This window comes from Diplotaxodon limnothrissa, linkage group LG4 (assembly GCF_057381915.1).
Source record: "Diplotaxodon limnothrissa isolate DT_005_m linkage group LG4, D_limnothrissa_male_GT1.1, whole genome shotgun sequence".
Taxonomy (NCBI): domain Eukaryota; kingdom Metazoa; phylum Chordata; class Actinopteri; order Cichliformes; family Cichlidae; genus Diplotaxodon; species Diplotaxodon limnothrissa.
The window spans coordinates 12,206,139-12,277,384 of NC_140599.1; the positions used below are offsets into that span (position 1 = coordinate 12,206,139).

Genomic DNA, 71,246 nt, shown 5'->3' on the forward strand with positions numbered 1-71,246 from the left:
TTTCTTTCTTATTCTCATTTAAAATGTCGAGCTTTTAATAAATAATTATCTGACACCCAAAGTTTTAATTTGATGTAAAAGGAATAGAAGTCAATTACTGTATATAGTGACTATTAAGTCTAATATATATACCCTAGTAAGCTATAGTACTTTTTCCTTTGGGAAGGTACCATCTGTGCAGTCTGCAATTTTGTTGAAGAAAGATGTTGAATCTATTTAATATTTCTTGAAAAATAATTGATTTCTGTGCATTTTTTTTTCACACTGCATCAAATTAAGGTTGATTACGTCGATTAAGCATCATGAGGTGGAGCGTGAGGGGTGGTTCCCTATTTTTTATTTATTTATTTTTGTTGTTGCTGGGAGTTGGAACCCTATTAGTTAGGTTGCTTAATATTTATGCTAAGTACTCTTTAAAATACCAGAATAGGGAGGATGGTGTAGGTTTAAGTTTATTAGGTTGATCAGTATTGCTGACCTATGAAATATTTTTTTTTGCATACAGGTATAACAGAATAGCTTTAGTGTAGTTGTTGTTTTAAACTTGAGTATGAACTTGCAGACTTGCAAAATGCAGCAAGATATTTAAAAAACAGTTTTGTTGATTAAAAAAACACTATCGGATTCATATCGGTATCGGCAGATATCCAAATTTATGATATCGGTATCGGTATCGGACATAAAAAAGTGGTATTGTGCCATCTCTAGTTTGGTGTAAGTCAACTGTAACAGCACAAATAAGATGAAATAAGGAAAAGCATAATAGATCCAATTTAAAGCAGTCACATGGCCTCTTCCTCCTTTAGCAGACAAACGTGCAGACAACGAGACATAAAGACTGTGCACAAACATCATTCAGCAGCAAACATTAGAGAGAAGAAATAATGAGCGCACATTTCTTTTCACTTGAACTTGAACTACCAGGACTGAGTAATGAGGTAATGCCAATTTGTCACATTTCATATTGTGTGCTGCTGATAAAGCCCATATTGTCTCACATCACAGAGAAAGAGCCCACAACAGGCTTTGCATTAAGACATCATTTCAGCCCAAGAGCGGCGCCAACCTCTTGGGTCTGTCTGAGCGAATGTCTGACTGATCCTCAAACTAGTGAAGAACCAAAGCAGGTCACAGCCCAAAATGTCAGGGCCCTTACATAATTCCTGCATGCATATTCTGTCGTGACACACCAGCTATACCCTCTCTCTTCTCAGAAATCTTCCAACAAGACAAAAAAGGTCAAAGACGTTAGAGAGCAGAGAATGATCCTGGCAAGCTCGGCTTGCTTTATGCAAAAGGTTAGCACGGAGATTGGGAATTTAGCTTTTCCTTTCTAGCTTCTAATGCTGATTTATAGATTATGTCACAATGTACAAGCGACCTATAACATCTGAGTCAGGCTTTGGTGCACGGTGACCGATAGGCCACTTGGAGCAGCAGCCTGTGACCTAAGCTGGTGGCTCATCTGTCATACAAAGTGACTAAGTTTCCAGTCAAGTCAACTTCTAGTGCATCATTCATCGGTAATGGTAACTGGAAACATAAGTCACTGATTGTGTGAATTAATTTTCAGTGTCAGAATAGTTTTTTTTTTCTTTTCCCGTTCCATGCCAATAAACATGACCTCTGCCCAATTATTTTTCTTTCTACTGGAAAAATGTTTGCTCCAAAGCAAAATACCAATCTCTGGGGACAAACAAAAATTAAGATATTGTTGCCAACATCTAAAAACAGCATGATTAAAAACAGAGAATCTCAGTGGCAGCAGTTATTTCTTCTTCTAGCTGTTCTCACCATGTTCAAAAAGTCCTAGTCAAATATAGCTCAGCAGCAAGGGGGGCGGGTCTCTTCATGTGCATATGATCTCCAGCCTGGATGAGAGTCTGTAAGTGGAAAAGGCTGTGCTTTCTACCTGAAGTTCAGAATCTTTTTCCCCATCTTTTCAAAAGCAGTAATCTCACCAAAGAGACAGACACTCGGAGCCCTCTCTGTGCTAATGACTGTTTGCTAATGTTTTAGGCAAACCCTGTATTTACTCGAGACAAAGAAATTCTTTGGCGTTTTTGGTCTTTTTTTCACATCGGGATGTTTTTTTCTTAAATATGTGTTTTGCCAGGGAGAATGCAACCCCGCATATGTGCTCGTGAGTGAACAGAGTGACAGCAAAACTAAATGCAAACACAATGTAAAGGACCACACACGCGCTTAAGCTTCACGCTCTATATTCCAGGCTGATGTTTCACAAAAAGGAAAGGGTGTTCAGATTGAGAATTATAAAGAATATCTGAAGTGTTTTGGGTAAATATGCAGGATTTAAATTTATAAAACGTGAGTCATAGTTAAAGCAATTTACCAGGCTGCTGCAACTCTAAAATTTAAACTCGATAATATGATGCTTGCTCTTAAATTCTGCAGTCTCAGTGTCTGATAGAAACCTTGTTGCAAAATCATGGTGCATCAGAACTGATCCAATTCAGGGTTGCAGGAGCCCAACAGCATATAGAAAAAAATAAAATGAGAAAAATAAGGACATGGGAGGTACTTACCTGTCTATTGCTAAGTTGTTTGAATTGGATTGTGAAATTGTGAATAAATAATGTACAAATTATGAGAGTGCAAAACTAAGGTGCACAACATGTGAAAGTGTAAAATTGAGGCCCTCAGAAAGAAGCTGTTTTTGAGTCTTTCTGTTCCTGCTCTTATGACCCTGAACCTGCCAGAGAGGCGGGAAAAGATGAGAATCGAAAAAGACACTGTGCAGGGTGTGTGCAGCCAGACTTGATCTTTTCAGCTCTGTTTTTTCACTCAGACAGAGTAGATATGATCCAGAGGTGGGAGAGGGGCACCGATGACCTTTTCTGGAGTCTTGGTGATCCGCTTCAGGTTTTTTCTCTCCTCTGAGGTGCAGCTGGAGAACTTCACCACACATTTCTTTCTGTGGTGCACTGGTAGAAGTTGGTGAGGAGTTTCTGTGTCCAGTTTTTCTTAGGGACTGTAGAAAAAAGGTGGAATGTATGTGAATGTATGTGTGTCTCCACCTGTTCCACCTCTTATCTATCAATCGCCGGACTGGCATAGGATGTATCCTTTTTATGTTTCCTGAAGTCAATGACAAGCTTCTTTGTCTTGCTGGTATACTACAAAAAAATGTCCATCACGCCACTCTTGTGTTAATCTATGCACGGTCTGAAGCATGTGTGTGGGAATGTATGTGAATGTTTTACTGTTATATCTTATTAGTATTTTAAGTATTCTATCTATTTTATTTATTGAATTTTATTGTTTTATTTATATTTTGATATTGCTAGGGATGATGCAATGATCGGGGACCATTCTTAATTTCGTTGTTCTCATGACAATGACAATAAAGTTTCTGATTCTGATTCTGGTATTGAGGAGCAAGTCATTGTTCTGACACCAGGATGTGAGGGCTTGGACCTCCTTTCTGTAGGTCACCTCATTGTTATTGGTTATCATCCCCACCACGGCTATGTCGTCTCCAAACTTGTATGTGAAATTTTTGTTATAAATAGGAGTGTAGAGATGTGTGGAAACTGAATAAGAGTGGACTGAGAACACAGCCCTGGGGAGTGCCAGTGCTGAGGATGATGTTGGATGAGATGAGGCCTCCAAGTCTCATGTGCTGTGGTCTGTTGGAGAGGAAGTTTTAAATCCAACTACGAAGCCGGAGCCAGTGACAGCAGCTTGCTAACCAGGTTGCCTGAGGTCAACAATCAGCATTCTCACATAGGTCTTAGGGTTTTCAGGGTGTCCTGCCTAAGATGTCATCCTCAGTCCATCTGCTGGTTTTATAAGCAAACTGATGCCAGTCCAGGTCAACGGGGATGGAGACTCAATAGATGTCATCACCAGTCTCTCAAAGCATTTCATGATTACCAGTGTTAGTGCAACAGGCTGATAATCATTCAAGCACATAATTGCTGAGGGCTTCAGGACTGTGCGTAGAGTGTATATAAAAGATGGACATAGGCACCATGATGACAGGAGAGAGAAATATGAGGAGACAGTTAGAGCCGGTCATTTACTAATCAGATGGTTGATGATTCAATTCCTCCTTAAGACCACATGTCAAAGTTTCCTTGGGCAAGATGATGAAACCTAAATTGCCTTTGATGCATCACACAGCACACAAGTGTGACTTTTACAAAATATTTAAAAGCATGCGTGTGTACTTTTCAACTCTACTGAAGCACTCAAGACAATGTACCTCATTAATCATTTCACACAAGCACCTTTTTATGCTTAAGGGCTTTCTATCTAACGTTCACACATTCGTGCTCCATTTGATTGATTGAAATGACAACCTTCTGATTAGCAGATGACCTGCTCTGCCTGCTGAGCTACAGTCACCTATGTGTGTGCGAATGGGTGAATGTGTCCTGTAGTAGAAAACAATTAAATAAAAAATATATATACATATATACAAAGAATCCTGAGTTGAAATCTATATAATGTTTCTGTGACAGCAAAGATGGTAGAAACATATCTTCCAGGAGCCACCCTATGAGCAAGCAGAGTGCTGCAGTGGACAGTGCCATTAGCGTGCTCTGAGAAGCTTCTGGGTTCAAACCTGTTGGCTGGCTGTGGCCTTTCTACGTGCACTCGGCACACTCATAGCTACTCAAGGATGTTTTGAGCCACTTACTGAGGTTCACCAATAATTTAGCCAGGCCGAAACATCAGCCAAGACTGGTGCTTTATTTTAAATACTTTCTTTTTTCAAAAAGCTCAAATGTCAATATTGACATCAAAAATTCAGTAACAGTTGGGCTACACTCCAAAGGTTGCAAAGCCTAAATATAATTATATTTCAGGCTGGATGCAGATGTCTTCTTGTCTCAGAGATGCAGGCAACCAGGAAGTCAAGGAATCCAGGAAGTTACTGCTCCCTGCCAAGAAATACTCTCGGCTAAATCATCCAGGTAAGACAAAAATAATCTTTTGTTGTTGTACGAGTTTTGCATAAGAATACAGAAACAAGGTTCAGACTTTCCTCTAAACAAAGTGCACCTGTAAAGAAATTGAATGATGGCAAAGGAGTGTGGCCAGCAGCTCTTCATCAGTGCGTATCCACGTAAGTAGGAGGGGAGTTGCTCTTCATTGTCCATGTGGTCCTTTCTTAAAAGTGAATTTCTCCTCCCACCACCTCCAGTCCCCACCACCACCACTGCCACTGCCCCTCCTCCTTCCCCTGGCTCTCTGTCTTGTGCGATCAACAATAGTCTATTTTGTGCTGTCCCGTGCAACTGGAGACACACCCAAAGCCAAGGCCATGGCGCAAGGGGAGATTGTTGGCCGGTGGCCAGCAGAGAGAGACACTGGCTTAATTCTCGTCTGGGAGAGAGGATTCTTCCTCAACTAGAGGGCAGAGGTGGTCGTGTCTGTTTAGCTGTGAATTGTCGCTGTCATTTGGTGCTGTGATTCCCCAGCTAGGACAAGTCACAGCCAGCTACATTTTCATAATAATTAAAAAATAATAATAAATGTTGCATTAAAATACTATATACGTTTCTACATTTAGCCAAATGTAACACCCGAATATTCACATGTTTAAACATGTTTAATACAATTTAGGGAAGAATATTTGAAACATGGTTACGAACCCCTGATACCGTTTTGGTTCTCAGAGGTGAAATGTTTAATTTTAATTTTCTTATATTATGTGTGGTTGGTGGACCCCACAGACTGGATATAAAAGATAGTCATCATGTCCACCATGATGTGAGCAGAGCTGTTATAGAAGAACAGCTCTGGGTTATAGGAAGTGTCACCCATTTGCTAATCAGAGGATTGGTGGTTTAAGTCCACATGTTCAAAAATTTCCCATCAGTATCTATAACTATCTATAACTTGAAATAACTGCCCAAATACATGCCCAGCATTTCAAGATAACTTCCAAGTGGAAAGACTAGGTGAAAGCCATTGTTTCGTGCATTCTTGTTGCCATAAGTGACCATAATTGGGTAACAGCTTGGAGTTATCAGCAAATACTACAAATCATAGGCCTTGGCCACAGGCTTCAAGTCTGGTTGGCAACACCCTGGTGAGCTCCACTAGGGAAAAATATATTTCGTGAGTGGTTGCTGGATATTATTGGCTGGCACCAGATGAAATTGATTGCAAAAAGGTTGCTGCACCAAAAACTTTCTATCTTTCTGCCTTGGTCACTAACAAATTGCCATGATTACCTACCGTTTGCATAGAAAAGGCCTATTCGTCTGCAAACATTTGCTGGCCACAGGCCTATTTAGTGAAACATGAAAAAGCGTGATGCAAACTAGAAATGGACACTGTTTACCTTCAAAGTAAAAGTTGGACCTTTTGGCTACAACACACACTTTTTAAAAAGTCCAACGTAACTTAACTTTGAAGGTAAACAATTTCTTGCAAACTGCAGGTGACCGTGTCAATCTGCTAGCAATCAAAGAAATCTTCAAGAGGTTTTCAGTGTATTGTGTATACCAGCAACCAGCTACACATAGCAAATGTCAGGATACTCCATGAGGAGTACAGATTTTCCACTTGCAGTCGGTGGCTCCCAGATGATCACTGACCAATCTCTAGACTTGTTTGACTTGAGCCTTAGTTTGCACAGCGTATTCTTGTACAGGTGCATCATGCAATCAGTGACATAAAAATAACACAAAAAGTTTCATTGACCCAAATTGGAGCAGAGGTTTGGTGGATGGTTTGCTTGTTAACTGCAAAGACAGCGGTGTCTGTGTTTATTCAACTATTATTTGCTCTAAAAACAAAAAGAAGAGCAACATTTAACTTGAGTTAGGAAGTGACACTTCAACAGTTTTTATTTATATAGTGCCAATTCACAACAGCAGTCATATCAAGGAGCTTCACATTGTAAGGTAAAGACCGACAATATTAGAAGGAAACTTTTTCTTTTACTACCTGCTGAAAATAAACCTGTGACTGCTTGATGAAGTTTGACGTGCATTTAGCTTTAGCATTGCTCTCCATGTTGGGGTTAGCATGATGGATAGTAACATTTGCTTTTGCAAATGCTCGGTGCTAGCTGGTGTCTTGTTAGCATAGAGGTGGATAGCTGTTTTTGCTCTGCACACACTTTGCATATTACTGTCACATTCTTGTTGTTTTGCAAAACAAATTCAAACTCATGTGTACATCTCTACTCCTCTGCTATCTTTGTCCTGCAGAGGAGTTTTAACTTGTCTACCCATCAAACAGATTATGGATAAATAGGGCTGTGCGATATGACCAAAATCTCATATCCCGATATAAGACATCTATCGTCCCGATAACGATATAAATCACAAAAATTTCACATTTTCTGTAAATTCTGTGAATCTCGGGCAGCTTGACTTGCATGAAGTGTTTCCAGCTGGACGTCATGTATCTGGAGTCGAATGTTTTAACCTATTTTTTAGCACCTGACGACTCTTTTTTGCTTCTCATCCGTAAAGACTCTGCATACTGTTTCACGTGATTCCGTTTATTTTGAAAAGTCTCAACAGGATCTTGAACTTTATTGTGAAAAGATTATGTTGCTAACGACAACGCAAAAAAACAGGCGCTTGTCCGTCCGTAGTGTGGTTATATTAAATATAAGAGAAAGAGAGAACTTTAAAAAATTAATATAGTCACTACAGTGACGATCAAAACGATGAAAAAATATTGCCGTAAACAGTTTATTTTGCGACACCACGTAAAATGAAACGATAGATGTTTTTATATTGTCATCCGATAAATATCGTTATATCGAACAGCCCTATGGATAAACTTGTGCCTCTCAAGTAACAACATAATTCTATTTTTAGTAGCTGCAACTTCATATTATAGTGTTACAGAGATATGTAATGTGATTACTCGTTACACCCAGCACTGGTCAGCATCCCTCAGTCATAGAAAAGGCCTTTAAAAAAATCTAAGACCAGGTTGTAAAAAAGCAGCAAAGGTTTGATTTTTGTACTCAGCTTCAAGTAGACATTCGAAGAACTGCAATTTTTAGCCTTTCCACTTTGTCCTAATTTTTCAGTCCTGGAGAATGGAGCTTGTTGGACCCCCAAAAAAGTCCCCACCTCGTCGTCACATATCACATTCTCTGATCCCTGCCCTGCCATGGAGTGAAGGTCATTCTATCGACCCACTATTATTCTCTATCGTGACAATCTGGTCCTAAGTGCCACAGCTGGAGCACACACACCCCACACACACACATTCTGCCGCTGCCTCCTCTGATAAGGCCAAACTCTCCTCATTGTCTGATAACGTAAATATGACACACCAACACACCATCTGAGAGTCCCTGTCTGCCACCAGCCAGCCTAATTATATAATTATCCCTTGTCTGATTGTGCCCGTGCAGCTGAGACGAGGGAGGGCCTTTGTGTGGCTGCTGGAATGTGGTGCACTTGGCATTTTTCAGCGAAAGGGCAGTTTTCTGGAAGACGGTGCCAAAGAGCGGAGCAGAGGGTGAGATCATGGCTGCTGGTGCCCACTCTTATTTTTCCATCTTTATCACTCACACTCCATCTTTCTGGGACTCTCTTCCTTGTCACTAGGTCTCTGTATCTGCTTGTGGATCTCTCAATTCTGGACAATCCCATCTCTCTTCTGTGTCCGTCTCCTATGTATTGGACTCACCAACCGTTCTCCTCAAACAGTTTACTCCCAGTCCTTTCCCTGAGCCTTCATCTGGCAGATTCTGCTGTCTCGCTGATAGAGCAGGCCTTTCGATGTGAAGTGCACAGGATTTGGCTCGTCGATGATAAGACCAGCGTTAAAGAGAGACCGGAGCGTCCGAGGGTTGCCGGTTGCGTCTGATAGTGAACTTGGAGGCAGTTACTCCGCTCCGCAATAGGAAAGCAGTGCTTTTGTTTCTGCTCAAGAGGTGTTGCCAGGATAAGACAGACTAGGGCATAAGCAGGTGTTGGGAGAGATTACAGCGCGGGCCTTGAGAGCAAGTGTGCTCTTACCTTCTTCTTGACTCAAAGTCAAAAGCAACAAGGCAGGCACCACATAAACCATGTTCTCCCATATTACAATAGAGGATCCAGACCTTTTTTTCTGACATTTACATCAAGGGCCTCCCAGTCTTTGCATGTCGCTACTGGTGGTTTTATGAGTTTTTATTACTTTATCAGGAGCCTTTTATACTCACTAATGAAAACAGCAGGGTTAAGGGTGTTTTGGCACCAAAAGGCCTCCTTCTGAATTCCTTATTATAAGCAGCAAGAACTCAAGAGCATTTTTGTTATTTCAGCATAAGCAGAAAAAGACCGGCATAAGGGGTGAACTTATTTTAAATCATGCACTTTGGAGTAACGTCAGGAAGTTAAATCTTCTTTCTAATCTGCCCTGATCATGAGACTGTAATGTTCAAACCCTGCATGCTGCCTGCAGCAGGAACACTGGTAATGAACAGCACTTTGAAAAATTCCCATAGAATTCCGGGCTTGTCCGTCTGCTCCCTGTGCCCGCTCATCAAAGCCCCCCTCTGGTTACATCACACAGTGTGGAGTATGTGAAAGAATGCTCCCGAAACATAGCAGGACACCGGGGGCCCACTATTCCCATCTCGACCATACCCCTAGTGATTTTTTGTTGACATAAATAAAGATACAAACAAAATTAGATATGTTGATGTTCACAAAGCACGACCAAGATGTTACCAACAGACCCTGAGATAATATTCTAAAATAAATAAAGAACTTGGATGAGAGAAAGAGTTTGCATGCTGGAGCCAAGAGTAGGACCTCTCCCACTATCAGCATCAGCTATGAGAGCTTCATTGTTTTGCCCGCTGCAAATAGCCTTGACAAATTGCAGTGAATGCGAAACCTCCTTCTAAATTGGAGGTATCTTACAAAAAAACATGTTGGCATGCCACCAGAGGTGCATTTTCCCAGCAGCCCAATGATCAGCAGCCAGAAATGCTCAACAGCACCCCCGCTGGCCGGTGGTGTTTCTGACAATTATAAAAAAGGAAGTTTAAAGTGCAGGTAAAACTCAAGAATGAACCATTTTAAATGTATCTTACAGTACTCTCTCGTGTGTTACGCCATATGAAGGCCTTTGTTTCTCTCGTTTTCTCAATAACTCAACATTTCCTCCATACCGCCATCCTCCTTTTAAAGCTTCCTCCAGCTGACAGGTGGACAATGCTGCAGAAAAAGAGCTGATGTTCACTGGTTTTCACTGCGTGCAATCACCAGTTGATTTCACATCATGAAGATGAAAATAAGAAAACGCAAGAGAGGAAAAGAGGGTATATGAATGATTTTAAGAAGTGGCTTAAATAATAAGAGAGGGATCATGTAGAGGCTGTTGTAGCAGATTAAGATTGTTAAACAGCGCCATCATGTGTTAGTCTGTGGTTATTGCTGTATGGGACGAAGAAGTACCTGATTTTTGTCTATTTTCTGTATTTAACACGAGAACAAAACCTAAAACTAGCATTCACAAAATTTTCAAAATAATAAAAGGATAGACACGCGTCTCTGTACCCAAGTTATTTATTTGAAATTCTTCTAAAAATTTATAAATAGAAAATGCTGCCCGTATGGTAGTTGACTGTGTAATAGTAAAATAATTTACTAATGATAGTAATGACATAAACATGATGAATCACATCAAAAGATGCTGTCATAGATCATGAAACAGATCTGCCGTACTGAGTCTTCAAAATGGAAAACATGCAAATAAATTAAAAAGCAGTTCTATATATAATGACCGAACATAATGCATTCTGAACCATGTGTACTAGCACACAGATCCAGTACAGTGTTTTTAGCTAATTGTATTTATAACATAACCATTCATTTCTATTGATGCGTGGCTGCGGTCATTCGTAAACATTTGCTTCTGTACGGTGAGGCTGTGGCAGTCGATGTGTCTGAACTCGGCTGCAAAAAGGCCAAAGAGGCAGAAGAACGACATCACCAGAATCCATTCACACGCAGCAGCTCCAGAGGAAAAGCCTGTGATGTGGAAAATGGACACTGAAGGAGAGAAGAGCAGTTAAGGAGCACGATGCTGAACAACCGCACATCAGAGTAAATTCAATAGTAAGCCTAACACTAGTTGCTGCTTCATTGATGCTTTCAGACACTATAGTGTTTATTCTCAGCCCAAACACTGTCTGTGTATAGGGATGTATAGTCACAGCAGTGAGAGGGCTCATTTAAAATGCATGTGAGAAATAGCTCTTCACACAGTACGGTTCAATATGAGCTCAATGAGAATTCAGTCATTTAAAAAAGTTCAAAGAAATGGGAAACCACAGTCACAGCAAATACTGCATGTATCAGTATTTTTTCATGAATCTACAGCGGTCCTCAACACTTATTGCAATGCACTAGAAATACAGTGTTAAAACAAACGTATCAACACTCACTGGCCACTCTATTAGGTACACCTTGCAAGTACTGGGTTGGACCCATTTTATCCGCTTAAATTGTGTTCATAGTACAGATTTCCATATTGACGTGACAGCATCACACAGTGGCTGCAGATTTGTCGTTTGCACATCCATGATGTAAATGTCCCTTTCCTCAACATGCAGTGGTGCTTTATTTTATTGAGATCTGGTGATTGTTCATGTGTTTTGAGAGAATTGGTTGAACAAACCAATTTTTGATGATTTGAGCTTCGTGACATGGCACTGGTAGGATAAAGTGAAAATTAGTACGCTGTGGTGAAAAAGGGTAGACTGTAGGATTCAAATGATGGTCATTTGATACTAATGGGCCCAAAGTGTAGCAACAGAAACCATTACATCACCAGCAGCCTGAACCTTTGATACAAAGAAGAATTGGGCCACACTTTGACGTTATTTGTGCCAATTTCTGACCCTACCATTTGAATAGAAACAGAAATTGAGACCAGACAACGTTTTTTTCAGTCTTCTGTTGTCTATCTTTGGTGAGCCACGTCAATCATACCCTCAGTTTCCTATTCTTAGCAGATCAGCGGTTCCGAAATACTCAAACAAGCATGTTTGGCGACAACAACAATTCAATGTTCAAAGACATTTAAATCGCCATTTTTCCCCTTTCTGATGCTCAGTTTGAACTTTACAGGTTGTCTTTACCGTGTCTTCTAAATACATTAAGTGGCAACCATGTGGTTGGACAACTGGATAGTTGCATTAACAATAAGTTTTAAAAAAAAACTAAAGAAAAATCTTAATTTAATAGATATATTTTGAAGTTAGGTGATATAGAAATAGGTAGCTCATTCTGGACATATTCTTTAAAATTAAAATAACTGAAAATGTTCTTAAAATGTAAAAAAAATTAAAATAAATAAATAAATAAATACAAATTTAAAAATTCTCCACAACTGAATATTCTTACTATGGGCAAAAGCATTATCTTGGATTGCATGAAGGAGTTTGAAGACAGGAAGGATACTAACAATAACCGTGATGGTACAGATGATGCAGAAGGTCGCCCTGACAGGCCCCACCCACCATCGGTCCTGCGATGGTTGAGCCCGATAAGTTAGATACAGCTGTACCCAGAAGTAGGCCAGGCCAAGGAAGAAAGCCAGGACTGCTCCCACAGTGTGAATAATCATTAAAACTGATTGCTACACAGGACAAGCAGAGGGGAGTGGAGAGTTTGATTAGCATACAGTCATCTTCATGTTATTTTTCACGGATAAAGTTTTAATCTTTAACAGAGTAAAACAAGTTCACAAGATAAAAGTGCTACCTGGAAGTTCCCGGTGACGGAGATCGATATGGAGGAGGTGAATCCTAAAACAATGCTGGCAATGTTGCCTTTTCCGTGATCACCATAGTCTCTGACCTGCTGGAAACGGATCGCCACGACCCACAGGGCTGAGAAACACGGACATAAGGTGGTTACGAAACGAACGAAAAATGACCAAAGCTGCAGAGAATCAAAGTGAAACTACAGCTCTGACAAATGGCAGCTGCTGTTGAATTTAAATGAACTAATTAGGGAAATCAGATAGCAAGCACTCTTCCTCTATATTGGGATATTTATTTGAATAATTTTTACCTAAAAAGCAGCAGATGTTGCAGACCTGGGAGAAGAGACAGCTCTGTGGGTTGGAAGTGCCACACTGGCTAGCAGCAGAAAGACAAATTAGTGAATCACGAGGTTCCTTTAAGGCTGTGAACATGACGACAGCAGCCTGCCAGTTCACCGTTATTTCAGTTTAAGTCCTTTATTCTGTACTCGGCTCTTGGAACAGAAAGGATTTACACCGACCTGATGTACGGGATTCCCTCTGTTAGGTTGACTGATCCATTTGTTACAGCTACTGCAAATCTGATGGAAAGAAATAAGGCTGTTGGTGACTGCTGAATGTTTGTGCCTTTGCAAGGGTATGATTAAACATTTTTTATATACATATATAACTGTTTGAGAAGCCAAGCATACTTATTATTGCAGATTCCCAAACTTGAGTAAAACTGCTTGTGACCATGCCAAGCTCTTGCACAGTCTTCATTTTAATGTCATCCCCAAATCTGATAAGTTTAGTCATTTTCCCTTATAGTTGTCATGCTCTCATGTTAAACTCAGTGCACACACAGACAGATGTGTAAACACCTGAAAACCACCAGGACCGAGTAGAAAAAAATCAAGCACCTGGGCAGGCAGACTGCTTCTACAAACATTTGTGAGAGAATTTAATATAACATAAGGACATGAGGACATGTTCTCTAGAGACACGAATCACACTTCTCCGTCTGGCAATCTGATGGACAAGTCTGGGTTTGGCAGATGCCAGCAGAACGACTGTGACTGCAATGTGCCAGGTGCAAAGTTTGGTGGTTTTGATTATGGCATAGTTATTCAGGAGTTGGTCTCAGGCCCTTAGTTCCATTGAAGGAAACTCATAATGCATCAGCATACCAGGACATTTTGGACAGTTTCATGGTCCCAACTTTGTGTAAACAGTTTGGGGATGGTTCCTGTTCCAACTTGACTGCACACCAGTTTACGAAGCACAGTCCATAAAGACATGGGTGAGCGAGTTTGCTGTGGAAGAACATATCTGGCCTGACAGGAGTCCTGACCTCAACCCAACAGAACACCTTTGGGATGAATTCGATCAGGGACTGCAAGCCAGGGCTTCTCGTCCAACATCAGTGTCTGACCTCACAAATGTGCTTCTAGAAAAATGGTGTCTGGGGGTGGGCGTCCGGGTACACACCGGCTCACTCCTTGGTGGCCGCTTATCGGGGCCTGGAGCCTGGGGCTCGCTCGGGCCACTTCGGAGGTGGGGTGCCCCCGGCCTCTCGGCCTGGGGCTCGGTCACTCAGGCACAGCTGGCTGCCGGCGGAGCTTACAGGCGCGTCACTGCAACTCCCCCTGGCTTCTGCTCCCGCGGCTGCTGAATGAGCCCTCATCTGGGACTCTCCTCAGCTCTTACTGGGACAGTGGCGCGGCTGCCCGTCTGTTGGTCTTCCTTGGTCTCTTGTGTTCTGGGGGCCTCTGGATGTCTGGAGTTTTGATCTCCTCCATACCTGCTTCATACCCTGGAGGGCGGGGCTGTGGCTCCCCACACTCCCTAGCAGATCATTACATGGAGAAACCTTTGGAATACAAGCATGCTGATCCACACAGGTATGCACACAGGTGTACACACGGGTATTCACAGACGCTGACTACACCTTTCTTGGCTGCTGCCTCAAAGCACATTGTGCGCTGTCTATCTTGCGTGCTGCACAATATCGTTTATTATTTAGTATCTACTGCTAGCTAGTTTATTGTGATGGTGCTTTTTTTTCTTATTATGTTGCTCTTTGTTGTTTGCTTTCTCTTCTGTTTTTTTTTCTCCATACAGGTGACCCAGGTGTTTTTTTTTTTTGTTTGTTTGTTTTTTTTTCTTTCTTCCCCCCTTTCTCACCGTCTCTTCTCCCCTTTGGTTTTCTTTCTCTCCCTCTCTTTCTTTCATTCTTTCTCCCTGTCCTATCCCCCAGTCATGTCTGTCCCGTTTGTAGCAACTGAAAATAAAATAAATTCATAATTATAATAAAGGTCAATCAAATGGACCAATATGGCAAGGCCATGATGATCCACTTGGTAAAATAAATCCGCTTGGCATCTTTCATGGCCTTAAGACAACAATTCTGATGGCTATAGATCCAAACGGGACACAAAAAAAAAGAAAAATGCTCAAAAATTCACATAAACATGGAGAGACTTCCTGGAGTGTTGAAGCTGTTATAGCTGCAAAGGGTGGGCCAACATCATTTTAAAACCTATGGATTAAAAATGGGATATCAGTCAAGTTCACATGAAAGTGAAGCTAAACGTGTAAATACTTTTAGCAATATAATTTATATTAGCTAAACTGTTGCAGTTAGTGTGTTTATACATTAGCTAAAGCTAATGTATAATGCATCTATACCATGAAGACCCTAGGCAGTTCTGAGAGTAAAAGTTGGTCCAACATGGTGGTAATCAACTAAATAACTAACTGAGGGATACCTAACACATGCATATACTACAAGAAAAAACATGTAATATTTCTTATTTTTAGTTTTAATGTGGTCTTGGTTAGATTGGAACACATCTTATAAAATATATTTTAATCAACAATTGTATAGCTAACATCAAAATGAAAGTTCACAGAGAGATGTAGTGCAAATCCTGCAGGCGTGGAAGCAAGATGTTTAATATAAAGTACCTTTAGGCACCTATCCTAAGCTAAATATGTACTTTAAACTGAAGACAAACCTTATAGATAACCTATACTGCATGTTTTATGTCTTTATCAGTTTGCTTGCCCACAGCTTTTCACAGAGGCATGACTGAGCTCAACCTCAAGGCATGAATAGTTGCATTTATTGACACCAGCACAACACATGGGTTGTGAATACGTCCACATTTGCTGTACTGATTTACACAGACAAGAGGTCTGAATAAAGACCACTGCCAATGTGTTTGGGTTTGAGAAATAAGGTAAAACATTTTATGAGAAGTGAGTTAAGAAAGGAAATGAAACACTCACACAGTCCAAATGCCTGCAGTGCCAAAGAAAGCCAGGCAGACGGGGAGTAATGCCCACAGCTGCATGCTGCTATAGAGCATGTGGAGATAGATACAACAAAATCAAAGCAACCTTCTCTACAAAACAAAGTTTGAACTGTAAAAAAGAAACCTATTAAAGAACATATCGACTACAGCAGAAGGCGTGGCTAAAAGTAACAGTTTTACAACACCAAAACATTAAGTTAGAGTAACAATGAGTGAAAGAGGAGGCATTTGTACTCACTCTGTGATGAGGGATGACTGATTGCAGGTTGAATGGTAGCTCTCTGTTAGCTTTTAAATAGTAACTCAGTAACTTCACCACTCCCATAATGACCCTAGGACATGACATATTGGACGCTATTCCATGACATTGCACAATCAAAATCATGACTCAACTTTCTCCAACAACATTCAGCAAATACGATCACACTGGTTATGGAGAATATGTGATGTGTATTACTCAATTTTAAATACACGTAGACATTGAGGGCTATCAGGAGGGGCTATGCGCTTACCTGCTGCTCTTGGGCAGGTAGCTCCATGCCCTCCTGGGTTTTAAATGCACCTTAGAACACACATGCATCAACACTACATATGAGCGGGCTGAGGGAGGTTTGGAGTCTTCTCTCACCCCCGTTCTCTGTTGCCTGTTGGGGCGGGGGGGCTAGGAGGAGGAGTTGGCCGTCTGATTGGGGGCCTCCCTGCTGCTGCGGAAGTCGGGGTGGTCTGCTTCTCTCCACCCCAGGGAAGAGGGTAACACTACCTGGGTCTGGGTGTAGTTTCCCCCTCCAGGGGCAAGGGTACCTAGACCTGGGTTATAGACTACGCTTGGGGAGTGTGATTGTGTGTACAGTGTCTATTTATGTATGTCTCCAGATGCCCTCAGACATCGGTGGTTCTTTGTGTCCAGGGATGGGCGTCCAGGTACGCACCGGCTCACTCCTGGTCGCTGCTTGTAGGGGCCTGGAGCCTGGGGCTCGCTAGGGCCCCTTCGGGGTGCCCTTGGCTTTTTGGCCTGGGGCTCGGTCACTCTGGCGCAGCTGGCTGCCGGCGGAGCTCATGGGCGCGTCACTGCAACCCCCCCTGGCTTCTGCTCCACAGCTGCTGAGTGACCCCTCATCTAGGACTCTCCTCAGCTCTTACTGGGACAGTGGCGCAGCTGCCCCTCTGTTGGTCTTCCTTGGTCTCTTGTGTTCTGGGGGCCTCTGGATGTCTGGAGTCTTGATCTCCTCCATACCTGCTTCATGCCCTGGAGGACGGGGCTGTGCCCCCCCCCACACACACACACACCCTCTAGCAGATCATTACATGAAGGAACCTGTTACATACAAGTGCGCTCATGCTCACAGGTGTACACACGGGTGCTCACACAAACTACACCCTTTTTGGCTCCTACCTCAAAGCACACTGTGTGCTGTTGATCTTACAATAATATTCAATATTTAGTATTTACTGTTATATTCACATAGATCATCGTGATGTTGTTTATTATATTGCTCTCTTTTTTGTTGTTGCTTGTTTTCTCTTTTTTTCCTTTCTCAACAGGTGATCCAGGTGATTGATATATGTATTTTTTGTTTGTTTGTTTTGTTGGTTTTTGTCATTTAAAAAAAAAACAGTTGAAATGGACAAAATAAATAAGTAATAAATAAAATAACATAATAAAATAATAAAAATCTTTAATCAGTCATGAGACACGCTGGCACATCCCCTGACTGCAGAGGATTTAAACCACAAGCTCAACCTTGACGTGCAAATTAGCTTCATATGGCTCCAGTAGGGGGCGTACTTCTTCAGCCAGGAACTTTGCCACCTGAAGATGAAGAGCAGGGAGAAAAAAAACCATTTTTATACCATTAGTTTGTTAACAGTCCTCACAGTCACCAAGGGGGCAGCAGACACAGCTGCAGTAATAGGAGAGCTGCAGCTTGGCTGAAAACATTCATCTGTTGCCAGAATCTGAATAAAAATAAGGCTTTTTGTGCTGTACCTGCTGTGGAGCACGCCCAGTAAAGGTCTTGGGGTCCAGCAAAGCATCCAGCTGCCCTAGAATGGGTGCAAAGTAGGGGTCTCGCTGGATTCTGGCCAGCAGGTCATTGTCTCCACCTTCCTGTTTAACCACAGCTGCTGCCTCTTGAACATGATCATCTCATGGCACTCCTGAACCCACATAGCAGACAGGTCTGGCCCGGAGCTGGAGTCAACCTGGCACTGCTGGCTGACTTCTGGCATGGTAAGTGGTATGTCATCCAGATATGGGCCAGGCCTGGCGTAGATGGCACTGTTTGTGTAATGGCATGCCACATCTGGCCGATTTTGGTTTGGTTTATGTGGCCCAGGCTCATAGAAAACAGGTCTGGCCCAGATCCGGCATCAAGCTGGCACTTCTGACTGACTGGTGTCATGGCAGGGTGTATGTCAACCAGATGTGAGCCAGGTCTGGCAATGATGGTGCTATTTATGTTCCTATTTTAGTTAGAAGACCCAAATGCCATGTTGCAAAACTATACTGCTATGGTAGGCAACTTTTCATGAGAAACTGGGAGCATAGGAGTTTCCACCACCCTGTTTGTTGGCAACAGATCAAATTGTGCATGGCTAACTTCTAAAATCACCCCGCTTCTCTACACACTTTCAATTCTGATTGGATCTCATCCCTGTAGAACATTCTCATCTCTTTTTTAAATCAGCGATAGTTTCATCACAGGTTTTGTCCTCGTACATTAGTATTTAACTATCGTCTTGTTTTTGTCAGGAGAAAAAAGAAGAAGAAAGAATACTGCTGTTGCTACTCCAAAATCTAAGGGATGCATAACTGGATGTCAAACTCACCTGTGTGACTTCTGGGCAAACAGGTGAGTCTTACCATAAGACAAGAGAATGCTGAAACCATCATGCAGTGCAATGAGATTCAGAAGAAAACAAACAACAAACATGCGAAGCTTTTACTCCAACTCGTGGCTTCAGAGAGAACTCTGAAATTCTAAAAAGAACTCCTCCCAGTACCTGGAGTTCAAACTCCTTTTGACCGAGGAACTGATAAATACGTTCTCTCCAGAAATCAAGAAAAGGAAGCCCCAACCAGATGAGAGTGTAGGAAAATATGATGCAGTCCACATGTCTTTTTTCTTGGGTCTGCAGAGAATAAAGGAGGTCTTAATAATCATGTGCATGCTACCAGGTCCTGACTGTACAGATACTACGGACACATTTACACAGCTGTGAATTTGATGTGATGCTATAACTCTGAACTTTGAAAAAGATGTTGCATTAATGTAGACACATACAATAAGTAGGGAACAATGATTCTTAATTAGGATTAGGTAGCTCAAGTTTAGCTTCTGCGTTAGCCAGGTTTTACATGAAGAAATTTTCTCTACTGTAAAAAATGTTTGAACACCTGAGTGAAAGTCAACAAATTTGAAAATGGTATTGGTTAAATAAACCATGACTGGGTGGTTAAAAAAAAAAGAAAAAAGTATGATTTGCTAAAAGTATAGCTATGAGTGGCAATATGGGTTAACATTAACTAAAAGCAAGATAAAAGTGCAAACACTGTTTTATTTATTAAGTAAACATCATGAAAGGTGAATTTGGTCACTCAAAGCTGTTAAATGGTTTACCAGCTGGAAGTAGTAGATTACTGGTTGAAGTGGTGAGATTATAACTAAAACATTTAACCAGCTATAAGTGAGACATGCTTGGCTGAGCTTCAAATGACGTCATGATAGATTGGACTCCATATTCATCAACACAGAGTTGGTGTAAATCTCTACAATTAAGACTCATGATTGTGATACAGTGTTTATTGCACAATAATAATAATAATAATAATAATAATGGATTGGATTTATATAGCGCTTTTCTAGGCACCCAAAGCGCTTTACAATACCACTATTCATTCACTCTCACATTCATACACTGGTGGAGGCAAGCTACAGTTGTAGCCACAGCTGCCCTGGGGCAGACTGACAGAAGCGAGGCTGCCATATCGTGCCATCGGCCCCTCTGGCCAACACCAGTAGGCAAGTAGGGTAAAGTGTCTTGCCCAAGGACACAACGACCAGGACAGAGAGCCCAGGGATCGAACCGGCGACCTTCCGGTTACAGATGCGATTCCTGAGCCAAGGTCGCCCAATGTTACCCAGGATTCAGTGGTTGAGTAAAAAGCTGTTACTTGTCGTTACTGATGGTTTCTTTCCTCTCTTCTCTGCCTTGCTCCTGTGCAGGAGGATCTCCCTGCCCAAGTCCTTTCTGACAGCAGACATCATCCTCAGCACGCTGCAGAACATCACAGAGGGTCTTGTGGTCTACCCCAAAGTCACCGAGAGACACATCCGCCACGAGCTGCCCTTCATGGCCACAGAGAACATTATTATGGTGATGAACAAGTCAAAAAATGCATAATAGACACAAAAAATGGATTACTGGCAAATTATGTAGTGGAGTGTGAGATAAAGCAACTTGACTTCATCTGTTTAAAGGACTTCGAGTCAGTGTTATGATAGATTTGGACACAAAAGGATACAGCTGATGACGAATGTTGTTAAACCCCATCATGCACTCAGAACGTTTGCTTCCCATCTATAAAGAGGGCATAGCTTTAATAAATTCACCCCAAACAGTTTTAGCATTTATGTTTTATTTATTTCAAGCAAACAATAATACTGCGTCAATGACAAATGAAACAACCAGGCAGGTTGCAATAGCACCAGTTGCCTATCAATGTATAGTCAACAAGAACAAATTACTGTTGTGCTGATAATGTCATGTGATTCTTTTAGCAACACAAGATTTCATCAGTTGTAAATCCAGTGTGAAAATACACAGTGGTTAACTCATTAATGACCAGCAGCTGGAGTATTGTGCAGCTGATGCTTTCCACCTTCTTCTTCCCGGTAACCAAAAAAAAATAAAAAAATAAAAAAAATAGAAAAGCACAACATACCTTCAACAGACCTTCCTGATTGGCAGAGCCATGACTAAATTTTAGCTTGAAATTAGTTTGAAATACACAACTTGAAATTTCACGTTATGGATAGCCCCCCCCATTTTATTGTTTTTAAATCGGTCTCGCTTCATCTCATCTGTTATAACTTCACTCTCCACCGCGGCTGGTTGACCAACAACAGTACAAGCAAGAGCGGCCCACACGCTGGTTGTACCACACACTTTGTGCGCTGCCTCCATCTGACAACAGAGCTCGCTCCAGGCAGACAGACGGTCAGTCCCTAGAGTGGAGTGGACAGCAAACTCTGCTCGACCATAAAACCAGCTCAAGACATCACTGATGTTTTAAAGCACAAGCTCAACCTTGACGTCCATATTGGCCTTATACGGCTCCAGTAGGGGGCGTACTTCTTCAGCCAGGAACGTTTTCACCTGAAGAAGAGGAGCAGGAACAAGAAAACAAACTATCATCAAAGGGGGCAGCAGACACAGCTACAGTAATAGGGGAGCTGCAGCTTGGCTGAAAACATTCATCTGTTGTCAGACTGAACAAAAATAAGGCTGTTCATGCTGTACCTGCTGTGGAGCACGCCCAATAAAGGTCTTGGGGTCCAGCAAAGCATCCAGCTGCCCTAGAATGGGTGCAAAGTAGGGGTCTCGTTGGATTCTGGCCAGCAGGTCATTGTCTCCACCTTCCTGTTTGACCACAGCTGCTGCCTCTTGGGAGAGAACACGGATTTTCTCGTGGCACTCCTGAAGGAGACACAGGAAAAAACAGAAACATTAAGGTGGAGCTGACTTTAACAGCCATGTTGTTAGGTCTCCATGTCAGGTCTGGTTATTGGTAATCAGCTTCTTCATTTAAATGGTCAAAACACTGGTTACTAGTCAGTAAGATGAGCTCACTTCAGTCATCTGTTTTTCTGGTTACCACTGGCATTTTCTGCCCAGTAAACCATCTCTCCTGATCAAGCAAAAATGCATTCATCCAGTTATGTTCAAAACTTTTATTATTGTGTCCATTCTGACTCACAGAGGAGAATTCCTCACAGGGTATTTTCTCCTACCTGTCTGTTGCCTCCTGCCTTCACTATCGCCATAATAATGTTCTCTGTGGCCATGAAGGGCAGCTCGTGGCGGATGTGTCTCTCAATGACTTTGGGGTAGACCACAAGACCCTCTGTGATGTTCTGCAGCGTGCTGAGGACGATGTCTGCTGTCAGGAAGGACTCGGGCAGGGAGATCCTCCTTCACAGGAGCAAGGCAGAGAAGAGAGGAAAGAAACCATCAGTAATCACAAGTAACAGCTTTTTACTCAACCACTGAATCCTGGGTAACAATGTGCAATGCATTGTAGGATGTGTAGTTCTTTAACCATTAACGCAATTATGTACATCGTCTTTTACTCTTGATTTCTTTTCTTTTTCCCCCCTTTAGGTTTTCTTCCATTTTCCCTTCATGGCCACAATTCCTCTCTTAGCTGTTTGGCTTTGTTCAAGGCCTCAAACTCTCATGGATTTCCTGAAGAGTCAGTGGAAAAAATGAAGGAGAAATCCACTTTTTAAAACAGTCTCCTTAAAAAAAAGTGGACAGTCACTGTGGCCCTCCACTTGGGACACCCACTCCTAAGTGCAGGGTTCATATGCATTTTTCAGGGTCCAATTCAAGCACTTTCAAGGTCCATTTTCAAGCTTTTCCAGTAGATTACCAAAAAAAATTAAATAAAATAATGCATGTTTCACTTAGCATCACCTTAGTAAGACCATGTAAAAATGAAAACAAATCATCTTAGGTCAGTGGTTCCCAAACTTTTTTTGCTAGGTCCCCTTTGTTTGACAAGAAAAATGTTCGCGACCCCCCCCCCCCTTCTCGCGCACACGCATAAACACATCCTCCAACCACACACACCCTTATTTTGCTCCATTGCGTTTTTCTTTCACACCTCAAATATTTAGTAAACAGTTAAGCAAATAAAAGTAATCTGCAATAAATTACAGGTAGTAAGGAAATAAACTACTAACTCTTTTGCGCTACGTGCACACATACACAGTTATTTTTGAAAACGCAGCTGTTTTGTCCACAAGTAAATGGCGTTTGGAATCACCGAGAACAGAGATTTTTTTAAAACTCCTTTTTTGCGTTTACGTGTGGACGAGGAATACAGAGTTCGTCACGCAATGTCAATGGTATGTGCCTTTTTTCACGTCACACGGTGCGCCACGTTATTGTTTACATGAGATGAATAGCAGAATGGCAGATAGATTTACAGTATTTTGTCTCTGACTATCTTCAGGTTTTACAGGCTTACATATACACACACAGTTACTGTCGATCCATTTAGAAAGGCAGAGGCGTCACGGTGTGATTATTTTACGTGTCGCTGGTTTGTTTTTTTCCTGTGTAATAATATTCAACATTGCTATCAATACATTTTTCAAAAAAGCCTCTCTGTGCAAAATGGGTTTAAACACATAAACAGCTGTGGGATACTGTTTGTCTGTGATTTGGAGAGCCCAGCATGGGAAAACATATTCAGCGATGCTTCATCTCCTGCTTTGCGTTAGTGTGGGCGCCCCCTGCTAGCAGTGTCCAAGCGTTGGGTTTTTTTTTTGTTTTTTTTTTGCTTTTCATACCGCGCCCCCCCTGCAATGGCTCTGCGGGCCCCACACTTTGGGAAGATCTGTCTTAGGTCAACTTAAATGTCCTTTTTTTCCCCCCTTTAAAATAGAGAAAAACACACTGCATAAAAATACTGAGAAAGGAAATGGTTGTGTTATATGCATATAGTGTACAAACTCAAAAAGAAACAAAAAAAAAAAAAACATTTCTCTTAATAATTAAGATGTGCAAATGTGAACAAATCAACTTGTAAAGATATTCATCTCCACTTGAAGAAACAAAAAAAAAAGCTCAGAAAACCCCTGGAGGCCTAACAGGTTAAAGTTAATTCTCAATAAAACTAACTGTAAGTTGTTTAACTACATTGTTGTCTGTATTATTGTTAAAGTCCTAAATGATTATCTTTAAAGTGTTTGTGCTAATAACATCATGCACAGTAAGACAGTCATGGAGAACAGCACTGACTGGAACAGGCTTTGAACATAATCCCACATAGCAAAATTGGTATGGCCCGGATCAGGCCCACACAATGTACTTACACATGGCCCGAATACCACAAAGAATGACGGCCCTTTGGTGGACCAGACCTGGTTTGCCAGAGGTGGCCCACACATGGGCCAGCACAAGGCCAGTTGCATACACACTGGTGGTCCTGTGCTGGCCCATGTGTGGATTACCTCTGGCAAACCTGAGCTGGGCCACCAAAAAGGCAGTCATTCTTTGTGGTGTGTGGGCCATCCATAGGTGGTGTGCAGCCACGGGCCAGTTGTAGACACACTGCTGGCCAAGAACAGTTTCAGCTCTGGCCCCAGATATCAGCCTAATGTGTACCTTAATCAAGCCATGTAATAACAACATGTGCCAGAACATGCAAAAAAGTGCAAAAGTAACATGACGAAACTCTGTTCAGACAGTGAATGGACTGATTCTTATATAACTTGACCTGGAAAAATTTTAAAATTCAAGCATTTTTAAGGATTTCAAGCACCCGTACAAATCCTGTAATTGGGAATCATTGTTCACTACTATTTATTGTACGCTTCCACACTGATGTAATATCTACTTCACAGAGGAGAACTGCATCATACCAAATTCACAGCAGTGTAAGTGTGTCTGTGTTGGCTGACCTGTTGGCGCTGTCATCCAGTGTCCTCTCCAGCCACTGGACTGAGGCAGTCTGCAGGGGGTCGGCCATCAACGCAATCAGATGTCGGGCCAAGCTACAGCAGCGTTCTGCACGCATGGGGTTCCTCTTGTAGGGCATAGCACTGGAACCTGGAAGAGGAGCGGGCAAAGCTTTAGGCTGAGGCACAGTTTAACAGGTAAAAAGTGCTTTTGAATGAGCGAACGTACCAATCTGCTCCTTCTCAAAAGGTTCCTCGATCTCTTTTAGGTTGGCCAGCAGGCGGATGTCTGTGCAGATCTATAGCAGACAACAGTATAAAGTTTAGACTCAGTTACATCAGCTTTTTGAAAATCCTGAGCTCAAGGCCCAAGTTTCTTTAACCACCACTAAATGTAGACATTTCCTCACCTTGTGCACAGAAGCTCCCAAACTAGCGAGCCTGGACAGGCAGTCTATGTCCACTTTGCGACTGTACGTCTGTCCAGTCACCAGGTAGGCTCTGGATAAGAATGGAACAAATGAGTTATAGCCTGTGTTTCAAACTGTTCCTACTTGGACCATGTTATAAAAACATGTCAGCCAATATTGGAGACAGGAGTTTGATACTCACTTCTTAAAGCCAGCCATCTCTGTCACCATCTTGTCAAGCTCTTCCACCTGGTGGTACAAAAGGAAAACTGACATTAAAAAGTCATCACAATACGGTGCTGTGGGACTTCAGAAAGCACCCACGTGGTTCTTATGGTTGTTTATACCTTGTCATGGTCCCCTTGAAAGAGCTGCAGGAAGCTGGCCTGGGTGCCTGTGGTCCCCTTGACTCCACGGAAACGTAGATCATCGCGGGCTCGCTCCAGGTTCCTCACATCCATCACCAAATCCTGCAGCCACAGACACGCTCGCTTCCCCACTGTGGTCAACTGGGCAGGCCTGTACAGAGAGCAGGAGAGGGGCACAGTGGGTGTGTTTGACATCAAAGTTAGACCGCTCCATCAGTCTGATGAAGGCCTATGAAAACACTGCAGCTGCAGTCGGACTCACTGGAAGTGTGTAAAGCCGAGCGTGGGGAGGTCGGCGTATTCCTCTGCAAAGTTTGCCAGCCGGTCGATGACTCTGGCCAGCTGCAGGAAAAACAAGACTTTAATGATGCAAATCAGGGTGTCAAACTTATTTTACATCGTGGGTTACAAACAGCCAGCTTTGATCTTTAGCTCCCAGAAGCAGTGAAGATGCATAATAAATGTAACCAACATGTTGGATAGCCTGTCCTGTCATCTTTAAATATATTTTTTCATGAATTCAATGAAAATGTCCTGTTAGTTTTTTTTAAATGGACTCACTGTAAAAACAAAAAACTAGCTGACAAGCTTGTTTGATATTAATATATTCATTTGCACTGTTTTCATAGAATTTCTGGACAAACAGGTGAGTCTCACCTTAGGCAAGAGGATGTTGAAGCCATCACGCAATGCAATGAGATCCTGAAGAAGAGAAATGACAAACATGAGAAGCTTTAAAGAGTCAAAACTCATCACTGCTGGGTTTATTTATGCAATAGTCCTACTTACAGTATTGTCTCCCACATAGCATGACGTAGCTCCGAGGTGGATGATGGGAGCAGCTGTGGGGCAGCAGTGTGCAAAGGTGTGGACGTGCGCCATGACATCGTGCCTCAGCTTTCGCTCTTCTTCAGCTGCCATGGCAAAGTCAATGTCCTCTGCATGGTTCTCCATCTCTGCAATCTGAGCATCAGTGATGGGCAGACCCAGAGCCTGAGGAGGAGAACATTGAACACAGAGACATGATGACAAACAGGAATGGAGGTGGAGCTTTTTGACTCTTGATAATACAGTTTTTTACTTTTAAGATATTCATTTATTAACAGTTACAAATGGAAATATATGTTTTTATATAAATACATGTTTTATTATAAATACACATATTTGCAGCATTGGCTCTTCTGTTGATGAAAAGGACGTTTGGGTAAAAGTCACACTGTGACTTGCATTGCTAAGCTGATAGCAAACAGCCTGCTGTTTATTAGTCAGTCTGTCAGCATGTCTTTTCTCCAGTTTTGATCATCATGTGCTGTCCTCGTGAGGAGGCACAGGCGCTCAATATGCTGATTAGACTGGACTGTATTCTGTTGGGACACCGTAGTCACGTGATTCCTACAGCACTACAGATTGGTTCCAGATAATCGAGTACCTCGCTCCAGTCAAAGGGGTCATAGGTCAGACTGGTCAAATAAAACCTCAGTAGAGAAGAGAGCACAAACACAACAGCATTTAGCCAGAGTAACTGTTACTAATTTTCCCGCCGGGTTATGGCTGAATTCCAGTGGAATGACGGTCCCGTCGTAATAGACGTTCCAGCTATGTGTTCCAGCCCTAAACCAAACTTATCCCTAACCATAACTAGCTGTTAAATGATGTAAAATAGTGTTTTCCAAAGCGATTTTCAGAAAATGAACGAACATGTGTAGATTGAGTCCAAACGGTTCTCATGTGCTCTCCTTTTTCCGATGCCGTCATGTAGGAACGTGTTGGGTACCAGAAAGCATATAATGTTGACGATTTGTCACCTAGCGTAAAATATTAGGCTTAGGGAGTGAGAACGTGTCTGACCACTACCGGCACACTTTTGCACCGGAGGTTTTCGGAAAGCTTTTATTTTGGTATTTCCGTTGATCCATACAATAAATTTGCATGTTAGCCTACACATTTAGATTTAATATTTAACATTTAGATTTAACATTGTGTTTTAAATATTAAAAGTTGCAAATATCATAGGTCATAGGTCAGACAGGTCAAAAAAAAAAACCTCAGTAGAGAAGACACCACAAACACAACAGCATTTAGCCAGAGTAACTGTTACTAATTTTCCCACTTGAAGAGCTTTTCGTTCATCACAGGAACATTCGCTGTCGAGAGAGCAGCAGCTGTTCAAATAATTCAGAACATGTACGCATGCGTGTCGAAGCTCACGTGGCTCTGCGATGGGAAAATACAAACTGCAGATTTTCAATTATAGAATCTCATAATAATGTTGACAGATGTTCATTTGAAATATGACCTATGACTTCCAGACAAAGACACTGATTACTGTATGGTAGCAGTCTGCTCAGTCAGCACCGGGTAGCATGCGCACGACTCTTAAGACCTCCTTATAACTATGTTTAGAGCAGGAAACTTGATAAGGCTCTGTAAAGGTCGCGGACTATATCAAACCTTTTCAGCTTTGGCGAGGAAAATCCACAGCTTCCTCCAGGTGGTGAACTTCTTTTTGTCGCTGAAGTTGTAGCTCATTTCTTTGCTGGCGTATCTGGACACCAGAGGTGAGCGATACTTATTCATCTCTTCTGCTCCGGCCATGGTTGCTAGAAAAGTGAACACTGCAGGGTAGCGACAGGGTCTTCAGCTTCTTTCCCCCGCCCCGCTCTTTTTCTTCTTCCTCTGGGGTTCTTTATAGCAGTTGAACAAACTTACAGTTGCATTACTGGCCCCTAGTGGACTGCGAAAGTAACACCTACCTTATTTCGTGTAATTTGAATGCATTTTGTGCCAAGAAGTCAGCCTTTGATCTCGTAGACTTTTCTATGTGAAACGGCTCTGCTTCTTCTTTGTGCCCTCAGCACCAAGCTGTGGCATCCCTAGTGGCACTCTCACAGCTGTTTATGGTGAGTCCATGAAATGATGCCACAAGATGCTGTGGCATCTGAGGGTGATGCCACAGCTCCAGAAAGATATTCTGGCACATTATGAGAGCTTGGTCCACATTGCCAGCAAAAAGTCAAACTCGTTGAATCACTTGGCAATTATATTCACATTATTTATTCACTTTGTCCTTTTGAATTTTCTAGCTTATTATAGATTGTAGTTGAGCCAGTGGCTCCTTCACTTGTTGCTCCTGTATTTTCCTCAATGCTCAGTGTGTCAGATCTTTCGCTACTTCTCTGCCTCGTTAGGTAATAATGATACTTTTAAGGCATATTGCATATTTGCAGCTCTGGAGGTCAGGCTCACTAAATTGGAGACCCAGCTCCGCACCCTGGAAAATCCTTTCCGCACCCCTGCAGGCAAAGACAGCTTTGCTACCATTACCGCTGACCCAAGCATATAAGAATGATGAAAAATCTGTGCTTATCAGTTGCATTTATCTAATATTAAATAACTCACAAAAAATGCAATTTCATCTATTTTATTTGTCAAATTTTCAGTGTATTGTTGTATAGGGTATACACGGGGTTCCTTATTTTTTTTTCTTATTATTATTTTAATAAAATGCAACTCTGGAACTGCCGAGTGTCCCCAAAAGAAACAGATAAATCAGGACTATTTCAACAAAAATTTCAGCTTTATCATATGTGGATCTACAGCTTCCTTCAATGTGTGAATTTCTTCCTGCTGGCCTATTGTAGTGTCTTGAGCTTTTTTTAATACGTATAATATTCAAGAAAAATTTGAAACAACTACCTTCTGTTGTTGTTATTTTGGAAAATAAAATTTGTTGTTTGAAAAACTATTTATATTCAATTTTCAATTCAATTCAATTTTATTTATATACGGCCAAATCACAACAGCAGTCACCTCAAGGTGCTTTATAATGTAAGGTAGAGCCTACAATAATACATACAGAGAAAAACCCAACAATCATATGACCCCCCTATGAGCAAGCACTTTGGCGACAGTGGGAAGGAAAAACTCCCTTTTAACAGGAAGAAACGTGCAGCAGAACCAGGCTCAGGGAGGGGCGGCCATCCTCTGCGACCGGTTGGGGTGAGAGAAGGAAGACAGGATGAAGACATGCTGTGGAAGAGAAAAAGATTAACCCTCTCGAGGCAGACGTTGCTGATTTGCAACAGTTAAAAACTAACAACCTGATTACCCCACATACATATTTTATGAGATTTTTTTACTCAGAAGTACCACTGCAGGACTTGGTTGTGCATTAGCAACAAAAAGTTTCCCACTTGCTCACCAGATGGCAGTGTTATCCCACTTCCAACACGTCTGCTTCCTTGGGTTCACTGACACTGATTTTCTTGGCGTCAATTTCATGTAAGTATCACTATCAACCTCCATTAATTTGAAACCAAAACTGCATCAGAAGAATCATGAGTGTATATAGATACAGTAAATGCCAATTAGTGGATTTTATCTCTTCTGGATTTTTCCCCTGGGGCAGCTTTATTTCAACGTAGCAGATTTGCAATGTGTGGCCAGATAGGTACCACTGGATGCCACATGCTTTATCTAATAGTTTGCCTATATTTTGAGCAACAGTTCATACTAGGGTTATTTTCATATCACCAATGTTTACATATTACTTTGAGGTGTCACTGAGGGTATATCCTTTGGAAAATTAAATAATTTAGAGTGAAGTTACAAACAATCTGAGGCAGATTTGATCAAAAACAATGGCACAATATGATGTTCATTTTACTGTGCAGTAATGAAAACTGATGTAGCCTAATTCCATGGCACATATATTACTACAGATCAATGTGTTAAGGCATTTTTTGGCAAACTATCTTACAGAATACTCTATTTGCAGGATTTGCAGTGTGTTATGGCAGGCAGACGAAAATTTTACTCAGTGAGGGAAGCCATTGAGTTGATTTGCCTTCCTGATGGGGCTTTATCTGACACAGAATCCATTTCAGATGATAAAATTGCTGATCCAGATTTTGAGGATACTCCTGAAGCATACGAGTCTGACTCCAGCCTTGATGATGATGAGCCACTGGCAGCAATAGCAAAAGCTAATCCCAACCACCTTGATGTTGAAATTCATACATGCAGACAGTGACACTGAGGTCCCAGATGACAATGCACCTCAGCAAGGCTCAGCTCCTGTCAACAAGGAGCGGAACCAGGCAGAGGAAACCCGCAGCAGCTGACATAGACTCTTCATTCCGAGGACCTGCATTCTCACCTCCACCAGACGAAATACCAAGTCCAAAGCGATCAGTTCATGGACAAATCCGTGTTTGAACATATTTCTCACCAATCTAACCTGTATGCAGCTATGAAGAATGGCCCAGAACTGAAGAGAAGAGAACCACTCCATTGATGAGCTGATGATCCCCTTCAAAGGAAAGATTGGAATGAAACAGTATATCAAGAAAAAGCCGCAAAAATGGGGAATCAAGGTCTTTACTTGTGCAGGTGTCACTGGACTAGTCTATGACTTTGAAGTATACACTGGAAAAGGGACTGTGACCAATGAGCGTGGACTTGGTGTTGCCGGAGAAGTTGTGCTTCGTCTCGTGTCAGAAGTTCCAAAAGGTCTAAACTACAAGTGCTTCTTCGACAACTGGTTCACTTCCCCTGAACTCGTTGTGGAACTGAAGAAAATGGGAATTCTAACAGCTTCTACCATCAATCGTAACCGTCTCCGTGGATGTACCCTCAAAAGTGACAAGGAACTCTCAAAGGATGGGTGTGGTGCGTATGAAGTGAAATATGAAAAGACAAGTGGGAAGTCCATCGTGAAGTGGTATGATAACAAGGCAGTTTTACTGGCATCATCCTTCATTGGCCCTGAACCTGTTGAGAGATGCAGAAGGTGGTCGAAAGAGAAGAAGGAATATGTGGAAGTGGACAGACCCCACATTGTCAAGGTGTACAACCACAATATGGGAGGAGTAGACTTAGCAGACATGTTTGCAGCTCTCTATCACATTGACATCCGCCCAAGTTGTTGGTACCTGCGCATCTTGTACTACTTGATTGACCTATCATTGGTCAATGGCTGGCTCCTCTATCGCCGTCATCTCACCCAGAAGCAGGAGAAGAAGTATATGCCACTTCTTGACTTCCGTGTTCAAGTTGCAGATGCCCTCATGAAGGTTAGCATAGCATTTTATTTTCACCCAGCCAAAAGCATTATATATGTTCAAAGCACCATATCAGCCTCATGTTACACAGAGGCTGTCAATTCAGCGCTGTAAAGTGGCCAATCATAATGAAGCAGTTCATTATAAGTTGTAGATTCAAGCTGCTCTTCATATTTTTGGCCACCAGATGTCACCAAACAACAGTGTGTGAAAAGCTTTGAGTAATGAACAGTTTTTCAATATAACCTTCAATACTTCAGATAGCTTCATTTGCCCGTCACTGTTGAAACCACAAGGTCAACCTTGACGTTCATATTAGACTTGTATGGCTCCAGTAGGGGGGCGTACTTCTTCAGCCAGGAACTTTGACACCTGAAGAAGAGGAGCAGGAACAAGAAAAAAAACCTATCATCAAGGGGGGCAGCAGCAGACACAGCTGCAGTAATAGGGGAGCTGTGGCTTAGATGAAAACATTCATCTGTTGTCAGACTGAACAAAAATAAGGCTGTTCATGCTGTACCTGCTGTGGAGCACGCCCAGTAAAGGTCTTGGGGTCCAGCAAAGCATCCAGCTGCCCTAGAATGGGTGCAAAGTATGGGTCTCGCTGGATTCTGGCCAGCAGGTCATTGTCTCCACCTTCCAGTTTAACCACAGCTGCTGCCTCTTGGGAGAGAACACGGATTTTCTCGTGACACTCCTGAAGGAGACACAGGAAAAAACAGAAACATTAAGGTGGAGCTGACTTTAACAGCCATGTTGTTGGGTCTCCATGTCAGGTCTGGTTATTGGTAATCAGCTTCTTCATTTAAATGGTCAAAACACTGGTTACTAGTCAGTAAGATGAGCTCACTTCAGTCATCTGTTTTTCTGGTTACCACTGGCATCTTCTGCCCAGTAAACCATCTCTCCTGATCAAGCAAAAATGCATTCATCCAGTTATGTTCAAAACTTTTATTATTGTGTCCATTCTGACTCACAGAGGAGAACTCCTCACAGGGCATTTTCTCCTACCTGTCTGTTGCCTCCTGCCTTCACTATCGCCATGATAATGTTCTCTGTGGCCATGAAGAGCAGCTCGTGGTGGATGTGTCTCTTGATGACTTTGGGGTAGACCACAAGACCCTCTGTGATGTTCTGCAGTGTGCTGAGGATGATGTCTGCTGTCAGGAAGGACTCGGGCAGGGAGATCCTCCTGCACAGGAGCAAGGCAGAGAAGAGAGGAAAGAAACCATCAGTAATCACAAGTAACAGCTTTTTACTCAACCACTGAATCCTGGGTAACAATGTGCAATGCATTGTAGGATGTGTAGTTCTTTAACCATTAACGCAATTATGTACATCGCCTTTTACTCTTGCTTTCTTTTCTTTTTTCCCCCCTTTAGGTTTTCTTCCATTTTCCCTTTATGGCCACAATTCCTCTCTTAGCTGTTTGGCTTTGTTCAAGGCCTCAAACTCTCATGGATTTCCTGAAGTGTCAGTGGGAAAAATGAAGGAGAAATCCACTTAAAAAAAAGTGGGCAGTCACTGTGGCACTCCACTTGGGCTACTCACTCCTAATTGCAGGGTTCATATGCATTTTTCAGGGTCAAATTCAAGCATTTTTTAAGCACTTTCTAGGTCCATTTTCAAGCATTTCCAGTACATTACCAAAATAAAATTCAATGACGCATGTTTCACTTAACATCACCTTAGGAAGATCATGTAAAAATGAAAACAAATCATCTTAGGTCAACTTAAACTTCTTTTGTCCCCCTTTTGTTAAAAACAGAAAAATGCACCACACAAAAATACTGAAAAAGGAAATGGTCGTCTTAAATGCATACAGTGTACAAACTCAAAAAAAAACAAAAACACATTTCTCTTAGAAATTAAGATGTGCAAATGTGAACAAATCAACTTGTTAGAGATATTCATTTCCACTTTAAGAAGAAAAAAAAAACAACAACAACAACCCCACCAAACAAAAAAACTGCACCAAACATCACAATAATACACAGCAAGGCCAAATTAATAAGTCTTCTCATCAGATATTGACATTTGTCCTACGCTACACAAAAAAAAAAAAAACATCTGTCTCCTATTTTAACTAGTTAAGCACTCACGCCCCCAAAAACGAGGGCAAAAGGGAGGAGATCGCGTTTAATCGGTTAACACGAGGAGGGATAAGACAATATAAATGCTGACATGAGTAGTGTCCACAGAAACCTGAATTTCAGACCATTTTCTAAAACCACCAAACAAAGCGAAGACACCAAACAGTTAAAAGAGCAGTTACCTCACCATGAATCTGTGGACAGGTAATATCCATATTGATATATGATTTTCTGGAGTTAAATGTGAACCAAAGCATATTTTCAAAGGTGTTAAATGCTTTAAAATACTTTAATTAGGTGTGAGATATAAAAAAAAAAATCATTTTTTTTCTATGTTTGAGTCACAGTAACTTATAACATAGTATCATCTGCAGTAATATTTACACCTCTGATGACATCTCACAAGTGTTAGCTTTATTTTGATAGCAAGATTGCATACACACAGTTTGTAACTGTGGAGAAATACTCCATTTATTTTAGTCATTTCATTTTCAAGCAGAAAGCTCAGAAAACCCCTGGAGGCCTAACAGGTTAAAGTGAATTCCCAATAAAACTAACTGTAAATTGTTTAACTACATTGTTGTCTGTATTATTGTTAAAGTCCTAAATGATTATCTTTAAAGCGTTTGTGCTAATAACATCATGCACAGTAAGACAGTCATGGAGAACAGCACTGACTGGGAGACGCTTTGAACATAATGAATTGTTCATCTCCCTTTAATACAGACCATCCTAAAGTATGAAAAGGGGGGGGGGGGGGAACCAAACAAACAAAAAAAAAAAACCGCTAGGACACTGCTAGCACGGGGCACCTACAGAAATACAAAGCAGGAGATGAAGCATAGCTGAATATGTTTCCATTCAGCTATGGAATGGAAACATATTCATTCTAGTCTTTTGGCTTCATTCTAAGCCAAAGACTAGAAAATATGGTGAAGCATATCTTCCCTTTGGCTTCACCTGCACAAGTGCCAAGGTAGGTCTCCCCTGCAGAATTGGCTTTCCCTTTGTCGGGAGCAGCGCTGGGCTGTTCAAATCACGGACAAACAGTATCCCACATTCTTGATTTTTAATTCACAAACACTTGTTGTAATGACTAACTACTCCTGATATTTTGGAGATGTTATCTCTTTATACAGTAAAGTTAGTGTGGGATACAAATAATATCAGGCTGATCCTGCCACAATTTGTTCCCCCAGTTCAAATCACAGACAAACAGGATCCCACAGCTGTTTATGTGTTTAAACCCATTTTGCACAGAGAGGCATTTTTTGAAAAATGTATTGATAGCAATGTTGAATATTTCTGTGAAGGTTCTCAGTCATCCAGGTCATCGTAGTCAAAGGAGCTTGCAAAGAAAAGCGTCTGGACTTCTTTAAGTTACTTGAAGACGTTTCACCTCTCATCCGAGAAGCTTCTTCAGTTCTAAGGTCAAATGGTGGAGAGTCCCAGATATAAACCTAGTGGGAGTATCCCCCCACAGAGGGACAAAAGGACCCCCTGATGATCCTCTAATCGCCTGAGCCAAGGTGTGAAACTGGGTGTGGGTCCCAATCAGCCAGAGTTTCGGGTGAGTTCATTGTGAAACCTGGCCCCACCTTATCATGCGAATTCCTGAGATCAGATGGCCCAGGATGTGAGTGGGCGTTAAGGCGTCTGGGAAGGGATCTCAAAACTGGATTATAGATGGCAGAGAGTTGGTGTCGTAAACCACCACCTCTGTTCAAAGATGGTCACTCACAGTGGACATAGATGGCTTCTTTCACTCCTCTTTCAAACCATCTGTCCTCTCTGTCCAAAATGTGAACATTGGCATCCTCGAAAGAGTGACCTTTATCCTTAAGATGCAGATGGACTGCTGAGTCTTGTCCTGTGGAGGTGGCTCTTCTGTGTTGTGCCATGCGCTTGTGAAATGTTGAATATTATTACACAAGAAAATAATATTTCCTGTGTAATATTATTACACTGTGTAATATTATTACACAGGAAAAACAAACAAACAAAAAAACAAACCAGCTACACGTAAAATAATCACACCATGACGCCGCTGCCTTTCTAAATGGATCGACAGTAACTGTGTGTGTATATGTAAGCGTGTAAAACCTGAAGATAGTCAGAGACAAAATACTGTTAATCTATCTGCCATTCTGCTATTCATCTCATGTAAACAATAACGTGGCGCACAGCGTGACGTGAAAAAAGGCACATACCATTGACATTGCGTGACGAACTCTGTATTCCTCGTCCACACTTAAACGCAAAAAAGAAGTTTTAAAAAAATCTCCGTTCTCGGTGATTCCAAACGCCGTTTACTTGTGGACAAAACAGCTGCGTTTTCAAAAATACCCGTGTATGAGTGCACGTAGCGCAAAAGAGTTAGTAGTTTATTTCCTTACTACCTGTAATTTATTGCAGATTACTTGTATTTGCTTAACTGTTTACTAAATGTTTGAGGTGTGAAATAAACTGCACTGGAGCAAAACATGGGTGTGTGTGGTTGGAGGATGAGTGCGTGCGGGGGAGGGGCACGAACATTTTTCTTGTAAAACAAAGGGGAGCCTAGCAAAAAAAAGTCTGGGAACCACTGCTTTAATAAACAGGCAGCCTTAAAGTATGAAATATTCATATATTAACACATATTTGTCTGTTGTCTCAGTGGCTGATAGTGCCATAACTACCTACTGTAATAGCGCTGCCATACTGCATTACACTCAGTGCATTTCAATTATTTCTCCAGAAAATTTGATAGCCAGCAAAATAATAATAGTTTTAAAAAATTGGCATGTGTCATGTACACATTCTCGAAAATTATTTACTAGGACTCTCCTGTCATGTGTCTCAAGAGCGCAAACTCCGCCATTGTCGTTTTCCATCAAACGATCATTAAAACACCAACATGTTAGTGCACTCATCCCTGACTGTGCGGGGCGGAGTCAGACATTAGAAACGGACTGACATGCAGAGGTGCACGGCAGCCCAGGCGGAGAAATGTTGCTTTTACACTTTGCAACTCATTTAATTTCTCTATCTGATAAGAAAACTATTCAATCAGAGTTATTTGTGGTGAGTGAAATACAGTTTCAAGAACGTTTAAGCTCCACATCTGAAGTTCAAGCACTTTTCAAACCTTGAAAAGACAATATTAAAATTCAAGCATTTTTAAGGATTTCAAGCACCCGTACAAACCCTGTAATTGGGAATCATTGTTCACTACTATTTATTGTACGCTTCCACACTGATGTGATATCTACTTCACAGAGGAGAACTGCATCATACCAAATTCACAGCAGTGTAAGTGTGTCTGTGTTGGCTGACCTGTTGGCGCTGTCATCCAGTGTCCTCTCCAGCCACTGGACTGAGGCAGTCTGCAGGGGGTCGGCCATCAACGCAATCAGATGTCGGGCCAAGCTACAGCAGCGTTCTGCATGCATGGGGTTCCTCTTGTAGGGCATAGCACTGGAACCTGGAAGAGGAGCGGGCAAAGCTTTAGGCTGAGGCACAGTTTAACAGGTAAAAAGTGCTTTTGAATGAGCGAACGTACCAATCTGCTCCTTCTCAAAAGGTTCCTCGATCTCTTTTAGGTTGGCCAGCAGGCAGATGTCTGTGCAGATCTACAGCAGATAACAGCATAAAGTGTACACTCTGTTAGATCAGCTTTTTGAAGCTCAAGACCCAGGTTTCTTTAACCACCACTACATAGAGATATTTCCTCACCTTGTGCACAGAAACTCCCAAACCAGCGAGCGTGCCCAGTCACCAGGTAGGCTCTGGATAAGAATGGAACAAATGAGTTATAGCCTGTGTTTCAAACTGTTCCTGCTTGGACCATGTTATAAAAACATGTCAGCCAATATTGGAGACAGGAGTTTGATACTCACTTCTTAAAGCCAGCCATCTCTGTCACCATCTTGTCAAGCTCTACCACCTGGTGGCACAAAAGGAAAACTGACATTAAAAAGTCATCACAATACAGTGCTGTGGGACTTCAGAAATCACCCACATGGTTCTTATGGTTGTTTATACCTTGTCATGGTCCCTTTTAAAGAGCTGCAGGAAGCTGGCCTGGGTGCCTGTGGTCCCCTTGACTCCACGGGAACGAAGATCATCGCGGGCTCGCTCCAGGTTCCTCACATCCATCACCAAATCCTGCAGCCACAGACACGCTCGCTTCCCCACTGTGGTCAACTGGGCAGGCCTGTACAGAGAGGAGGAGAGGGGCACAGTGGGTGTGTTTGACATCAAAGTTAGACAGCTCCATCAGTCTGATGAAGGCCTATGAAAACACTGCAGCTGCAGTCGGACTCACTGGAAGTGTGTATAGCCGAGCGTGGGGAGGTCGGCGTATTCCTCTGCAAAGTTTGCCAGCCGGTCGATGACTCTGGCCAGCTGCAGGAAAAACAAGCCTTTAATGATCAAATCAGGGTGTCAAACTTATTTTACATCGTGGGCTACAAACAGCCAGCTTTGATCTTTAGCTCCCAGAAGCAATGAAGATGCATAATAAATGTAACCAACATGTTGGATAGCCTATCCTGTCATCTTTAAATATAATTTTTCATGTATTCAATGAAAATGTCCTGTTAGTTTTTTTTTAATGGACTCACTGTAAAAACAAAAAACTAGCCGACAAGCTTGTTTGATATTAATATATTCATTTGCACTGTTTTCATAGAATTTCTGGACAAACAGGTGAGTCTCACCTTAGACAAGAGGATGTTGAAGCCATCACGCAATGCAATGAGATCCTGAAGAACAGAAACGACAAACATGAGAAGCTTTAAAGAGTCAAAACTCATCACTGCTGGGTTTATTTATGCAATAGTCATACTTACAGTATTGTCTCCCACATAGCATGACGTAGCTCCGAGGTGGATGATGGGAGCAGCTGTGGGGCAGCAGTGTGCAAAGGTGTGGACGTGCGCCATGACATCGTGCCTCAGCTTTCGCTCTTCTTCAGCTGCCATGGCAAAGTCAATGTCCTCTGCATGGCTCTCCATCTCTGCAATCTGAGCATCAGTGATGGGCAGACCCAGAGCCTGAGGAGGAGAACATTGAACACAGAGACATGATGACAAACAGGAAGAGTTCCTACAAGCAACTCGTAAAGTTTAGAGCTGGCAAAACAAAAGTGCTTGTAGTTACAGAATGAATTCTGAACCATTTCCTGCAGGGTTTCATTCATTTTCAGAGTTTACTTATAAGCTTTTTATGTGGAGCTTTTTGACTCTTGATAATACAGTTCTTTACTTTTAAGATATTTATCAACAGTTACAAATGCAAATACGTTTTTATGTAAATACATGTTTTATTATAAATACACATATTTGCAGTATTGGCTCTTCTGTTGATGGAAAGGATGTTTGGGTAAAAGTCAGTGACTTGCATTGCTAAGCTGATAAAAAACAGCCTGCTGTTTATTAGTCATTAGTCAGCCTGTCAGCGTGTCTTTTCTCCAGTTTTGATCATCATGTGCTGTCCTCGTGAGGAGGCACGTGATTCCTACAGCAGTACAGAAAGGTTCCAGATAATCAAGTACCTCTCTCCAGTCAAAGGAGTCATAGGTCAGACTGGTCAAATAAAACCTCAGTAGAGAAGAGAGCACAAACACAACAGCATTTAGCCACAGTTACTGTTAATAATTTTCCCACTTGAAGAGCTTTTCGTTCACAGTAACATTCGCTGTCGAGAGAGCAGCAGCTGTTCCAATGACTCAGAACATGTACGCATGCGTGTCGAAGCTCACGATGGCTCTGCGATGGAAAATACAAACTGCAGAGTTTCAATTTTAGAATCTCGTAATAATGTTGACGGGTATTTTTGAAAACGAGATTTTCCGTTTTAAAAAGTAATCCCGTCCACACGTAAACCCAAAAATGAAGGGAAACGCTGCTAGGAACATGCCAAAGCAACAGTTGGCGATAGAAATGTTGGCCAATCAGAAGTCTAGAAGCCTCGGCGGGAAATAGTAAACAAAGATGGGGCATAGAAGCAGAACCGAGTCCTGTGTGTGGAGGGACAGTAACTGTGTGTGTATATGTAAGCATTTAAACACTGCAGAGAGTACAATTAACAGTATTGTAGAAATTCATTTCACCGAAAATAACGTGGCGCACAGTGTGACGTCAAAAATGGCGCACACCTTTTTCTCAGTTTTCCTCATCCACACATAAATACAAAAACTGAGTTTTCGAAAATATCCACCCTGGCAGGCGTTTTTAAAAATCTCCGTTTTCAGTGACTGAAAACGCTGTTTACGTGTGGACAAAAGGTGCAAACGCATAGAAAAATCTCCGTTTTCAAAAATACCTGTGTGGGCGTGTCCCACTACCTCTTCTGCCTGAGGTGCCACCTTTTCCCTTTTGTGCAGCTGACTCTCGTCAGTAATTAAAGAGATTTAAGCCCAGGGAAAGGTGAGCTCTGCCCAGAGTGCCATGTGAGTGGTTACAGCTAGTGAGCTGTGTGTGTTTTTGTGGTGTTTGCAGCTAGTGAGCTATGTTGTGTTTTTGTGGTGTTTGCAGCTAGTGTGTTGTGTTTTTGACTTACGTTTTACTTTATTGACCAACGCCTGAGTTTTGTTTGTTTTCTTAAATGGTGATAGTGGCTTGTCCGTCTCTTTTAGTTGAGAAACTTTAATAAAACTCTTTAATTTAGCCCTTTTGCCTCCTGGACACTTTTTGTTACTTCCCCCTCACTGCCTAGACCCCTCAGGGGAACGTAACAAGTGGGGGCTCGTCCGGGATATTTGAAAAGGGAGCTTCAAGTTGGATTTGATTATCTTGCTTTATCACCTTTTTGAGAACTACAACTTCCCAGTTAAGTTAGGTGAGTGTCCAGCTGAGCTTCGTTTTAAGTTCTTCCTTCGGGCACTCTTTTGTTGTTTTGCCTTTATTATTTTTGGAGTAATTCTGGGCGGGGATTAGTTCCCTGTTGGGGGTAGGCAATTCAGGGCTCCAGTCGCTGAAGTTTCGCCTTTCAAGTTGCCTCGAGCCCAGCACGCTCCAGAAGATAAGTAGGTAAAGTTTGTTATGCTTAGGAACTGGGTAAGTTGTGTTTGTTTAATGTGTATTCTGCAAGAGGTAAGTTGGTCAGTTAAACTAAGTTGTGTAGTTTTCCATTAGTGGGTTAATTATTGGGTAGTCTCTGAGTGAGTTGGCAGAGAGGTGTGGTTGTGTCTTAATTAGGGTGTGTTTTCTAACCCTTCTCCGGCCCCCAAAATGGATGATGCAGCTATCAGTGCACAGGTGTCTAGAAGCTTGTTTGTGGGCAATAACATCCACCTGGTTCCCGTTTTCTGTGAATCCAGTGTTGAGAGCTTCTTCAGTGTGTTTGAAAGCATAGCAACTGCATTACAGTGGCCTGAAGACGTGTGGGGGGTGATGTTGCTGTGTAAATTCATGGGTAAGGCTCAGGAAGCTTGTTCTGGTCTGTCTGGGCAGGACGGCCCACTTTATGAAAAGATCAAAAGTGCCGTCCTCCAAGCCTATGAACTTGTACCTGAGGCCTATAGGCAGCATTTTCGAGGTTTGGAGTTGGCACAGGGTCAGTCCTATCTTGACTTTGCTAGGGACAAGGCGAAGCTTTTTGATAGGTGGTGTTCTGCAAGCCAGGTTAACGACTTGGGGTCGTTACGTGAGCATGTGCTGGTAGAGGACTTTAAGAAGACAGTGCCTGACTGTGTTGCTTGTTAAGTGAACAGAGGGTTTCCACATTAGAGCAGGCTGCCACACTGGCAGATGAATTCACCCTAAGTCATAAAATAAATGCTGTAGAATGTGATACCCCTCTGTGCCATAGTACATCTTGGAGAGGTAAGAGTGGGCCAGCTAACCAGGCTGAAAAAGTTGTTTCGAGACCCAAAACAAAGCTTTGTTTCTTCTGCCACAAACCTGGACACCTTGTTGCTTACTGTTTGAAGTTGAAACGCAAACAGAAAGCCCACTCAAAGCAAAAAGGGCCTGCCCTGAGAAAAGTCAGTCGTGGCTCTCAAACCGACAAGGTTGCCAGGCCTACTAAAAGGCTAAACTTGGAGCACAATTGCTCAGTAGCACCCTGTAGTCAGTGTAAGAGGTCAACTAGCCCTGAGCTGCTGCTGGTTGACAATGTCCCAGTTCCTCAAAATGACCTGCAGGTGGACAGATCATGTAAAACACCACCACTCAGACCTGCACCCCTGACTAACAAACATGGCTGTACCCGTGACCTGAGCAATCGTCTGAAAACTGTTGCAGTAAGGTCTTCTGACTGCCTGCTGTGTTCTCCACATGTGATGGCTCAAAAAAGCCCTGGCTATCACATGAGACATTGTTTTGAGGGTCTGCGGCAACCCTCAGTATTTTGAACCCATTGAGATGGGGTTGGGAGCTTCCGCAGGCAATGCCTAACCGTTGCTATGGGGTTTGGTAGGTGGAAAGCCTACAATTTGTTGATGCGACGGTTACGGACTTGATTAGTTGGTTTGGTTATCATAATCATGTGACAAACCACGGGTTTGTCTTTATGGGAGGGGGTGTTACGGCCCTAGCAGGGCCTCCTCCTGAAGGTGCCTGTGTGGGCGTGTCCCACTACCTCTTCTGCCTGAGGTGCCACCTTTTCCCTTTTGTGCAGCTGACTCTTGTCAGTAATTAAAGAGATTTAAGCCCAGGGAAAGGTGAGCTCTGCCCAGAGTGCCATGTGAGTGGTTACAGCTAGTGAGCTGTGTGCGTGTGTGGTGTTTGCAGCTAGTGAGCTGTGTGCGTGTGTGGTGTTTGCAGCTAGTGAGCTGTGTGCGTGTGTGGTGTTTGCAGCTAGTGAGCTGTGTGCGTGTGTGGTGTTTGCAGCTAGTGAGCTGTGTGCGTGTGTGGTGTTTGCAGCTAGTGAGCTGTGTGTGGTGTTTGCAGCTAGTGAGCTGTGTGCGGTGTGTGCAGCTAGTGAGCTGTGTGCGGTGTGTGCAGCTAGTGAGCTGTGTGCGGTGTGTGCAGCTAGTGAGCTGTGTGCAGATAGTGAGCTGCTCTCTTTTTGACTTACGTTTTGTTACTTCCCCCTCACTGCCTAGACCCCTCAGGGGAACGTAACAGTGTGGACGTAGCCAAATGTTCATTTAAAATATGACCTATGACTTCCAGACAAAGACACTGATTACTGTATGGTAGCAGTCTGCTCAGTCAGCACCGGGTAGCATCCACACGACTCGTAAGACCTCCTTATGACTATGTTTAGAGCAGAAAACTTGATAAAGGTCGCGGACTTCTTTCATAAGCTTGTATCAGCAGATCATTATATCAAACCTTCTCAGCTTTGGCGAGAAAAATCCAGCTTCCTCCAGGTGGTGAACTTTTTCTCGCTGAAGTTGTAGCTCATTTCTTTGCTGGCGTATCTGGACACCAGAGGTGAGCGATACCTATTCATCTCTTCGGCTCCGGCCATGGTTGCTAGAAAAGTGAACACTGTGCAGCTACAGGCCGGGTAGCGACTAGTGATGGGATTTCCGGCTCTTTTTAGAGAACCGGCTCTTCAGGTTGTTTTGTTGCTTTAAGTAATTTATTATTAACAACAATATAAAATCATGCACACAATGAACTACTAATATAAAAAATGTCTTTTTTATTTATAAATGTTTATCATATAAATATTCTTGTATTTATTCACAGCACACAAAATGTAAAGAAAGTAAATAAATTATAAGTACAAAAACCAACTATTTACAATTCAACTTTTTTCCTTTTAAATTTTCAGCTTTTTTCCTTTTAAACCAATTCAGAACGAAAGAACACAAAACACAACACAATAAAATATCAATTAAAATATGCAAAAGAAAAAATGAACAACCAGATCTTTAATTGACGGAAAGGTTGGCATTCAGGAATATCAAGTGCCTTAGCTTTGAGGAGCTGATCCGGTTTCTTCTGTCATTCATTATCTGTCCTGTTTTGGAGAAGATTCTCTCTGAGGGGACTTATGTTGCTACAATGCAAAGTCTCTGTGTCATCACCTGGGTAAGACGTGGATAAGTATAAGCCTTTGTCTCCCACCAGCTCAGTGAATCTGCACTTCTCTGGCAAAGGGGCTCATCAATGTAGGATCTCACTTCCAGTATTACATCTGCTGAGGGATTCCTTCTGGTAGTGTCTCTACTTGCTCGTTCTTCAAAGAACCTCCAAACAGCTTGTTCATCCTCTTCTCCCTCTTGGTTCCCTGGCAGTGGAGTTAGTTGGCTGGATCTTGCTGCTGCAGTTATTCTCTGAAGAGCTTCATCCACCGCTCTGTTGTCATTAAAGACCAGCTTCTTGGATCAAGAATGGTGGTTTCAGAGAGAACAGCATTATATTCCATTCTGTGGAATTTTCTGTCCATGGATGCACAGAGAGCATCCACCAACTCTTTCACTTTTCCAGTAGTTACTCTGGTTTGGTGTTCAGCTGTCACTCTCTGCAGACCCTTGCACAGGATTAACATTTTGGAGGCTGTGACATGGCTGAAAAAAAGAGTACATAACAAGTTTCAAAATTATGCTGTATTTAAAATTCAGCAGTATATTATTATTATTTATGATCATGTCTAATCTACTTTTCATACCAGCAATGCAACCAGCAATGCAACTAACTACTACTACTACTAATAATAATAATAATAATACAATAACATTTGCACACTCACCTGTCTGCACTGATCTCCATGGTGACCTGCTCAAATGGCTCCAAAACACTGCATGCCTCCTGTAGTACCTCCCATTCCTCATGGCTCAGAGGGTCGACCGGTGCATTGATAACTGCCAGGGTAGAGATGACTGCATCCTTGGATTCCAGAATCCGTTTTAGCATATGAAAGGTTGAGTTCCACCTTGTGATACATTCTTGTTTGAGCTTTAGCTCAGGCATGCCCATCTGTTGTTGGGTAGATTTGAGCTTGTGTGTGGCTGTTGTGCTCCTGTGGAAAAATTCCACTATTGCCTTCACTTTGTCAACAGCTGGCTTCATCACCTTCAAAGCATCTCTCACAACAAGGTTAATTGTGTGCGCAAGACATGGGTGGTGGGTCCATTTCAGGATTTTAATTGCTTTTGTTATGTTAGCTGCATTGTCAGTAACACAGCAAACCACTTTCTTTTCCACATCCCACTCTTTTGCCACTTTAAGCAGCTCTTCTGCTAAGTTCTCAGAAGTGTGTCTGTCACTGAACTCAAAACAATCCAGAAGACAGGATACCATTTTATAATTTTCAATAAAGTGACATGTAACTGACAAGAAGGATGTGGTGGTTTGGGATGTCCAGCTGTCAGTTGTTAGACACACTGCTGTGGCTTTTTTAACCCTCTCTGGAAGTGATGCACGTTCTCTTTCATATATGCCTGGGATGATTTTTTTTTTTTTTTTTTTTTTTTTTTTTTTTTTGGGAGAGAGCCTTCCTGCTTGGAATTACATACGTCGGATTCAGTGCATGTATAAAAGTCCTGAATCCCTTATCATCCACAACAGAAAATGGTTGGAAATCAAGTGCTATAATTTTTGCCAGTTCTTCATCAATTGTGTTCTGTCTTGCTGGGGTCTCTGACTTCTGCAAAAACTGTCTCATTGAACTCTGGCTTGGTTTAGGTGGTATACTGCATGACGCTTCAGTTACTGCAGCAGAAGAAGGAGCAGCAACAGTTGCAGTAGACACACTAGCACCTTCATTTATATCGCCCTCAACTGACTGTGGGTTTTTTTCCCATTGCACTGATGGGTGGACAGTTCTCAGGTGCCTATGCATATTGTTTGTGGAGCCAGCTCTATATGAAATTCTTTTCTTGCAGACTCTACACTCTGCCTTTGTACTGTCAATAAAATTGAAGTGGTTTCAGATTTTGCTTGTTTTCTTGGTTGCTTCACTCATTTTCTTTACTGTACCTTTCCAAATTGACTAGGTTGTCTCTTGTTGTTGCTCTCTTTCTCTCTCTCCCTCCTGCTCTGTTCGTGTTCTACTGCTACTGTGAGTGTAACTACCGCCCCTCCCCCCTCTGCTCAGCGCAAACACAAGGCTCACGTGTGGCGTGAAGCGAAAAAGGTTAGTGAGAGGGCAAGAGAAAGAATACAAACCCCCACGGCTCCCAATAAGGAGCCGGCTCCCGTCGTTCACTTCAAAGAGGCGGCTCTAAGAGCCATTTCGTTCGCGAACGACCCATCACTACTGCAAGGATCATTAACCTTGCAAATCGATCGTAAAGGTTGGTGCAGAGTCTTCCATGTATAAATTCGCCGTTAATAATTATATAATTCTAGGAATCATCTACTTTGCTTACACTGATTACGTTGGCACTTTGTTAGCGTTACAACAACCGTCATACCCCCGAGGTATCTAAACTTTAGTAAGGAATGCGTGTACTTTTGACACCTCTGGTTAGCATTTAGTGGTCCCTTTCAAACGTATTTGATTTTTGCTTGTTACTGAACAAATTCACTTCACTGCTTTTCACTATCTGACATCAATGCACATTGTTCCATTTACTGCATATTGCGCTTTACTCATGTCTCTCATTCCACCTGCATCAACATTGTAAAGTTTGTCACAAAGAGATTTATACATTTATAAATACTAATATTCTCTATTCCATTCTGTTCTGCTTTTTTATTGCCCAGATTTTAGTTAGCCTTTGTTAAATTGTCTGTTATATGTCAATAGATACGTATGTCACAAATAAAAGTGTCTTGTAAATTATGTTTTTGTAAAGAATTTTCAATCTCTTACATGCTAACTGTAACGTGTTATTTTTGCTAAAACCTGAATTTAAATGTGTATATGGTGTTCATCTGTTTTTCTCTGTTTTAGATGCACATATCAATTTGGAATTCTGCCACCAAGCCAGAATTGCAGGAATGCACCATGTGTTGCAGAAGACTCTTTCACTGCCATCTGTGCCCCGCTTTCAGCCCTGTCAGGGCAAAGATCGAGGAGCATATAAATGGACACATTAAAAATGCTTTGCCTTTAAAGGTATGTTGGTATTAAATATAACTCATAGTTAAAGTTATAAATATGCACTTCTTTTCAGCACCTTTGCAGTCTCTTTGTTGACTTAAAAGTTGCTTTTCACATTGTACAGTTCAGTGGATTCATCAGCAAGAGAAAAAAGTGTTTTCATTGAATATTTTTTTCTTGACAGCTCTTGTGATCCATAGCATTTTGCTTTCATTATTGAGAATGGCTTGGATATTTTTGTTAATATGTACAATCTGATTGTTAGATAAACTGACAGCATTCTATACAACTACATTTAAATTACATGTTGTTGTTGTTTTTTTTTCTTTTTTCTCTCTTACAGACAAAATGATATGCTGGTGCACTTTCACTGCCCTGTCTGTAACATGACAGTCATACAGCGTGGGGATATGGCAAGGCAATTATTGTCATGTCAGCATTCAGGACTGCTCCCCACTGAACTCTCTGTGGAGCCCCATCTCCCTCTCGATGTCTTCTCTCCAGCATCTAAACCATTTTCTGAATCTTTGGTAGAACATTCATGTGCTCTACCGTCTGTGCTAAATGAAACTGCGGCTTGTGGAAAGTCCATGAAAATGAAATGCTCTCACTGTGGTCTTAGTCTTCTTACAAAAAACTTCAAGGCTCACATGATGAGGAGGCATTCAAACAAGTCAATAGATGTTTGCCTGGCCTGTCATCTGCAGTGTTTTTGTGTAGAGGGACTTTTTCCTCTTTGTTTTTCAGTTTGCAGAGGACATGGAGCTCTTTTTAAATGTGCTGACGAGCAGAGACTACGGGTCAATGCGATGTTTGACACTTAATGGACAGATGATGGCACTGGCTGTTTGTTTGTTTTTTTATTTGTTGTTGTGGGTTTTTTTTATTGCAGTGTACAGAATTCCAAATTAAGCTTATTATAAAATGTTGTTCACTTGTTTTATGTCCATACTTATAGTAAAATATTTTTAGTGTAAATGTAACAGCATTGTTTATACTTGTAACTTCAAAATAAAAAGCTTACAGTTGCTATTAACATTAATGTATTATCCTGTAATCAATATTTTTAGACATTTTACAAATTAACCCTCTGGGCTCTATCCTGGCCATTTGTGGCCACTTCACTTCTTTCTTTTTGACTACTACACTGCAGTGGACCAAAAGAATGACACAGGTTTGATCTTAAGGATCTAATAGTTGTGTGTGTTTGTGCATGACATTTGCAATGCTAATATGTATTTGCAAGATAGACTGGAATATATTATGACGTATCAAATATTACACAGGCTGCAGTGAGTTTTTGTTGATACAGACTATTGAGCTTTGACTTTCCCAGTCAAACTTAACTTTGACCACATGCTAACACTGTTACTCTTCTATATATTTCATAACAAGACACCATAGCCAAAATATTAACAAAATATATATTAAAAGATTCAAAGCTGCAACACGTTAGTAAATGTGTCCTAGACTTTATGCAGGTGCAGAAAGTACTGCTGCTGTTGTAAGTAAGCGTAACAGCTTCCAGATCACTGATATTTCTGGAAAGATGGCAAGAAGGGGGTTACTGCTCATTTCTACAATCTCCCAGATCTTGGAATACAATGCCTTTGGCCCATGAAAACCACTTCACAGGACTAAGAGTCCACTAAAACCTACAAATGAAGAGTGATCCTGGAAGAAATAGGGCGCACACTAGGGACCTCAACAATTGCAAGACAGCCTTGTCCCTGATGCTTATATGAAAAAAAATAATAATAATAATTAGGAAGATTTATGAAACCATTAGGACTTTATCACCTTTTTATCTGAAACGGTACTGGACTTTCAGGGAAGCAGGTTTAGTGAAGTCGTTGTGGGGTCACATTCTGACCCCACACACACACACACACTTCGATGTAAGGAACAAACACCCATCCATCCATTCGCTTCCGCTTATCCTCTTCAGGGTCGCGGGGGGCGCTGGAGCCTATCCCAGCTGTCATAGGGCGAAAGGCGGGGTACACCCTGGATAGGTCGCCAGTCTGTCGCAGGGCTAACACATAGGGACAGACAACCATTCACACCTAGTGGCAATTTGAATTATCCAATTAACCTATCACCACAAGCTGCATGTCTTTGGACGGTGGGAGGAAGCCGGAGTACCCGGAGAGAACCCACGCAAACACGGGGAGAACATGCAAACTCCACACAGAAAGACCCCGGCCTGATGGTGGAATTGAACTCAGGACCTTCTTGCTGTGTGGCAACAGTGCTACTGATGTATAAATAAAGACCAGGGCAGTCTCAGAGCTGCGAGTCTCAGAGCTCTCACTCTCAGTGTGAGTGCTCTGTGCTGCCCTTGCTAGCAAGAAAACCTGTGTGTTTCTCCTCTCTGATTCTCAACTGAAGAAGTGTTTAAGAATACATCTCTTACCACTCACAAAAAAAAAAAAAAAAAAAAGCAATTTCACCCATTTTTTTTTCTTCAGCTTTTCAGTGTATTGCTGTATAGGTATATACACGGGGTTCTTTATTTTTTTCTTGATATTATTTTAATAAAATGCAACTCTGGAACTGCCGAGTGTTTCATGACTTATACAACATTTCTTTTTACTGTGCGCTAACAGTCTATTAAGACCAGGAGACTTGATAGGGCTATTTAAAGGTCGCAGAATTTACTTCAGAATATTTGCAAAATGTGCCACTCAAAGTGTTCCCCATGTCAGTGTGAGTACGGGTGGGTTTTGATAATAGATTTATCGATTAAAATAGATTCTGGCTTGGATAATGTGATATCGATTCATTAAAATCCTGAATCGATTTTTTAAATATAAATTTATTTTGCCCGAAACGCCAGAATCTCAGGTTAAGCCTCACAAAATTTCAAGAACCACCAAACAGCTAAAATAGTAAATGAGAGCAGAAAGGCAAAAACATCAGCCGAAACATCAGAATCAGTGAGATGATTCTGATGATGATGCCTTTCTTACCTGATGGCACGACACGGTCGGGGCTGAAAGCCGACAGCTCGCCGATTCTGATGTTTCGGCGGGTCCGCGCTTTGTGTTTACGCCCTTTTTGCGCTGATTCTAAAGCTGTTAGTTTTATCTCTCTCCAAACAATATTGACCGAACCAGCAGCAAAAGAAGATCCAAACTAAGCTTCACATAAACATCGTCATGGACTCCCACTTACTTTTGCTGTTTTCCTTCCACCACACTTCATGCACAGCTCTCTCAGTATACGTGAACAGTTTCCCGTCTAATAATCGGTTTTCTGCATTATTCCCTTGCTTGTTACGCACAAGTCTACCGTTGTTTACAGCGCTGTCGGGCGCTTTTCTTTCCCTTTTACTTACTTCCGAAAAGAAAAAGTAATTTGTGCTGTTCAATAGGCTTCTGAACAAATGTAAACTTTTTAAAATTATGCAAAATGCAAAACGCTCAGCCGTGTCTCTAATAAAACCGCCGTAACTTCAGAGGTAATGTTCATGTTGATTAATGGTTTTCTTTCATTTTTGATGTACTGCAGAATATTTTTATGAAATCCCAGGCCAGAAAAATCACCTTCGTGTTTTATCTTCAGCTACTTTGACACAAATGCATCTGCTGTGATGCTTACACCTTTGATAAAGTCTTGCGAGTGTCAGCATCATTTTTATAGATACAAAAATATGTAAATGTACTGATCTGAATTATAACATTTCTGACTGTCTGAGGCAAAATTTCCCAGATTTAAATAGAATTGAAGCAGGACCTTGTGAATCCGAATCGAGTCTAGAAATCAGTGACGATACCCAGCCCTAAGTGTGAGTAATGCTGGTCTCATGGCCCGTCTGTGTAAACTTCAAAGATAAAAACAAAAACACACAGTGGCTGCAGTGGACATTTTACTGTTTTTAATGCTCTCGCTTCATCTCATCTGTTATAACTTCTCTCCACCGCGGCTGGTTGACCAACAACAGTACAAGCAAGAGCGGCCCACACGCTGGTTGTACCACACACTTTGTGCGCTGCCTCCATCTGACAACAGAGCTCGCTCCAGGCAGACAGACGGTCAGTCCCTAGAGTGGAGTGGACAGCAAACTCTGCTCGACCATAAAACCAGCTCAAGACATCACTGATGTTTTAAAGCACAAGCTCAACCTTGACGTCCATATTGGCCTTATACGGCTCCAGTAGGGGGCGTACTTCTTCAGCCAGGAACGTTTTCACCTGAAGAAGAGGAGCAGGAACAAGAAAACAAACTATCATCAAAGGGGGGGGCAACAGACACAGCTGCAGTAATAGGGGAGCTGCAGCTTGGCTGTAAACATTCATCTGTTGTCAGACTGAACAAAAATAAGGCTGTTCATGCTGTACCTGCTGTGGAGCACGCCCAATAAAGGTCTTGGGGTCCAGCAAAGCCTCCAGCTGCCCTAGAATGGGTGCAAAGTAGGGGTCTCGCTGGATTCTGGCCAGCAGGTCATTGTCTCCACCTTCCTGTTTGACCACAGCTGCTGCCTCTTGGGAGAGAACACGGATTTTCTCGTGGCACTCCTGAAGGAGACACAGGAAAACACAGAAACATTAAGGTGGAGCTGACTTTAACAGCCATGTTGTTGGGTCTCCATGTCAGGTCTGGTTATTGGTAATCAGCTTCTTCATTTAAATGGTCAAAACACTGGTTACTAGTCAGTAAGATGAGCTCACTTCAGTCATCTGTTTTTCTGGTTACCACTGGCATCTTCTGCCCAGTAAACCATCTCTCCTGATCAAGCAAAAATGCATTCATCCAGTTATGTTCAAAACTTTTATTAATGTGTCCATTCTGACACAGAGGAGAATTCCTCAGGGTATTTTCTCCTACCTGTCTGTTGCCTCCTGCCTTCACTATCGCCATGATAATGTTCTCTGTGGCCATGAAGGGCAGCTCGTGGTGGATGTCTCTCTCAATGACTTTGGGGTAGACCACAAGACCCTCTGTGATGTTCTGCAGCGTGCTGAGGATGATGTCTGCTGTCAGGAAGGACTCGGGCAGGGAGATCCTCCTGCACAGGAGCAAGGCAGAGAAGAGAGGAAAGAAACCATCAGTAATCACAAGTAACAGCTTTTTACTCAACCACTGAATCCTGGGTAACAATGTGCAATGCATTGTAGGATGTGTAGTTCTTTAACCATTAACGCAATTATGTACATCGTCTTTTACTCTTGCTTTCTTTTCTTTTTTCCCTTTATGGCCACAATTCCTCTCTTAGCTGTTTGGCTTTGTTCAAGGCCTCAAACTCTCATGGATTTCCTGAAGTGTCAGTGGGAAAAATGAAGGAGAAATCCACTTTTAAAAACAGTCTCCTCACAAAAAAAATAAACAAAAAACAATAACGTAGCACACCGCGTGATGTGACAAAAGGCACATACCTTTGACGTTGCGTGACAAACTCTGTATTCCTCGTCCACACGTAAACCCAAAAAATGGGTGTTAAAAAAAATAAATAAAAATCTGTTTTCGATGATTCCAAACGCCGTTTACTTGTGGACGAAACAGCTGCGTTTTCAAAAATAACTGTATGAGTGCACGTAGCATAAAAGAGTTAGTAGTTTATTTCCTTACTACCTCTAATTTTTTACTTTTATTTGCTTAACTGTTTACTAGATGTTTGAGGTGTGAAATAAACTGCAATGGAGCAAAATAAGGGTGTGTGGGGTTGGAGGATGAGTGCGTGCGGGGGAGGGGCACGCACATTTTTCTTGTAAAACAAAGGGGGGCCTAGCAAAAAAAGTCTGGGAACCACTGCTTTAATAAACAGGCAGCCTTAGAGTATGAAATATTCATATATTAAACATATTTGTCTGTTGTCTCAGTGGCTGATAGTGCCCCACAGACCTCAGTCTGAGCTTGAAGCCATTTATCATTTTTAAGTTGTTTAATGTGTAGGTGTTCACAATAAACCGATTAAATGAAAGCCAGGGAACTTCAGTAGCACAAAAAAGTGGCCATTCTTTGTGCCCATATGGATCAGTGCCTCTTATTACCATTATTTCCTTAAGCTGGCTAGTTAAGTATCAGGCTAACGTTTAAAGCTTTCACTTGAGTGAAGTAACTCACATTACTGCTACTGCCAAGTAATGTTAGCTAAGTTTACAGCATATTTCATAAATCACAATGCCATAACTACTGTAATACCTTACAGAGGAGAACTGCATCATACCAAATTCACAGCAGTGTAAGTGTCTGTGTGGGCTGACCTGTTGGCGCTGTCATCCAGTGTGTTCTCCAGCCACTGGACTGAGTCAGTCTGCAGGGGGTCGGCCATCAACGTAATCAGATGTCGGGCCAAGCTACAGCAGCGTTCTGCACGCATGGGGTTCCTCTTGTAGGGCATAGCACTGGAACCTGGAAGAGGAGCAGGCAAAGCTTTAGGCTGAGGCACAGTTTAACAGGCAAAAAGTGCTTTTGAATGAGCGAACGTACCAATCTGCTCCTTCTCAAAAGGTTCCTCGATCTCTTTTAGGTTGGCCAGCAGGCGGATGTCTGTGCAGATCTACAGCAGATGACAGCAAAAGTTTAGACTCAGTTACATCAGCTTTTTGAAAATCCTGAGCTCAAGACCCAAGTTTCTTTAACCACCACTAAATGGAGACATTTCCTCACCTTGTGCACAGAAGCTCCCAAACTAGCGAGCCTGGCGAGGCAGTGTATGTCCACTTCATGACTGTACGTCTGTCCAGTCACCAGGTAGGCTCTGGATAAGAATGGAACAAATGAGTTATAGCCTGTGTTTCAAACTGTTCCTGCTTGGACCATGTTATAAAAACATGTCAGCCAATATTGGAGACAGGAGTTTGATACTCACTTCTTAAAGCCAGCCATCTCTGTCATCATCTTGTCAAGCTCTTCCACCTGGTGGCACAAAAGGAAAACTGACATTAAAAAGTCATCACAATACGGTGCTGTGGGACTTCAGAAATCACCCACGTGGTTCTTATGGTTGTTTATACCTTGTCATGGTCCCCTTGAAAGAGCTGCAGGAAGCTGGCCTGGGTGCCTGTGGTCCCCTTGACTCCACGGAAACGAAGATCATCGCGGGCTTGCTCCAGGTTCCTCACATCCATCACCAAATCCTGCAGCCACAGACACGCTCGCTTCCCCACTGTGGTCAACTGGGCAGGCCTGTACAGAGAGGAGGAGAGGGGCACAGTGGGTGTGTTTGACATCAAAGTTAGACAGCTCCATCAGTCTGATGAAGGCCTATGAAAACACTGCAGCTGCAGTCGGACTCACTGGAAGTGTGTATAGCCGAGCGTGGGGAGGTCGGCGTATTCCTCTGCAAAGTTTGCCAGCCGGTCGATGACTCTGGCCAGCTGCAGGAAAAACAAGCCTTTAATGATGCAAATCAGGGTGTCAAACTTATTTTACATCGTGGGCTACAAACAGCCAGCTTTGATTTTTAGCTCCCAGAAGCAGTGAAGATGCATAATAAATGTAACCAACATGTTGGATAGCCTATCCTGTCATCTTTAAATATATTTTTTCATGAATTCAATTCAATGAAAATGCCCTGTTTTTTTTAATGGACTCACTGTAAAAACAAAAAACTAGCTGACAAGCTTGTTTGATATTAATATATTCATTTGCACTGTTTTCATAGAATTTCTGGACAAACAGGTGAGTCTCACCTTAGACAAGAGGATGTTGAAGCCATCACGCAATGCAATGAGATCCTGAAGAAGAGAAACGACAAACATGAGAAGCTTTAAAGAGTCAAAACTCATCACTGCTGGGTTTATTTATGCAATAGTCATACTTACAGTATTGTCTCCCACATAGCATGACATAGCTCCGAGGTGGATGATGGGAGCAGCTGTGGGGCAGCAGTGTGCAAAGGTGTGGCCGTGCGCCATGACATCGTGCCTCAGCTTTCGCTCTTCTTCAGCCGCCATGGCAGAGTCAATGTCCTCTGCATGGCTCTCCATCTCTGCAATCTGAGCATCAGTGATGGGCAGACCCAGAGCCTGAGGAGGAGAACATTGAACACAGAGACATGATGACAAACAGGAAGAGTTCCTACAAGCAACTCGTAAAGTTTAGAGCTGGCAAAACAAAAGTGCTTGTAGTTACAGAATGAATTCTGAACCATTTCCTGCAGGGTTTCATTCATTTTCAGAGTTTACTTATAAGCTTTTTATGTGGAGCTTTTTGACTCTTGATAATACAGTTCTTTACTTTTAAGATATTTATCAACAGTTACAAATGCAAATACGTTTTTATGTAAATACATGTTTTATTATAAATACACATATTTGCAGTATTGGCTCTTCTGTTGATGGAAAGGATGTTTGGGTAAAAGTCAGTGACTTGCATTGCTAAGCTGATAGCAAACAGCCTGCTGTTCATTAGTCATTAGTCTGTCTATTAGCATCTCTTTTCTCCAGTTTTGATCATCATCATGTGCTGTCCTCATGAGGAGGCACAGGCGCTCAATATGCTGATTAGACTGGACTGTATTCTGTTGGGACACCGTAGTCACGTGATTCCTACAGCACTACAGAAAGGTTCCAAATAATCAAGTACCTCGCGCCAGTCAAAGGGGTCATAGGTCAGACTGGTCAAATAAAACCTCAGTAGAGAAGAGAGCACAAACACAACAGCATTTAGCCACAGTTACTGTTAATAATTTTCCCACTTGAAGAGCTTTTCGTTCACAGGAACATTCGCTGTCGAGAGAGCAGCAGCTGTTCAAATGATTCAGAACATGTACGCATGCGTGTCGAAGCTCACGTGACTCTGCGATAGAAAATACGAACTGCAGAGTTTCAGAGTCTCATAATAATGTTGACGGGTATTTTTGAAAACAGATTTTTCGTTTTCAAAAAAATAATCCCGTCCACACGTAAACGCAAAAATGAAGGAAAACGCTGCTAGGAACATGCCAAAGCAACAGTTGGCGATAGAAATGTTGGCCAATCAGAAGTCTAGAAGCCTCGGTGGGAAATAGTAAACAAAGATGGGGCATAGAAGCAGAACCGAGTCCTATGTGTAGAGGGACAGTAACTGTGTGTGTATATGTAAGCATTTAGACACTGCAGAGAGTACAATTAACAGTAACAGGATTGTTGAAATTCATTTTCCCGAAACAATAACGTGGCGCACACCTTTGACGCTGCGTTCTGTCGGTTTTCCTCGTCCACACGCAAATAAAATCTCATTTTTCAATGACCGAAAACGCCGTTTTCGTGTGGACAAAAGGTGCAAACGCATAGAAAAATCTCCGTTTTCAAAAACACCCGAGTACGTGTGGACACAGCCAAATGTTCATTTAAAATATGACCTATGACTTCCAGACAAAGACACTGATTACTGTACGGTAGCAGTCTGCTCAGTCAGCACCGGGTAGCATCCACACGACTCGTAAGACCTCCTTATAACTATGTTTAGAGCAGGAAACTTGATAAAGGTCGCGGATTTCTTTCATAAGCTTGTAGCAGCAGATCATTATATCAAACCTTCTCAGCTTTGGCGAGGAAAATCCACAGCTTCCTCCAGGTGATGAACTTCTTTTTCTCGCTGAAGTTGTAGCTCATTTCTTTGCTGGCGTATCTGGACACCAGAGGTGAGCGATACCTATTCATCTCTTCGGCTCCAGCCATGGTTGCTAGAAAAGTGAACACTGTGAGGCTACAGACCGGCGGGTAGCGACAGGATCTTAAGTAGTGATGTGCGGATCGATCCTGAAATAGCGATTCCTCCACATTTATACAGCCGTATTTCGCACATGACTATGAAATGCGGAAGAGAAAGTAGTTCCTTTGAGTGTAGACAATCCGAATGTTATAGTTTCTTTCCACTGTGTTCCTGTTAATGATAAACTACAAATTTACTGTAAATTACTAAAATATCAATATTTTAATGTGAGAATCGATTCTAGAACATAAATGATTGGTATCGGAGGAATCGATATTTCAGGATCGATCCGCACATCACTAGCGCGCACTCACAACAATGGTAAATCTAGTGTTAAGGGTAAGATCTCACATTTGTTTAAATTCAGATTTAACCCTGAAGCTTTTGAGAAAGTTTCAATAATCTGCAGAATTTTGGGGATTTCATTCAGGTTATTTAGAAAAATGGTTGTATCATCAGCTAACTGGCTGATGGAGAGCTCTTTACCCAGGATAGATATCTTACCAAACTCAGCATTTTTAATCAGTATGGAAAGCATTTCAGTTGCTGCAATAAACAGCAATGGCGAGATTGGACATGCTTGTTTTATTCCTTTGCAGATCCTAAATCTTTGTGAGGTGCCACGTGGAAGACACACTGAACTGTTAGTATCTCTATACAGCAATTTGATTACATTAATGAAGTTACTTCCAAAACCGAACAAATCAAGGGCTTGAAACATAAATTCATGCTCTATCATGTCGAAGGCTTTGTAAAAATCTAAAAATAGGACAAAACCTTGGTTTCAATTAGGTAGTTGTAGTCAATCAAGTCCAAAATAAGGCGGATATTATTATGGATTGAGCGGCCTTTTATAAATCCAGACTGAGTGTCAGAAATAATTTGAGTTATGCCTGATTTTAACCTGTTTGCAAAAATATGTGTTAGAAGTTTCTAATCATTATTTAATAGAGTAATTGGTCTTAAATTATCAAGAAGAGTCGGATCTTTCCCAGGTTTTGGTATGAGTGTAATTACACATTGTTTCATAGTGTGTGTGAGAGAACCATTTTCTAATATTTCTGTAAGCATTCCAAACACAAGGGTTCTAATATGAACCCAAAAATGTTTGTAAAAGTTACTGGTCAAACCATCACAACCTGGGCCTTTATCTTTGGGTAAAGCACTTAAGGCTTTATCTAACTCTTCAAAGGTAATTTTGCCCTCACAGGTCTTTTTAAAATTTTCATCAAATTTAGGAATCAGGTGTTTGATAGATTGAAAAACTGCCTCAGCCAATGGTCTAGAGCAGTGGTTCCCAAACTTTTTTTGCTGGGCCCCCCTTGTTTTACAAGAAAAATGTTCGCGCAACTGTTGGATGCTGTTTGTCCGTGATTTGAACCGGGGAAACAAATCGTGGCAGGATCAGCCTGATGTTATTTGTATCCCACTGTAACTTCACTGTATAAAGAGCTAACATCTCCAAAATGTCAGGAGTAGTTAGTCATTACAACAAGTGTTTGTGAACTAAAAATCAAGAATGTGGGATACTGTTTGTCCGTGATTTGAACAGCCCAGCGCTGCTCCCGATGCTTGGAAAACCAATTCTGCAGGGGAGACCTGGCACTGGTTTGGTTTCACCTCGGCACTTGTGCAGGTGAAACCAAAGGGAAGATATGCTTCACCATATTTTCTAGTCTTTGGCTTAGAATGAAGTTGGTTTGGAAACATATTCAGCTATGCTTCATCTCCTGCTTTGCGTTTGTAGAGGCGCCTCGTGCTAGCAGTGTCCTAGCGTTTTTTGTTTTTTATTGCCCTTTTCATGCCGCGCCCCCCCTGCAATGGCTCTGCGCCCCCCCCCCCCCCCCCCCCCCCCTAGGGGGCGGGCCCCACACTTTGGGAAGGTCTGGTCTAGAGTATGAAGAGGAGTACAAATTACTGTAAAAGGTAAAGATTTCTTTAGATACTAATTGAGGGTGAGTGCATAGCCGACTATCAATTGATAGACTATTTTTGGCGTTTCTCTCTTGTCTTATCTTTTCTAATCTACAGAAATATGCTGTACTTTTTTCGCCATCCTCCATCCACTTGGCTCGGGATCTCAGATATGCTCCTTTAGCCTTTTTAGTATAAATATCGTCTAAAGAAGACTGTAGAATACTTCTACGTTGTTTGTCATTATCATTAAAAAAGGGTTTCGAGCAGATGTGATTAAATTCTCTGATAACTTCAGTTTCTTTTTGCTTATTCTGATGAGCTATTATTTTACTGTGTTTAATTGAGATTTAACATACTTGAAACTTAAAGAATTCCCACTTTTCTGTGTAAGAACTTATGTTTTCATTAGTTGAAATAAGTTCTAGTTGTCAAAGTATTTCGTTACTAAAATTTTCATTGGTAAGCAGGGATGAGTTAAACTTCCAGTAACCTTTATTATGAGAGTTTTTAATTTGAGGAGTAACACTGAAATGTGTCACACAGTGGTCGGTTAAAGGCGCAGCTGAGACACCCACATCTACACTATTCTGCATTAAACTGTCTGAGATTAGCCAGAAATCGATACTCGATTTAGCCGAACCATCAGGCTTGAACCACGAAAAGGATGGAACAAGTGGGTTTGCTAATCTCTTAAGGATCTATTAGGTTGAGATTTAGACAGAAGTTGTGTAAAAATGAATTTATATGATGGGAATGGAATTTAGAGGGTGATCTATCAAGCCATTCGTCATGAACCATATTGTAATCTCCACCTAATATAAGATTGTTTGTGGAGTATTTGTGAATAGTTCTTTTAGGTGACTGGTGATCTCAGTTAATAAAAGTTTGTTCTGAGCTACATTGTTGTACATAAACATTACATAAGATCAAAAAGCTATTATCCACTTTGAGTACACAAATTAGCCAATGGCCCAGACTGTCTTTCCTATGAGTTTCAATTTTATTACGAAAGTTTTTAAATAGTAAGGCTACCCCAGCTGATTTGTTCGTACCGTGACAAAAAATTATTCTTTCCCCACACTGACTAGACCAAAAATTTTCATCTGCCTCCACAGAGTGTGTTTCTTGTAGCAGTATACATTTACATTTTTACAGAACAAAAATATTGATCTTCTTTTAACACTGTCTCTTAAGCCCCTAGTATTTAAAGACATTGGAACTAAAGAATGACATTAAAAGGAAGTGAGAGCGCAAAATAAAAAGAGGTTGACTGCTGTTGTGGAAGTTTTCGATTAAATAAAGCCTGCAGACGAGCGGTGAGCGGTAGCTAACATTCTTTAATCAAAACACAAAGAAACAGACAACCAAGTTGGTGGAGAGCCTGCATGACCGTGGGGCAGACGGTCAGCAGTCTCCCTGAGCCTAGCATGGCTCTCAGTTAAATACCTTCTCCAGGAACAAAAGACAGTACACAGCTGTTTCACACCTTAAGGTTCACGCTCTCTTGCTACCTACCAGAGTCCTTAAAGACACAAAAGATTCTTCCTGTGGAGTTGTCTGCTTCCCCCAACTTCCTTACTAGACCCCCACCATTTGTCTTACTGTATGAGTGTGAGACATGTTAAAATCCAGTGGCACCAAGGCATCATACAATAAAATAATGTGATTAATACATAAGTAAAATAAATTCCTATACAATCCCACCCTTTGATTCTTAAATCAAAGAATCACATTAATACCAGAATTTCTTTCCTGACATTCTGTATATCACATCAACATTATTGTTCACTTAAAGGAGTTTCACACTGTGTATCCTCACTTCACTTTTCTCCCACCACCCTTTGTTCATCTTTAATCATCCCCACAATCTAAGCTCTCACATGCAAATGGAAACAACAATGACACAGAGGAAAGGTCTTCTCCAGAGTGTCAAAGTACTTTGCATGGCAAAGTGAGACAGCATTAGGTGGTCATTCCCAGTCATGGTCATGGCTCCTGGTGTCTGTGCCATTTACAGAGTCATAATTCCAACGCTGATCTCCCTCTGTGCTGTCACCTTTGGAGCTTGGCATGCTCTCTCCATCCCTCGATTTCTGTTCCAACGCGGCTGTAGATTAGGAGCAGAGCAAGTCGTACACTCCTGTAGTCTTCCTCAACGTCAATGTAGAAACTCTTTCATTTTATTTTAAGATTTTGCTGTTCAAAATCTCCTCGTGACAATCTTTTGGAAGCCCAGTGGTGCAGCCCACTGTCGTTTGTCAGTTGTCCTGGAGATGGTCCCTGCTTCTCACTGGTCCTCTTGAAGCCTTCTCTCCCAGTCATGGTCTGCATTTGCACCCCAGTCTCTTCTTCCATATCCCTCATGTCACAGTCTCTGCAATTTAAAAATGAAAGCTCCCCGGAAAACCCTCTTTTACCATATGTTAACTTAACACAATTAGATATGCACAATAAAGTTGCGCATTGTCTCTTAAAAATTCCAGGACCTCTCCCCTGGGGTAGCTTCACTCCAGGCCCCGTCGTAAGAAAAAAACATTAGCCAGTGGTGTGTCCTGCTGTAGATCATGTGATTAGATCCCACGATTAACCCTTTGCTGTGGAAAAAGTGATGTAGATGTTAGCGCAGCGCATCTGTATGCACACTTTCTCACAGTGACATTTGCATTGTAAACAATACAAGTTCATGAATAACACACTGCTGGTAAATTCACAGACACAGAAAGTGGCAATTAAAAGCTTCAGTCAGCACGGCCCAAAAGCCCATGCAACCTGTTGCTATCACCTTTCCGCTCCTGTAAAAAGAAACATACATACATACATCCACCCTTTTGTCACTCTGGGTGGAGGTGCAATCTTGCATACTGGTGTCAAGTCAGTCAAGCTTTTGTCAGTCCAGTCAGTCCCCATTTTTTTTTTTTTTTTTTTTGCTGACAGTAGAACCTCTCGTGACGCAATAAGTTTCTACTGCCAGCAGTGACGCCATTTCAAATTAAAAAAAATTTAGACTGGATTACCTCGCTGAATCCTTTTTGACAGGGACTTGTTTTCTGATTGTCCCAAAAAAGTGGCTTTCTCCCGAGCCCATTTTAATTTTGGAGAAACTCACTTGCGATTCTTCAACAGGTTGTGTAGCGCTTTCGATTCCGATCTTGCAGGCCTGCTTGAAAAAGAGAAAATTGCCAAACAAAAAATCTCAGTGCACTGTTAAAAATCAAAAAATATGAAGGCCTCTTTTTAGAAGTTGTCTAAGCATACTCTCTTAGAATGATAGATCAAAACACAACTAATTCGCAGGTTCAACGTGGTACCAAAGGAAAATGCATCAGTAAATCTCCAAAACTTTCATCCACCAGTCACACACCTCACACATCAGCAATATTCTATTAGATGATGAGTTTTTTGTTTTCCCCCATGCAACCAGATGTGTGCCATGATAAGACCTCCCCCACACATCAGAAACAGGAAACTCAATAATAGTCTCCACTCATCTGACCCTCCTGCATAGCTGGACTGGCCATTGGGCATACCGGGCATTTGCCCGGTGGGCCGATGGTGATTTTTTGTTTTTATGGGCCGATGGGGTTTTTTTCTTCGTTTTTTTCCGTAACGGTATAAACACTGAAAGGTGGTGGATTGGCCAGATGAAGGGAGATGTGTAAAAATAACTCAATTGTTTGGTGGTGGCTATTGCGGAGTTTCTACAGATTCAGTAACATTAGCAAGTGGTGGAGGCCAGCAGATGCAACACACTGGCAGGTGGATGACAGAAAGGCAGGAGGAGCAGAGACCCGAGGCGGTGAACTGAACTTCAGGTAAGAAGTTACGACCTGCAGTCTGTCTGGGTCAGATATAAACCAAGTTTAGGTGGAGTTTATTTTCGTTGTGCTGACTTTTTACAGTCAGTTACAATAACTCGTACTGCGTACTAGCTAGCACGACGGAGTTTCTATACTGCTGGGCGGGTGCTATGATATTACTGATGTTGAACTTGTTTTATCTTATTTATAAGGTTAGTTATTAGAGTTTCCAACCGTCCCGTAAAAAACGGAATAGTTTCGTATTCAGAGAAAATATTGCACGTTTCGTATTGAGGTGAAAAGGAACAGTTTGTCCCGTATTTCAGCTACAATGAAAAAGACACAAAGCTGGAGTTATTCTGTGTCTTTGCTGCACAGCTGCCTCTTCTTCTCTCAGTCTCTCGCCCTCCCTCTCCTGTTTCTACTTCAATCATGAAACTGATCAGTGATCAGCTGATCGGCTTTTCTCTCTTGTTTGTTTATCGCTCTGAATCTTACAACAAGAGTTTTCACCTGATGTAAAATGTATAGAAATCCATTATTGTACATAGTAATTTTTTTAGGGTCCCATCATAATTTCTTCAGAAGTAGCTAAGTACTGTTTATGATGCCAGCATTTCCCCACATTTTCTAGATACTGTACCAGTACTGTGTGTAAAATGCCATCAAAAAGTCAATTAAGTTTTTCTTTCTCACCTGTCTTTCTGTCTCCTTTCACTTTTTAAAGGTTGCCATGTTAGAAAAAATATTTTGCCCTGCCATGCTGTAATTATCATGTCTCACCTCTAGTCTTCTCTGTCTTAATTTCAGGTTTTCACCATGTGTTCTACATAGTTCAGGAGGTTAACTCAAGCAGACTCAAGCAGACTACTTTCGGGTACTGTTTAGAATACCAGAATAGGGAGGATGGTGTAGGTTTAAGTTTATTAGATTGATACATATATACCAACAAGACAGTGTACATCACTGTGACAACAGCGTTTGCTTTCATTCAAAGGCTTTATGGTTTTTCCTATAATACCTGGTGGGCCGGTCTCTAGTCGAAATGCCCAGGCCGATTTTTTGTCCCAGTCCAGCCCTGAGTGTACAGCAGTGGTCCCCAACCTTTTTTGCAACACGGACCAGTTTAATGTCAGACAATATTTTCACGGACCGGCCTTTAAGGTGTTGCAGATAAATACAACAAAATAAAATGATACAAACAAAAACGGTGGTATTTTGTAAATACAATAATAAACACGAATTCGGCTGTGTACTTGTGTAACTGTATCAACAGCGTCCTCCTGAAACGCGCCAACAACATTGAGAGTAACATCCTCCTCTCAGCTTCTTGATACTCTCTGGTCGCTATGGTAACGCGTAAATAGTTCTTTCAAAATAAAACACACGACCACAACACGGGAAAAGACCCAGGGAAACCAACTCAACGGACCGGTACTGTCCGTGGCCCTGTTGGGGACCGCTGCTGTACAGGAGACAATGTACTAGGTTGATTGACAATGGTCCACAGCAATCAACGCACAACACAATGTACTGTAAAAATAAATAAATAAATAAATAATTGAAACAGTCCGCGAAAGGTGAACCGCGTCATTGTGAGGGACCACTGTACAATAATTTGCAGTAGTGGTGGTGAGTTTTGAGGTTGTCTTCAAACAAGTGCATTGTACTAGTAATGACTAGTTTATATTTATGAAAAAACCTTTATGCAGTAAATGTAAAGAAACAAATACATAACACATGGACACTTTTGGCCACGAACAAGCTGAAGGGATGGTGATTTTTTTTTTTTTTACTAAACCCAGAGTGTTAAAAAACACTTAGAACCAAATTTTGTTGACAGATCACAGTATTATTACTCTTAAACTTCACCCTGAAAATAAAACACAATTTAAACACTGCTCTTTCAACTGCTGCTGTGTCCACAGTGTTTGCTCTACAGCCATCATTTTACCCTCAAAATGTCACCATCGTTGTTCTCTTTCCAACAAAGTGTCTTTCAAAGCTCAGAAATGTAAACTTTTACACTGTGTGGATCCAAGTGGAGGGATCACATTTGAGTCATTTTAGTCATTCAGTGATTTAAAGAGTATGAACTTTTAATATCCATTCAGATGTTTTCTGACTGTAAATTGTGTTTTCTCATTTCTTAGGTTTTTCTAATTTACATTTAAAACATTTTCGGCTATTTTCCAACTTCTTCTGTGTAAACTTCAGCTTTTAGCACTTCAGCTTTTTTGTTTTCAAGTGCAAATTTCTGTATTTTTCATCTCATTCAACATTTTTAACTTAAAATTCAGCAATTAATTCATTTCAGTGCATACAGTCAGATTCAAGCATTCACACTGCAGTTTCTTCAGAAAATGCACTTTCTAGTTTAGTTAGTTTTTTTTTTTTTTTTTACAACTAATAATTGTCAGTTTCTTGAGGGTTAGGGGCTTCTTCAAAAGCCGGGCAATGGTTGGAAGGCTAATTGATGGCACATTGGCAAAGGTGTCATTGCTGTTCTCAATAGCCTGTTTGATTTCAGACAGCCGTATGTCATTCCTTGCCCTGACCATTTCCACCACAGCCAACTCCTGCTGGTCAGTCAAAACACGTGGGCGACCACCACCAGGTTGTTTCCTGTTAATTCTGAGGACAATCATATACTGTCAATATTGAAGTATTACAAATTACATTACTGTAAACTGACAATTACATGTTGTTCATCTATACAATAGAGTACTATATTTTAGAAGTGAAGTTGCTATAGCAGACATACCGGTTTTCTTGGCGAAAAGTTCTGATGATAGAGCTGACAGTTGACCTTTGTAAATTAGGCTGTAACCTGGCAGCCTCAGCTATGGTAAAGCCTCTGTTAACCACATGGTCAACAATGATGGGCCAGAGTTCATTAGAGATGATGGTGGGTTGTCTTCTGCCTACATTTCTCTGAAGACCACCTCTCTGTCGAGGAGCACCACCACCTCTTCGATGAAGATTTCCTCTCCCTACAAGTCTATCCTGCTCCATATTTGAACAGTGCAAAGTCTCAAACACAGTTCTACTTATATGGTAACTAATTGTGATGATCAGGGGGAAACAATTAGCAATTAGTATTTCTAGATTGAAAGCTCTTGCAGCAATGTGTAACTTACAAATGACCAGACAACAATCAGTCAAGTTGAAAATCCATGGACATAATGAATGATTCATTGATTAAACATTAAGATCAGTTGCATTAAATGACAGACAACTGTAAACTGACTAATAAGAGATGCAAATCAAAAAATTTATAGTGATAACATTATGAAAGGCAATAACTGTGAACGAAACATTTATTTAGATGAAACACTTATTTTGTATAGTGAAAAGGATATTTTGTCATTATGTGAATTGTACTAACACAATTGAAAACATGCTGAAATGTTTGAAAAGATAAAAGATAAAGATGACCTTTATTAGTCCCACAGGTGGGAAATTTGTTTTGTTACAGCAAAAGTGCAAAGTTATGCAGCAGAAATTAGAAAACACTGGAATGCAATAAAATAAAGTAAAAAATAAAATACTATATATAATAGAATAAAAATAGAATAATATATACAATAGAATAAAATAGAATACCAATACTATATACAACTGAGTAAGAAAATACAAAAATACAACTTTGTCAGAGAAAGAATTGCACATATAGCAGTCTTATTGCACGTATGAGGGTTTGATCAGCCGCAAAAGTCTTTGTTGTGGAGTCTGACAGCAGTGGGGAGGAAAGACCTGCGAAATCTCTCCGTCCCACTGAAGGAGCTGCTCAGTGCTACAGCCTCAATGTCCATACCTTGGATGTTCAGTGTTTGCAGTGGAGGATGTTTGTGCCTGCGGAAGTCTACCACCAGCTCCTTGGTTTTACTGGCATTGATCTGGAGGTAGTTCAGCTGGCACCAGTCCACAAAGTCTTGGGTCAGACCTCTGTACTCCTTGTCGTCCCCATCAGTGATGAGGCCGACTATTGCAGAGTCATCAGAGAACTTCTGCAGGAAGCACTGGGTGGAATTGTGGGAGAAGTCTGCAGTGTTGATGGTGAAGAGGAACGGCGCCAGACCGTTCCCTGTGGGGCCCCCGTACTGCAGATGACCCTGTCCGACACACAGCCCTGAGCCCTTGCATACTGTGGTCGGTCGGTGAGGTAGTCCAGAATCCAGGTCGTGAGGTGATGGTCCACTCCAGAGTTCTCCAGCTTGTCCTTCAGGACCATGGGAAGAATGGTGTTGAAGGCACTGGAGAAATCAAAGAACATAATTCTCACAGAGAGGGAACGATGTAGGAGGTGGATGACGGCATCATCCGCTCCAATGCCAGGTTGGTAGGCAAACTGAAGTGGGTCCAATGATGAGCTCACCAGGCACCGAAGCTGAGCCAGGACCAACTGCTCCAGGGTCTTCATCAGGGGGGATGCCAGAGCCACCGGCCTGTAGCTGTTGAGGTCCTTGGGGCGTGAAGTCTTTGGCACTGGTACAACACAGGAGGTTTTCCAGAGCTGTGGGACTCTTCCCAGCCTCAGGCTCAGGTTGAAGAGATGCTCCATCACCCCACACAGTTGGTCTGCGCAGGACCTGACGACCCTTGAGCTGATGCCGTCTGGACCCGCTGCCTTCTTGGCTTTAATCCTCCTCAGTTCCCTCCTAACCTGGGTGGTTGAGAGAGACAGGCTGGAGCCTTGTGTTGAGTGTGTATTGGATGCTGTTGTTGGGGGTGGGGAGGAGTGAGCAGGGTGAATAGAGGAGGTGTGAAGAAAAAGGTGCACTTTTGATGATATGTTGTGATATAAGTATTGAGAGTTTTGAAAATGTACCAATTACTTGTGAAAACTGCGCCAAACCAATTAAAAAAAAACTGTAAGATAGTTAAAGAGCTCCTCCATAACATTTGCAATGATGGACCAATTGGTACTTACACACACAGATGGGAATTTTTTAAATTTAAAGTTAGAGAATTTTCAATTACGTTTAGTAAAATGAAAAGTAGACAACAAAAGGAATTTGAAAGTAAATTACTTTACAATATAAATAACTATTGTAATAGACAGTTTATGTCAGAGGCTGATAAGAAATCCTTTTTGTCTTTACAGGCTCAATTAGATGATTTATACAAGAAAAAGGCTCGTGGAGCATACATTAGAGCTCGTACAAAATGGATAGAAGAAGGTGAAAAAAGTACTTCATATTTCTACAATCTGGAGAAATGGAGGCAAGAGAAGAAATCTATTAATACATTAATTTTAAATGGGGAAGAATGCACAAATCATAAGACTATAGCAGAAGAAATACATAAATTTTATTCTAATTTATACTCATCTAAATATTTATTTATAAATATTACTGATTCGTTTACTTTTTTTATCAGATTGAACCTTATATTCCAAAAATCGATTCTGTATTCAGAGAAATTTATGATTCTGATATATCATTGGATGACTTAGATCAAGCCTTAAACAAACTGAAAATGGACAAAGCTCCTGGTCAGGATGGCTTGACTGCCATATTTTATAAATTCTTCCGGAAAGAAATAAAATAATTTTTCTATTAGGGAAATCATTAGTAATGAAACATTAGCAACGACAATGAAACAGGGTCTTATCTCCCTTATTCACAAACCTTGTAAAGATAAAAGATTAATCGATAATCTACGACCAATTACTCTATTGAATACAGATTATAAAATTCTTGCTCATGTTATTGCAAACTGATTAAAGGACGGATTAGATCAGATTATTAGTTCCTTAAGAATCGTTCTGTCCACAATAATATTAGATTGGTTTAGATCTACTGGATTATAATCACTTAATTGAAGATGATGGTGTGATTCTTTTTTTAGACTTTTATAAAGCATTTGATACGGTTGAACATCCTTTCATTTTAAAAGCTTTACAGTATTTTGGTTTTGGTAAAAAAAATTCATAGATTTAATTTCTTTATTATACTCTGACATCAATAGTTCTATTTCTTTACCTTTTGGAACGTCTAAACCAGGGGTCGGCAACCTGCGGCCCCGGAGCCACATGCGGCTCTTTAGTCCTTATAGCGCGGCTCCGCGTGGTTTGGGAAAATAAATTAGAAGTATTTAGCTGAGGTGTATTTTCAGAATCAGAATCAGAATCGGAATCAGAAAGGGTTTTATTGCCAAATGTTGAGCAGGTTTACAACATTAGGAAATTGCTGCGGTGCTTCAGTGCAAACATACTGTCATAAATTACGCTTAAATAGACATGAAAATAAAAATAAGAATAAGAATTAAAAGTGCTAAGTAGATAGATATATACATGATATATACATGAGTGCAGGTGGTGATCAGTGCCAAACATGGAATGATGCAGTGAACACAGCGTAGGGTCATGTGTTAGTGGTGGGAACAGTCGTACGTTTATTGTTCATGTGTCCAACAGCAGAGGGGAAGAAACTGTTCTTATGGCGAGAGGTTCTGGTGCGAATGGACCGGAGCCTCCTGCCTGAGGGGAGCAGGTCAAACAGACTGTGTCCAGGGTGAGAAGGGTCAGCTAAGATCCGAGCTGCACACCCCAGTGTCCTGGAGGTGTATAGGTCCTGCAGAGATGGGAGTCTGCAGCCAATCACCTTCTCAGCAGAGCGCACAACACGCTGCAGTCTCTGTTTGTCCCTGATAGTGGCTCCAGCGTACCACACAGTGATGAAGGAGGTGAGGATGGACTCGATGATTGCAGTGTAGAATTGCATCATCGTCCCTGTTGGCAGGTTGAATTTCTTCAGCTGCCTCAGGAAGTACATCCTCTGCTGGGCTTTCTTAACGACGGAGGTGATGGTGGGCTCCCACTTCAGGTCCTGAGTGATGGTGGTACCCAGGAAGCGGAATGAGTCCACAGAGGTGATGGGGGTGTCAGACAGGATGATGGGGGGGAGTGGAGCTGTGTGCTTCCTGAAGTCCACAATAATCTCCACTGTCTTCTGGGCATTCAGCACCAGGTTGTTGTGGCTGCACCAGGACACCAGACGTTCAACCTCCCTCCTGTAGGCAGACTCATCCCCGTCCGAAATGAGTCCAATAACGGTGGTGTCATCTGCAAACTTGATTAGCTTGATAGACTGGTGGGTGGAGGTGCAGCAGTTGGTGTACAGGGAGAAGAGCAGAGGAGAAAGAACACAGCCCTGAGGGGAGCCGGTGCTGATGGTCCGGGAGTCCGAGACATTCTTTCCCAGCCTCACATGCTGCTTCCTGTCCGTCAGGAAGTCAGTGATCCACCGGCAGATGGGATCAGGCACATTCATCTGGGAAAGCTTGCCTCGGAGATGGTCTGGAAGGATGGTGTTGAAGGCAGAGCTGAAGTCCACAAACAGGATCCTGGCATAGGTTCCTGGGGAGTCCAGATGCTGCAGGATGAAGTGGAGGGCCATGTTGATGGCGTCATCTACAGATCTGTTGGCTCTGTATGCAAACTGCAGGGGATCCAGGAGGGGGGCCATGAGGGTCTTGAGATAGGAGAGAACCAGGCGCTCAAATGACTTCATGACCACAGATGTCAGAGCCACGGGTCTGTAGTCATTTAGTCCAGTGATCCTAGGTTTCTTGGGGACAGGGATTATGGTAGAGGACTTGAAGCAGGCAGGCACATGACATGCCTGCAGTGAGGAGTTGAAAATGCCAGAAAACACTGGGGCCAGCTCGTGTGCACAGTGTCTGAGGGTGCCAGGAGACACACCGTCTGGGCCGGGAGCTTTCCGAGCATTCAGGTTCTTAAACTGCTTCCTCACATCTGCTTCATGAATATGAAGAGTTGTGGTGGGAGGAGGTGGTGTGAAATCCTCTTTTGTGTGGGGTGAGGAGGGGGGTGTTGTAGGTGAAGTGTTTGAAGGTGGTGATGGCTCTATGGAGGGGGGAGAGGTGGGGGAATGAGTGTCCAAAGTGCCTCTATTGTTGGGGCCGTTGGAGGTGTGAAGGCTGCCTGATGGCTCGTCAAAACGGCAGTAAAAGTCGTTAAGGGTGTTGGCCAAGAGCAAGTCATCAGTGGAGTGGGGGATTTTAGGCTTGTAGTTGGTGATATTCCTAAAACCTTTCCACACAGAGGCCGAGTCATTCTCTGAGATCTGCTGCTGCATCTTCTCAGAGTGCTGATGTTTAGCAATGTCCACTTCTTTAGTGCTGTACTTGGCCTCTCTGTAGCAGTCCCTGTCTCTGCTTCTGAACGCCTTTCTCTTTTCCAGCCACAGCTTTTTGAGTTTAGGAGTAAACCAGGGTTTGTCATTGTTATAACTCACCCTGGTGCGTGATGGCACAATGCTGTCCTCACAGAAGTGGATATAGGAGGTGACAGTGTCCGTAAACTCGTCCAAGCTGTTAGAAGCAGCCTTCATTGTGTCCCAGTCTGTAGACTCCAAACACGTGCGAAGCTCCTCCACAGCCTCGTTGCTCCACAGTTTTTTGGTCCTCACGACAGGTTTGGAGAGCTTCAGCCTCTGTCTGTACACGGGGATTAGGTGGATCATGACGTGGTCAGAAAGTCCGAGTGAAGCGCGGGGCACCGCACGATAGGCCCCGCTGATCGTGCTGTAACAGTGGTCTAATGTCCTCTCCTCTCTGGTCGGGCATTTAATATACTGCTTGTATTTGGGAAGCTCATGGCTCAGATTGGCTTTGTTAAAGTCCCCAAGAGCAATGATGAGAGAGTCCGGGAATGTCCGCTCCATGTGCAGTATCTGCTCCGCGAGTGCGCACTGAGCTGCCTGCGCATCCGCATCTGGCGGGATGTAAACAGTGGCCAGGATGAATGAAGCAAACTCCCGCGGAGAATAAAACGGCTTGCAGTGAATAAAAAGGTATTCCAGAGAGGAAGAGCAGTGCTGAGCAATCACTGTTACATCTGTGCACCAGCCACTATTAATGTAGAAGCAGACACCTCCACCTTTGGTCTTACCAGAGAGAGAGGCCTGCCGGTCCGTGCACAGCAGATGAAAGCCCTCCAGCTTTAGCGTGCTGTCCGGGATGTCCTCACAGAGCCACGACTCCGTAAAACATAAGACACAGGAGGAGGCAAAGTCTCTGTTCATGCTTCTCATCAGGGCCAGCTCATCTATCTTATTCCTGAGTGAGCGTACATTGGAAAGGAAGATCCCAGGAAGAGCAGTTCGCAGTCCACGTCTCCTCAGACGCACGAGTGCGCCGGCTCGCTTACCTGATCAGAGTCTGCAGTAAATCTGCCGCAAATGCGACAAATATTGGAAGTAAATCCACAGGTGTTGTAGTCCTGTGGTTAAGAAGCTCTTCTCTGGTGTAAGAATATCCAGAGGAGTGCCCAGACACAGAAGTTATGCACAA

At 42.1% G+C, this 71,246-nt stretch overlaps 3 protein-coding genes and 1 pseudogene across 4 annotated transcripts; all 4 read right to left on the reverse strand.

Annotated features, from left to right (window-relative positions):
* Window positions 1-10,785: 10,785 nt before the first annotated feature.
* tmem150b (transmembrane protein 150B) lies at window positions 10,786-16,070 on the reverse strand. The gene is made up of 6 exons (XM_085352201.1): window positions 15,991-16,070; window positions 13,239-13,298; window positions 13,026-13,093; window positions 12,714-12,841; window positions 12,411-12,588; window positions 10,786-10,997 (listed from the first exon to the last, which is right to left on the reverse strand). The coding sequence occupies exons 1-6, from the start codon at window positions 16,068-16,070 to the stop codon at window positions 10,786-10,788; spliced, it is 726 nt and encodes a 241-aa protein (XP_085208327.1).
* Window positions 16,071-20,649: 4,579 nt separating this feature from the next.
* On the reverse strand, window positions 20,650-28,144 carry adsl (adenylosuccinate lyase). Its single transcript, XM_085352203.1, has 12 exons — window positions 27,936-28,144; window positions 26,274-26,477; window positions 26,142-26,186; window positions 25,747-25,826; window positions 25,464-25,635; window positions 25,319-25,365; window positions 25,117-25,207; window positions 24,936-25,005; window positions 24,710-24,857; window positions 22,031-22,211; window positions 21,540-21,716; window positions 20,650-21,395 (listed from the first exon to the last, which is right to left on the reverse strand). Exons 1-12 carry the CDS (start codon window positions 28,077-28,079, stop codon window positions 21,309-21,311), a joined length of 1,446 nt encoding a protein of 481 aa, XP_085208329.1. The 5' UTR covers window positions 28,080-28,144; the 3' UTR covers window positions 20,650-21,308.
* Window positions 28,145-29,278: 1,134 nt separating this feature from the next.
* On the reverse strand, window positions 29,279-43,041 carry LOC146633378 (adenylosuccinate lyase-like; annotated as a pseudogene). Its single transcript, XR_014906148.1, has 13 exons — window positions 42,903-43,041; window positions 38,472-38,675; window positions 38,340-38,384; window positions 37,946-38,025; window positions 37,663-37,834; window positions 37,518-37,564; window positions 37,397-37,406; window positions 37,181-37,250; window positions 36,955-37,102; window positions 32,558-32,738; window positions 32,067-32,243; window positions 31,793-31,918; window positions 29,279-29,513 (listed from the first exon to the last, which is right to left on the reverse strand). The product of XR_014906148.1 is annotated as an adenylosuccinate lyase-like (transcript).
* A 7,401-nt stretch (window positions 43,042-50,442) lies between these two features.
* Window positions 50,443-56,185, reverse strand: LOC146633379 (adenylosuccinate lyase-like). Its single transcript, XM_085351458.1, has 12 exons — window positions 56,034-56,185; window positions 54,339-54,542; window positions 54,207-54,251; window positions 53,812-53,891; window positions 53,529-53,700; window positions 53,384-53,430; window positions 53,182-53,272; window positions 53,002-53,071; window positions 52,776-52,923; window positions 51,400-51,580; window positions 50,913-51,089; window positions 50,443-50,765 (listed from the first exon to the last, which is right to left on the reverse strand). The coding sequence occupies exons 1-12, from the start codon at window positions 56,175-56,177 to the stop codon at window positions 50,679-50,681; spliced, it is 1,446 nt and encodes a 481-aa protein (XP_085207584.1). The 5' UTR covers window positions 56,178-56,185; the 3' UTR covers window positions 50,443-50,678.
* Window positions 56,186-71,246: the final 15,061 nt, after the last annotated feature.

Bases quoted from the DNA above. Each gene is read 5' to 3' on its own strand.
- adsl (XM_085352203.1), bottom strand. From the start codon at position 28,079: ATGGCCGGAGCAGAAGAGATGAATAAGTATCGCTCACCTCTGGTGTCC. The intron at 25,208-25,318 runs GTGAGTATCAAA...ATTCTTATCCAG, and splicing joins GAGATGGCTGGCTTTAAGAA to AGCCTACCTGGTGACTGGAC. The intron at 21,396-21,539 runs GTACAGCATGAA...CCTCTTCTTCAG, and splicing joins TTGGGCGTGCTCCACAGCAG to GTGAAAACGTTCCTGGCTGA.
- tmem150b (XM_085352201.1), bottom strand. From the start codon at position 16,070: ATGCTCTATAGCAGCATGCAGCTGTGGGCATTACTCCCCGTCTGCCTG. The intron at 12,589-12,713 runs GTAGCACTTTTA...TGTCCTGTGTAG, and splicing joins CCGTCACCGGGAACTTCCAG to CAATCAGTTTTAATGATTAT. The intron at 10,998-12,410 runs GTATCCTTCCTG...TCTCTCCTTCAG, and splicing joins TACCATCACGGTTATTGTTA to TGTCCATTTTCCACATCACA.
- LOC146633379 (XM_085351458.1), bottom strand. From the start codon at position 56,177: ATGGCTGGAGCCGAAGAGATGAATAGGTATCGCTCACCTCTGGTGTCC. The intron at 53,892-54,206 runs GTGAGACTCACC...TTTTTCCTGCAG, and splicing joins TCAACATCCTCTTGTCTAAG to CTGGCCAGAGTCATCGACCG. The intron at 53,431-53,528 runs GTATAAACAACC...TTGTGCCACCAG, and splicing joins TTCAAGGGGACCATGACAAG to GTGGAAGAGCTTGACAAGAT.